General features: G+C 31.3%; 4 protein-coding genes across 5 annotated transcripts; 3 read left to right on the plus strand and 1 right to left on the minus strand.

The window, feature by feature from the left end:
* Positions 1-2,619: 2,619 nt before the first annotated feature.
* LOC106680209 (antigen LPMC-61) lies at positions 2,620-19,935 on the plus strand. The gene is made up of 6 exons (XM_014419741.1): positions 2,620-2,665; positions 16,589-16,749; positions 17,021-17,244; positions 18,320-18,567; positions 18,993-19,155; positions 19,629-19,935. The coding sequence occupies exons 1-6, from the start codon at positions 2,627-2,629 to the stop codon at positions 19,841-19,843; spliced, it is 1,050 nt and encodes a 349-aa protein (XP_014275227.1). The 5' UTR covers positions 2,620-2,626; the 3' UTR covers positions 19,844-19,935.
* Positions 19,936-22,802: 2,867 nt separating this feature from the next.
* peng (Pumilio and CPL domain-containing protein penguin) lies at positions 22,803-26,466 on the minus strand. The gene has a single exon (XM_014419807.2). It carries the CDS (start codon positions 26,328-26,330, stop codon positions 24,297-24,299), a length of 2,034 nt encoding a protein of 677 aa, XP_014275293.1. The 5' UTR covers positions 26,331-26,466; the 3' UTR covers positions 22,803-24,296.
* Positions 26,467-27,017: 551 nt separating this feature from the next.
* On the plus strand, positions 27,018-29,156 carry LOC106680212 (uncharacterized). Its single transcript, XM_014419743.1, has 2 exons — positions 27,018-27,319; positions 28,957-29,156. The coding sequence occupies exons 1-2, from the start codon at positions 27,041-27,043 to the stop codon at positions 29,140-29,142; spliced, it is 465 nt and encodes a 154-aa protein (XP_014275229.1). The 5' UTR covers positions 27,018-27,040; the 3' UTR covers positions 29,143-29,156.
* A 2,046-nt stretch (positions 29,157-31,202) lies between these two features.
* On the plus strand, positions 31,203-40,625 carry LOC106680247 (CDK5 regulatory subunit-associated protein 3). 2 transcript variants are annotated; one of them, XM_024360204.2, is made up of 12 exons: positions 31,203-31,322; positions 31,495-31,669; positions 31,910-32,148; positions 32,238-32,508; positions 32,643-32,728; positions 32,817-32,882; positions 33,966-34,034; positions 35,507-35,560; positions 37,294-37,392; positions 39,361-39,533; positions 40,060-40,231; positions 40,451-40,625. In XM_024360204.2, exons 1-12 carry the CDS (start codon positions 31,320-31,322, stop codon positions 40,526-40,528), a joined length of 1,485 nt encoding a protein of 494 aa, XP_024215972.1. In that variant the 5' UTR covers positions 31,203-31,319; the 3' UTR covers positions 40,529-40,625. The 2 variants fall into 2 exon arrangements, with proteins under 2 accessions (XP_024215972.1, XP_014275291.1); XM_014419805.3 differs by lacking the exon at positions 35,507-35,560.
* Positions 40,626-72,089: the final 31,464 nt, after the last annotated feature.

The raw sequence follows: 72,089 nt of genomic DNA on the forward strand, positions 1-72,089 counted from the left end.
GATACATACTCAAGTAATCCCAAACATTTACATGATTCAGGGATTTATTCCCTTCTGACAGATAGTTTGAATTTCTTTTAACAACAGTATTTCTGATTGCTGGATCGATATCCTGATAATTCACCAATTTACCTATTAGATAAAAGTCAACATTTGATGCTTTAAGTATTATCTAGTCAAACCTGGTTAGCGCAAGAAATTTGAATTTTTAAAAGAGTTCTTTATATCTGATAGCTTAAGACAGGTAAATATTGAGTACATAAATCTCCTTTCACGTCCATCCAACAGTTTCTGGTATAAAAAATGATTTCCCGTTCTTCAGAATGACACCAAGAAAGAAAGAAGTCAACTCCAACGATTCTCGTTGTTTTTGGGCAGGTAGATTGTGTTTATCAAAATTCAACAACAGTATGACTAGCAGTATCAGACACTTCATAGCTACCAGTTATGTTTATGTTATTCTTGACGGATTTTATTTTCGTTTCTCTGAGACTTTTGAAAAGCTATATGAAAAGTGGAACAGACGTTGAACAAATGAAAAAATCGAAAGAGTATTTTAAAAAATAACTGAAAATTGTGATGCAGCCAAGAGAGGTACAACAGATTATACTTAACATATAGATTTATTTCTATTATAATACTTTAATTTACACCAATTATAATACTTTTTGGCTTCCTGTCGAATCATAACCAAATCTTGGCGGTCTCACTTCCCCAATTTTGTTTTGGGCGAATCAGTTAGTTTGATTTATCAGAGTCTTAGTATCACACCAAGAAGCTTCTACAGCAGACATCAATATGTGAACCCTATTTCTATTTAGTGGTTTTGTTGCTTAAGAGAAACGGGAAGTAAAAATACCACAGGTTGTGCTGCTTGATGTTAGATCTCTATTTTAATGTACAAAGCGACATTCTTTTTCTTTCTGATAAATTCATTAGCATTTTGCTTTCAATATTATTTTATCCTTGTGTTATATCATCCTTTTTTTTATGAAGCATCAAGAATTTTTAACACTCATCATTCTTTCTTCTATTTAAAAGTATCTGGATTATCCATATCAAGGAGATCGTTCATGGTATAAAAACCAAAAGATTTCTCTTTTCTTTTATTTTGGTTGCGATTCTAGATAAAGGTTTCCATACAATAAAACTACGCAAATCACTATAATAGTCTATTTCCGCTTATAAATAATTCAATTCTATGCCGATTATGGTTGATATTCCATATTCAGTGGATTATATTCCAAATTAATCATTGTCATTAAAGATTGAAGATAGTAGAAATATCAGCAAAAAAAATTTATAATAATAATGAAAGTCGTCAACAGTGCAAACGTGTTTGAAAATTTAATAAATAAAAAAATATATGGAAAATGACTTTCAGGACGTAAATTCCAAAATTTCATGTTCGAAATGGATCGCATGTCAGCTGTTGACCTAAAATTAAATAATATATAATATAAAATAAGGGTATCTCAGACTATAAATATCAATGTCACAAGGGAAATTTAAAAAAAATATACATTTCCCATTAGATACCATTTCATAACTAAAAAAGTTCTGTTTTCATAAAATTTCATTTTAGTTTGGAAAACAACAAAAATTTACTAAATTATTTCTTTAATGCTTGAAAATCGGGATAAAAATAATGGTGGGATATGAGCATAAAGTCGAGGTTCTAAAAAGGCATTTGTTAACCGACTTTAGTCGAACACAACTTTGCAACTCTTTAATCGTGTTAGGAGGAGCTTGTGGGTATCTTAGAATACCCTAAGAACTTTTTAAAATCTGGCGAGGTTGGGAGAAAGAAAGGCGAGACCTGCTAAAGTCATTTCTCTAATACTAATTCGACTCTCATACAGATTTAGCCCTCTGACGCAATTAGGAGGGGCAAAAAACCTTAAACTTTAAAAAGAACCTCTGTAAAGGACAAAGTTTTGACTGAAATTCACTCCAATTTTTGTATTGAACAAGCATCATATCGCATGTTGGGATAATAATATTGCTTTGAAACTAGTGAGAAGCCTTTATTACAAATAATCTGAATTATATGAACCTAATATTTAATCCTAAGCTATGTATAAAAATGTAGGTATAGTAAATTTGTATTTGAAATATAACGTTTTTAATCTGATAGACGTCAATGTATTACTGTTAATATATTATTAGTTGATATTACCAACTTTTAATTTTGTACAAGAGCTGTGTGTAGCTTTATTTGTATTCAATACCACCGATTACATTACTTAAAAAGACCTTTCGTTAAATAAAATTTATACATGTAGTTATAACGCATTATAATTACGTTTATTGTACAATAATAAGTAACAAAAGTATCTGATATGAATTATCAAAATATTTAATATTATATATTTATTAATTTATTATATTTGCGAAATGATATATTCACTGGAAGATATTCATGGTCACAAATTACGTTTAATACAATATAACTTAAAATATTGTCTATGTCGTAATATTATACACATATATGATAGATATAGGTGTGAATTACCTTAGGGCTGCGGTGACTTGAACGGTGGTAGAGATGAAGAGGAGCTGGTGAGGATGAATGGGCCGGCGAAGAGCTGGAGGGGAGTGTGGTATATATAGCCTGCCGCCGCGGATGGAGCACACACCGCAGGACATCGCCATGGTCGCAAAGGTAAGTTTGTCTCTTTGTCACTAAATTCTAGGGGTTCTTCGCTACTGAGGGTTCTCCTCCGAAGGTAGTGACTCGAGGGTCCAAACCATCGTAGCATCACAAAAAAATAACTTTTAATTGGTAGAATGAGGTGGTTATCGAGAAAAAGAGAAGTAAATTGATATCTAGTTAACGAACATTACCTATACCACTAATGACCTCAAAAGCATAAATAATATAGAATAATATTGATAAACATAAAAAAAATGTTTTGTTTTTTTTAAAAGTAGTTATTGTGTAAAGGTTTATGAGAAAATAATCAACCGGTATGAAAAAAATATATTATTTCAAAATAACATATAAATTTGTCCATTAAGAATATCAATAATTGCTAAAAAAGAAATACAAAAATAAAACGTTGGGTTTTTTTATATCACTGAATATGCACTACATATAGAACAGAAAGGAGATTTTATAGGCAGCAAGTTCTGAATCTGTTCTTGTAAAAGTGGAAATATTATGATTCACCCTGTGTGTCCGCGGGAAAAATAATGCTAACCTTCCTAGCCCGGTATCGAACCGGCACTGACTTAACCTCAAGCCCACCTGAGAACGCACAACCATCCCTGCATCAAACAAACACGTTATATTCATTGTCCATTGTTCATGTAGTCTTCATTCTTACTATATAACCGTTTAATCATTCAAAGATTATATATAAATTAATATCAATAATATATTGTCCTAACAAATATAAAATTTGTTAAATATGTAAATATATCAGAACTATCAAATCTATTGATTAAATGCTCTAAATGCAATCTTATTTCTAACACTATTAAAGAACACATAATAAAATCATTTTTATCAACCCATAACGTATTTATTATATAAACTTTTTGAAAACTATAAAACATGTTGGAAAAATTATGTTAATGACCTTCAAATATTCTATTCAAAAGATTAATTCAGTTATGATTTAGCAATTTAAGACGTTACTCCCATCCACAGGAGAAAAATGTTAAAATTCTAAAATAAAACTATCACAACTTTAGAGTTCGTGTAAAATGAATGACATTATGTATTAAATTATAATTACATTAAAATCTTAATAGTTAGTAAAAAAGATTAATATTTAGACATTTAAGAGCCTTGATGGTTTGTTTCATAATTTAAAACATAAATGTGTTAAATATGTAGGTGTAATGTAATATTAAAATTTAAATATAAATATCATACTTATAACAAAATTCAAAAAGTATGTTTATGTAGTTTGATGTTTTTCGTGAATTTAGATTCCTGTATTTATTTAAAAACTATATGGTAATAACTTGTTTTATATTATTGATATTTTTAATGTAATGAATATTATACTTCCTTTCGTTTATTGTGTCATGTTATTATCTCATAGCATACAAAAAAAAATATATAAATAATATTGTTTTAATTCGGTATTTTAATAAAAAGGAGGATATTTTGGAACATATTTGTCATGAAAATGAAAAAAAAAAAATATTTATTTATTTAGGAGTTTTTAATATTAAAATAGATTAAAGCTATTACACATGGTCTTATTGTTTGATTTAATTATTTATTTTATCAATGAATAACAAACAGTAAATTTGCGGTGTTTACACTCACGTGACTTTCCTTGCCATAAATTCCGTACAAACGATATTTACTGCCTGCTAATATTGATACACTGTAGCCATGAGTCAACTCCTGTGGATTCTTGGAGCACTACTGGGGTCCACCCAAACTCTTAAATTGGGTACCCTTAGTTAGGTAAAAATCTGGCTGTCGAGCGTGATTCTGACCAAATCCCCTCCTTGCAAAACCGTTGGTCTAGTACCAGTACTTCCTTACAAAGTACTGAACCCCTGACCCTTCATGGGTTGTAGCGGTACAGACTTTAATTTTTAATATTTATACAGTAAATATTTTTAAATGATATTTTTCCGTTTGTTTACCTTTGTTCCCAAATTAATTATCCTTCAAACAGACATATGGAAGTTTTTGGAAGATCTATACTTTTCTAATTATTCGAAAAGCAAATATGATAGTGATGAGTGGTAGTATATGAATAAAACTTTATAAAAGACAGTTTCACGTTTACTGCATGGGGGCAAAAACTACAAAAAAATTGGATCCGTTCAAGAGATAATTTTTTTTTTTCAATTCATTTTATGTTTATTTTAAAATTTTTGGATAGTGATTTTAAATATATTTTCTTCCTCTTCATAAATGACCGAGATTCAGAAATATGCAACCTCTAATCGGCAGGCATATTGAAGCGAATCGAGTTCCGAGGATTATTATGAGGCGACTAGTTAGCTTGGTGCCAAATCTAGACCAAATAGTAACAGAGAAAGGAAAAAGCACGGACGGCTTAAAGTTTTAGGAGAGGAATTCATTTTTTTTTCTTGCTCCATTGGTTCATTATTCAAATTAATACTGCATGATTCAAACTCGAAACAAGTATATTATAGTACAGTATAAACGTTAATAATAACTATGATAATGTTTATAAATATTTAATAGAAAAATTGTTCACTTGATAAACTCCATTCGATATAATATAATGAATATAATTGATAATTAATCAGACAGGGAATATTGAAATCAGTTTTTAACTAGGCTTATATATTTTAATATTTCACCGAATTTCGGTTATTGTAGCGGAGCTAATCCTATTGTAGTGTTGTGACTAGAACAGTGGTAAGTGGAACACTAAATATGTAACAGGCGTTGGCAAACTTTGGACAATGTAGGCATACGTGACAAGCACTACTATTTCCTAAAATCTTGTAGAACCTATATTCTCTATACGACCACTGTATACAAATGCTAAAATATTTTGAAATACTCCTAATCGTATCGGAGTTTCTCGGGTCGTCGCGGGCATCAACGGCCATTTTTTAAGGCTTACATAAATTGTTGAAAGAATGCTAAGTAAATTTATTTCCTTAAGAGAATAATGATGTTGAATAACGATATTAAATTTTGGTAAGTGACTACTGGTTGAAGTTTAAAATTTTTCTAATATTTTAATATTGTAAATGACAATAACATACAACGTTTTAATCTCTAATATATTATTATTGAAGTAAGAACATACATAATTAAAAGACTCGGTAAATATTTCCAACAATGTTTAAAATAAGATATATATTAAATCGGTACACCGCAGAAGTACAGGTTTAGTTAGTATAGTTTTGATAGTGGTCAAACAATTTTAGGTTTTGGATAGACAAACAAATTGTTTTTATTCATTAAATGTTAGTAAATAAAGAAAAATATTATAGAAAAAATTAAATAATTACAGGTGAGTGTAGTTTTAAAATTTTTTTTTTAATAGAAAACAATAAATGGTGTTTGGTGTACACTGACCATTTTCTAGATTACTTAAAACAGTCAACTACTTTATAATTAAAATTGTTTTTATTATTCCAATTTATATTTAATTATTATAATTAAGTAGTTTATTTTTTTCGGCTGCTTAAAAATAACTAAACATGAAGAAAAAGAATAATTTGGAAGTCTTTTGGAATCATACCGATGTCTATTAAAAAAAAGATTAATCCAAGTAATTTTTTATTTGTAATTATTTAAATAAATAAATGAAGCATAACGTAATCATTTTAAGCATTTTTTGAGCTTTATGATTTTTTTTGGTACAACCCTGAGAAGAAAACATAGTTCATTATTTTTTTCTGTATATTAAATCAAGAGTGAGCTAGAATTGCAAATAAAAATTGACCATCTCATTTCTTTACTATTCTAACTGTGAGAGAGATAATCAAGAACATAGGGCACATTATTGAGTCCGCAGTGATAATACTTCATTATTTAATTACAGCTCGCCCCCCATTAGTCGGTGGCGTTTTGGGCAATTTCGCTAAATAGCCATCATCTTAAGTGGCTCCTGGGAAAGAAAGGGAAGGGTACTGCTGGTTTCGTGGAAGCTTACCCAGGCGCCTGCTTCTCTGATTAATGACTATCATTTTTTAATTTTTTTTATATATAAATTAAATTTAAATGAACACTTTCAACTTCCACGAAAAAATTACAATAATATTCTAATTTATATATGCGCACATATGTTAATTATTATATTAACATAGTTCAGAGATTGTTATGATAATAAAATTTTTGATTTACAAAACAGACCATAAAAACTCATCTGTTAACCAGTAAACAATTTTTTTGGTATCCATCTTCGCCTGAACGAAAATTCCGCTTCAGAATTGATGAGTTTGTGTGATTATTAATAACTAACTATAACAATAATAATCATTGATAATTCTATTTTTATTTAATACTGATACGTAAGTTTGGTCAAGACACAGGTTTAATAGCAAAAAAATTATTATTTTCTTAATTACCCTTGCCTTATTTTTGGACCTGTCGATTTATTTTTTAACTTATGTATTCCCTTAACTTATTTATTCATTAAATTATTTCTTTTGATTTATCTATTTATTGAAGTATTTCTTTTAACTAATTTTTTGTTATGTTTTATGTTATGTTATGTCTTAATCTATAAATTAGTTTTGTTTAATTTTTTTTTTTTTTTTGTAAACTGATCCACTGCGGTGAGTATTATGTCTTCGGTTTAATTTTACATTGCTGTCTAATGATAAATTCGTTCGATGATAAAAAAAAAACGGATCGAACATCGTGGGTAGCGGATCATTGGAGAAGGGAAGTCTGGGAGAGTGGAATAGGGAGAGTAAAATTGTCAATTAAATGGAATAAAATTGTCAAATGGAATGAAATTGTTAAATAGAAAAAAATTAAAATATTTCCATTTAGTGTGTAAACGAGTATTGATTGTAAAAGGAAAGGGTAGGGAAAAAAATTGTTGTCATATCATGTAAATATATGTATTGTATATATGCCCAGTCATGGATTGATTGGCATGCTGTGTATTGTAGTAAACCAATGTATTTGTGAACCATAGCTAAATAAAGCATTTCTCTCTCTGTTATACAAAGCTTAATTATTAACATAGTAATATTACAAGCAAGCTTAACTTCAAGGGATTTACCGAGTTATCGTAGTCGGCAACTACCTAATTCTCGAATAACACTGACAAATCGGAATAGGGAAAGAAAAAATACTTACAAATTATGAGAGCAGCAGTATTTTCATATTTCATACCTCAATATTTAAAATTATGAAAATTCTACATCATCATTAACATGCTTTTGAAATTAGAAACCAAAAAAGTTAGAAACTCCTTAGAAACGCATGATTGTTCTATCTTGTTTTGCATTTCTAGCTTAACAATAATTATTTCTATATTGAATAAATGTTTGTTTTTAAAATTATATTTTCCCTAAACTGGCACCCAGGACAAATGCCCTCAATGGTCTCTAATTAATTGTGACTTCCAACACTAGGTGTTATTGTTTTATAATCTTCCAAATGATAATTTTGTTTCTTCTTGTTTGAGAATCATTATTTAACTTTGTAATTATTTGCTTATATTTGGGTATTGTAGATGTATGAGGCCTAGGAGGTGCACTATAGCATTTTGCACTATATACACCTGAGCATTTTGGTGTATTTGGCTGCGGGTCAGGTTTCTCCCTGTAAGGTTGATACATTTCAGAATTGTTTGGTAGACGCGAGGTTATTTCTGAAGCTTCCTACAGTGACTTCATCCCACCCTAGTTCCTTGCACTTCCTATCCTAGTCAGGATACGAAGAGTTCATGGACGACATGCAAATAGTTTTCGATTTATTTGCAAAACTAATCAATGATGAATGGAATCCATTAGAACCTTAGTAAAATATTTCATAATATTTTAAAAACATTAGCACAAAGTTAAATACATTAGTAAATAGATAAATAATTAACTATGTGCTAGGGCGTGACCAATTTTAGTTTTATCTAGGTTTTATAGATGAAGAACGAAGACGATACGACGTAGAATGAAGAAGATACGACGTATATAGACGGCTTTTGCAAATAAACCTGGCTTTCCTATCGTTTATTCATACGATAAGTCTATTATTGCAGTTCTCTCATTAAAGATTAATAGATACGGGTTTGAAATTTAGAATCCGCTGTCGTTTCGAAGTAGAAAAAAGAAACTGAAAAGACAGTTTTGCAGGTCGCTCTTTCATATACACAATATAATACTACATTTATATCTTCCTCATTAATGGTATCAAAAATAAAAGAATTTTGTACTCACCTTTTTAATTGTAAGTATAAAAAGTTCGAAATACAAAATTTTTGAAGCCCCACTCTTGTTCTGTTCATGGTTAGAGGGCCTTATTGTTTCGTCATAATTGTACAATACATATCTATTAAAAATGGATAATTAAATTTTTGGGTGATAATAAAACAAATTAATTGTAAAATTTATATTTAATTTATAAATGAGGATGAATTATATATAAATATAGAGGGGATAATCCTCTATAATGGAGGTGAGTGGACTCAGGCAAATGTGTCGCCTGAGGTCCCGTTACGGCCCAACCTCTCCTGCCACTGCAGACTGTTATGTCCCTCACGTCCACCTCCACCTCTATCAGCTCCAACAAACAACCTAGATAATAAATAGATAGTGATACTAAACTATACAACAAAGACTAGGTCTAATTCACCGTTTCATAATTAGGTCACTTCCTAGACTGTTGTCACAAGAATTCCATCTATCACTATAAATAAATATATTAATACTTTATTTTATAAAGCTGTTCTGGACGATGAGACTTGTTACACAGAGCTCTTTAATCGCAACGTTCCACCAAGAGAATAGTCACGTGCACTTCTTGTGCAATGGCGCCACTCTAACCTTTCGCACATTGTCCTCCATGTCGCAGTTATTACTGTCTCTTTAACGGCTTTATCAACACGCTTAACTAGAAAGGGATTCAGAAAAATGGTCAGGTTTCGTTTCATAAACCTCTCTTTTTTTCTGATGAACATCGTTCCCCAATCAGATTTGCATAAACGTTTTCTAAAAAAAAAAAAAAAACTCCTTGAAAGGTTTTTTTGTAAGAATGTCGGTTATGTTAGTTGTGAGTATTCCGTCACCCCCATACAAAGTCTATGACTTATGAAATCAGGAAACCCTATTTCTATTTTCTGACAGACATGCGGAATGGTTTGGGCCAAGTTATACCAAACAGGCTTCCGTGATATTCATGAGTACGTCACCACCAGAAAGCATTGGAGGTCGTTACACCGCTGTTTCCATCGAGATCTTATCTGGAGGCGTCTTCTAATGCAGTTGGCCAAGTTCCAACTTTTATAACTTATATTTTTAAGTAAGTTGGTTCTTCAAGATGTTCAGAATTTAATAAGTGCTCAAAGAATATGATGAAAATGCAAATAAGCAAACTCATTAAAATTAAGGTTGGAAAAAAAAAAACTTACAAAACTATTTTTCAAGAAACAATACCTCCTTAGAAAGTACTGAACCCTTGACCCTTCATAGGCTGTAGTCGTATAGATATTATATTATTATTTAAATCTAAATGTTCTTAAAATATCGCTAATTTGCTATAATTGTGGCAAATCTGAAAAAAAATTCGGACTGTGATCTAAGTTCGGAATCCGTAGATTGTACCGTAGACGGGGGCACTTAGTGACAGCTCTGTCAAATTTGGGGCAGTGTACAGGACGATCCAATTCAAAATAAAATACAAAGTTTTTTAACTTAAAAATACTACTTTTTTATCAGATGTGCCACTGTTAAAGCAAAGCTGCGAGTAAAATTAATAGATACTTCGAATTTATCGATTCCTGTACTTAAAAAAATCATTGGCTGTGAAGCTGAAATTATTTATGGTGGTTCTTCGTAAGTGCTATTAGACTGGGTTAAAAAAAAATCGAAGTGTAAGTGGTTTAGAAAAACAATTTCTAGAACGAAAAGGTGGAGAATTAATAAAGTTGTCCTTAGCACGTGAATTAGTACATTGATAAAATAAATATATTGAACCGTTTTATCTGAAATTTTGATACTGAAGATCTATTTTGTTGTTGTTTGAAAGTGTCATTTTCGGATATTGCTCTTTACCATTATAGTCAACAAGGATTAGGAGTTTTTATGAAACCTACGATTTTTAATAAAGTAATTAAATTGTGTTTCTGATCTAATACGTCATTGGGTGAGTTAATGCTTACTTGTCTGGGCAAATCTTTGTGGCTATCGTTTAATTGTGTAAGCATCATATAAACGACGAAAAAGAAAAATGTTAAATCTGACATCTTTCCACAGATTTCGATTCCCCTATTAGAAAAGTATGAAAAACTAGGAGGGAATCCCTTCTTAAACTTTGACTCCTTTTATCTTTATTAACCGCTCATCGAATACTTGAAGCTTCCCGATAGACCTTGAGTGATAAATCTGCTACCATTGTTCATTAGATTCTTGGGCTCCTTCAATAGGTGAATGAAGTCGCCGAAAGGAAAAAATGATTACTGCCATTGAACCCGGCTAAGACGAGGACGCGAAGAGATGAGTCAGGTACAATGATAGCAGACAATAGACACACTATTGCCCGTCCTTTTGTACAGGACCCGGTCGTCACAGTAACGCAGATTGTGTCTCACACTCGGCCACAATTTAATCATCTGCTATAATGCGTCCAATTGATGGTAGCTGTTCTTTGACTGAGGGCTTCCTGGAAGATACACAGGGTTGGTTTTTTCCAAGTACATTAGCCATTTTCCACACCATCACAACATCTGGAACTCAGCCACTAAAACGTTGTAATTGAATACAGTTTAAATAGATATACTCCCGAGTACTGCCTTGTTTTAATTTGAAAATGTGAAAGTAATTATTTAACCTTCTATTTTCGAAATTGTTCTTGGTTAATGGAATGAAAAATATTACAAGCTTCAAGTCGAGAGAGTTGCTATTATTTATGGCTTGTTTACACTGGGTTCAGTCGCGGGTGTCAGCTTGTCAGCTAATGAGACACACAAAACCTTCAATTTGAACTATAGCCCAATGATTCCTAAAATGGTTGCCGCGACACACAGGAGTTCCTTACGCGTATGTGAAGAGGGCGGCAAATGAATGCAACTTTTTGAAAATTTTACATAAATTAAAATAATATAGGAAATATATACTGGTTTCTAGCATTTACTTTGAACTGTTTTATCTTATTTTCCTACACATTCAACCGCTATACGCATAATTGTGCAGGAATTATTTTTAGTTTAACAACGGTGTTAATAATTAAAAAAAAGAGAAGAATTATCAAGAAAGGCTTAGCTTCCTCAGTCCAATAATTAATTTTTTTTCTATTCATTTTGTTGACTACATTTTTATTTATAATTTAAATATTAAATGAGAAAACCTTTATGATATTCCTGTGAATATCATGAAAATAATCTATCTAATATCATGAAATGTCTTTCGATATTTGATAGACTCTGAAACTAGGAAGGAACCCCCAAAATTACTTAATATACTTAATAATAAGATGGAGGCCACTCGCCTAGTTGACTAACCATCACGTAGCAAGTAAAGTAGCCTGGCTCTCAAATTTTCTTGCAAATTGGTTACATCGTTAGAAATATTAATATTTATATATATTATAAAAACATGTATCTATTGGTCTAATCAGACCCATGGGTTCAACAAATTATGTATTTGGTTTTTGTTTGTTTTAATCATGCCATCCATAAATTAATTTTATAAATGGCTAGAAGAAATTAAGCTGGGCATCAAGTTTCTCGGAACGGAGCCGAACAGGTTTGGATGATTTATTTTTTCTTCTCTTTGCTGAAATTCCGTTTTGAGCCACCGCCCACCTAATCCAGTGAGAGAGGATGCTTTCGCGTTAAATTGCCAGTTCAATATATATTGTTTAATTCACATAACTAATAAATTAAGTGTCATTGATGGCGATAAAGAATAAGAAAGAGTCATACTTTAATTATTTAATAATAATAAGAATGATAGTCAATTAAATTAATTTTTCAAAAGATGAAAATAGAAGTTGTTCTTGAGTTACGTTTAATAATATCTAAGTAGCTTTGTTAACCGAGATAACAGCAACATTTTGGATTACTTGACATATAACGAGTTAATAAAAAGATTCAAGTGCCTTAAAACTTATTTTCTTATATCTTTCGGTAATATTTGGACAAAAAAACCTAATATAATCAATGAGATAAATATTGATAAAAATATACGTAAACTATTCGAAACAAATATAAATAATTAAGAACACTATATAATGAACTTTTAGTAACCGTATTTGGGAATATAAACTTTCGTAAGCAATAATAAACATTAGGAACCGATTCCAAGGAATGAAGTCTAACATCGTCTATGTTTAAATAACGACATAAGAGCATATCGTAAATCGTTTATTTCGTAACTTCTATTGTTGAAAGCATATTTTCATCTGAGAGATAATTTCTGCTCATTTTTTAACCAAAACCATATATTCATGTGTGAACTCTTCTTTTAGCGCCTTGTTGTTAGAGAATCCTATAGTTTGTTAACTGAATTAGCAGTCTAACTCAATATTTGTTCAGTCTTGTACCTAGATTTGTTTTGTGATACACCCGTAATAAGCACAGAAATTATTGGTTAAACAGGTTTCCTGTTTAACCAATCCGGTTCGAAATTATTGGTTTCTTGTTCGACTATATTTTAAAACATTGTCTACGGAAAGTAGATCTCAATGTAATAATAAATATTTATTGTTTGTTAAATGGCTTTGTAGAAATCCTCATCTAAGCAAGAGTTATATATCCTTTATTTGTAACAAAAAAAAAAATATATATATCTTTGTTGATTTTTCGTATCAGGAACTCCGGAGTAAAAAAAAATCTTTTATAATTGACATTCTATTATTTTATCGTCTCGTATTTCGTTCAAAAATTTAGTATTCAATTTATCTACATGTCCATGTAATAGTAAGTTCAAAATCATAAAAATCAGAATGAGTTAAGGGAAGAAATATACCCGAACTGTTATGCAGTAGGTCAAAATACTGTTTATTGATTAACAATAACTTGAGTTAATTAACCGTTTCAAAACAAACTATGTTGATAATTAATAATAATTGCTGAACTTTATTTTTTTTTCATACCAACGAATGGTCTAATACTTCTTTTGGCTTTAAATAATGAATCATTGAAACAAACAACAAAGATAATACTTTAACTCCCCTCACACTCAAAATTTGAGTTTCTACACATAGTAAATATGAAATCAATAGAAAATCCGTCTGTCCTTTGTCCACAGCTATTCTCTAAAATCACAGGTCATACCAACCGCCATTTTGTTTTATAAACATATATCTCAGTCATTCGTGAAGTTAGAGAACACAAAATGTTTTGAAATCATAATACAAAGGCTAAAAAAAAAATTTTAATATATATTTTTCTTAAAAATTGAAACTTATCTAGTCAACTACATGTATATGTTGTATGTATCATTGGATCAATAGACCACTGTAAATTGATTTTCAGTTTGTTTTTTTTCCCGTCCCGCCAAGGGCCCAGCTCAATTAACTTTTCAGCTTTAAAATCAAGTAACTGATATGAAATATTAGTAATAATGTTGGTGTTTTATTATTTTAATTACATTTTTATTTTTTCTGATAGCTAAGAAATATGTTTTTAATTTTTAATAAAAAAATTGTATTGTTTTGTAAAAAAACCGACGAACAGTGTTAAAAGGTATTGACCAAATAGGCGTATCTAGATCAAACTATCTTATTACAAATTTAAAGAAAGTCACTACGTAACGGAGGAAACGATATAGTTAGGTATGGGCATATAGTTGATGTGCTCGTATCAATTATTAGCAATAAGGGAAACTAAGTATCCTTGTGAAGGCCAAATAGGGGAAAGTTCGATGACCCAGCTGGCAGCACTGGTAAACAGCTAAACCTGTTTCCAAGGGCTTGGTCAATGTCGGAGGATAGTGGCATCGGCAGAAACAGTAGCTGACAGCCTTCAGTTTGGATGATATAGCAGGCACTGCTAATTTGTGTGGGCCACTGCTAATTTTGTAATCAAGTACAGCCTCTGAGATATATTGGTGTGGCAATTACAGAATGTGTAGGAAAAAACAACTTGAAAAAGGACAACTTTAGATAAAATGTTTATTTCAAATATTATTCAACTATGACCTCTGATAAAATGTAATTGATTCCTACTGAAAAACCATTAAAACCGATATAAAGGTATCAAACTAGCTGAATCACAGTTTATACGATGGTGACTTGATAGACTACTACCAAATAAGTTAAAAAACTTAAATAGTAAAAACAAGTAGTAACTTGCGTTGTAGAAGTGGGCTATTGGCAGTAATCAATATGCGATGCACGCTACCTTCCAAAATATGCAGATGGGAACATGGCAGCATGTGAAGCTACGAATGAATCTGGTTCTTCAGGGGATGCCTAAGGCTATGAGAACAAATTGATCATCTCTCTGTAATTGTCTGTCAAGATTTAAATACTTGGCAGATGAATCTGCTATACTTTAACGATTTATGCAGTTGTAAAAAAAAAGTAACAAGATGATGTGTTTTTTTTCATAAAGGCATTTAGATACATATAAATAATTCTGCAAAAAACAAAATTGAAAATTGCAAGGTATTACATTGTTTCCACCAACAAAATTCCTAAGAACTTATTTCTAAAATATTTATAGGTAAACTTTTTGTCTAGTAGTCATATCCGGAAAACCAAAAATTTATAGTCTTATATGTATATATTTTTTCTCATATATTATGATTATTTGAAAACAAAATAATAATATTGGAAAAAGATAGTTGACCATATGAAGTAGAAGGTAGGAAGATAGTTCGGGTGGCGGTCAGTAAAGCTATCAAAATGTAGAAAAAAGAACTATTTATTATTAACTTAACAATTAATAGTTATATTATATGGTTAACAATAAGTTTTTTTTTTTTACTAATTTGATACCGTTATTGACCGCTACTCGGACTAACTTCCTAAAATCGAAATAATAATACTGTAAAAAAAAGACCTTAGATCTAAAAATTACTCTTTCTTAAATTACATGTAGAAGCTTTTACAACTTCATTTAGAAAACATTTTAATACTATTTGTAATAATGATGTTAAACTTTAAAATAGAATAGCTTTCTTAGCAAAATAAAACCATACAGAAATATAAAAATTGTAAATAGGATAAGTTACATAAACAACTTCGAAGAAAAAAATTTAATTAATCTCAAATCTTACTAATCACTATTAATTTGTAGCGAATGCCTTTCACATCCCAACGAGATTCTTGATTGCTGGCGCTAGAGAAAGGAAATGGAGGTCATTGTTGTCTAGGTCTAGGTCACCTCTCTTAAAATTACTGTCACTTCAAGGACTAATTTCTCTCTTACGGTATCATTCCATTCTCACCTTTCTGTAATCAGAGATCCAGAGCATTGTAAGGTAATTCAGGACCTTACCACCAATAGTAAGTATCCCTACTTCAGAACGAAACTGATATTAGGATGAGGACTGGAAGTTTTCCAAAGATGTGCCCAATCCTGGCTCTACCTCTGTCGAAAATCTTCAGCGGAAAAGGAATATGAATGAAAAGATTGTTTTGTTTTTTTCAAACAGGCTGACCATCTCCGACTGGAGGACAAACTAGATTTTACTGTTATTTATCTAACAATATGACAATTTATATTAAAATATCATTTTAATGTTGACGATATTTGTCATAAGTAATTAATTACAACCTATCTAAAAGAGTAATCGACAACTAAGGCTAATTCCTCCCTGATGATACGTTTGGTAGTCTCGATTTAGTGAGCAAATAAATAAGACTTTTTTAGAAACTAGGGGGGAAAAAATAGTAGGCGCCAATTAGGACAAACTAGGGCTTATTGACACAAGTGAAATTTATTTTATTGCATATTGTAGCTTATTTGCATTCGCATTTTTCGTACTACAAAAAATAAATTCTGTGTTGCAGATATTACTCGTTTCGCTGAGCCTTATAGGGTTAAGTTTAGGCAGCCACTTACAAGATTCAAGGCAATTCCTTTACCAGCAACAGCAGCAGCAGCAACAGCCAGCGAGGCAGTATTTGTCCTCACAGTACCATCAACTTCCCGCCGCCACTCATCTACTCCCGTAAGTAATATCAACCTATTCATTTCTCTTTAAAGTTGGAAAAAATTGTTATATTATTTCACCCATTTCAGAGTTTCTAAATTCTAATTATCAGAACTTACTATGTTATTCTTTTTTCATTCAAGATATTTCATATGTAACGTTCTCTAATCGGATTAAGGCCTCCTTATACCTCTCCCGTTGAGGCCTCGAAAAATTAGTAAATTGTATAGCCCTTTCTTATATTACAATTCAATATCAAATAGTCTTTTCATCATTGCTTTGCCGACAGGAACAATGTCAATGATGGAGTAAGGTACGGACAGCAGTCGCTAGTGTACGTAATGCCACAGGGCTCGCAATACTTGTACGAGGAAGGCGCTGAACAGCCACAGCAAGCTCAACCTGGTGGAGCTTATGTTGAATCTTTCTTCAACTTGGTCAACAATCCATCAGGATATCATCAAGCTGCAAGTGACCCAAAGCCTGTCCACCAACAACCTGGTGTCCCTGCTGGTAAGAGAGATATTCTTTGCTCCATTTTGTTTATATAGACAATGCTAACTTGGGGGAGATTTACCACACTAATTTCAAAAGCCAATCCAAGACTATTTTTAGGATTGGGAAATGGGACGGGGCTATGGACTAATGGGATGGTAATAAAGAATCAATGATTTGTCGATTTCTATCACATACCATATTTTTGTACTTAATTGTAATAATATAATTTTTACTGCATACTCTACTGTAAACTCTGAATTGTTTACATCCAACACTATCCTAAGTTTTTGCACAGTTCCAAAATTTGTACTCATCCTAAAACTTATCACTAAACATATACGTTCTTTTCGGATTTAAGGTGAATGGATATTTAAAATAAAACTAATAAAAAATTGTATGGAATAAAAGTAAACATGTAAACAAACTACTCGGTTCAGGAATGATCTGGGATCATGGCTGTGGCAGTGTTCACACAATGCTTTCACCAGTTACTGCGGCGACCCACATATACTAAATTTTCCTACCATTGACCAGACGCTTGGTTGCTCCTGGACAAATTATCCTTTTGTAGGGAATGTCAGACAGTTTTACTGTTCTAGAAAGTGTTTTGGATATGGTGATCAATCTCAGACTGTCCCGACAAATCCCTACAGAGGGATAATGGTAGCAGCATAACACACTTAGGGCCAAAATAGTTAATTACTATAGGCCAACAAGAAACCTGTACTCATCTACGTCTTAATAGATCGTTTAGTTTATTCTGTAAAGGCATGATTTGAGTTTAATACACATTTAAAATAAAAGAAAAGTTGCCTCCTAATTCAGTATAAGTAGACTTTTTTTTAGCTACATTTACTTTTAATAAACTTTAAAATGGCATAAACATCAGATATATATATTCTCTAATTATTATACAGTTTGAAAAATTTCAATTGGATATAATATTTTATATCATTCTTATAATCCAGTACCTTTTTTTACATAAATAATTATAATTTAGCACATAAAAAAAATAGAATGATTTTTTGTTATTGATAGGAGTTTTCCTTTTCTTTAATTAATAAATAATAAGCTATATTCCTTTAACCAGGAGCTGAAAAGCCAGAAAGACTTCAGGCTGAGCGACCAAGTTTGCCAACTCAGGCTGCTCAGCAACAGCACTATCTCCAACAGCTAGCTGCTCAAGAACAGATACAATACCTGCAACAGGAGGCCCAGCGACATAAGTTTATGGCTCTGTCCTCTCAGCCTCAGTATTTTCAACAACAACAACGGCCAGCTGCAGCATCTCCACATAATCTCTTCTACTACAGTTTCCCTCAGCAGCAACTTCAGCAGGTATATTTTTATTTACTACAGAACACAAAAGTTAACACCCAGGCTAAATATGCAATAAATTCCATCATATTTTAATCGATATAATGGTATTAATTACTTTAATACAGATAGTAATTTCAGAGATATTGTAAGTGTAAATTTTCTAGTAAAATATTACCTAAGATTTGATCACAAGCTGTAATTACTGCATTTTTAAAAATTCATTTTCATTGGTTTTTACGCTTATTTTATATATCACATTTGTTAAAACATTTCTTTTAAACTAAATTAGACATTCACTCATTATTTTTACGGATTAGGTAGTCAACTTCACAGATACTCTTATTTATATTGATTTAATACTCTTATGGTTTTGAACAATCTTATCATTATAATTTATTTAGTTTTATAGTTTCTGCATTTTTTTTTTATTTTTCCCCATTTAGTACGCCCAAGCAGATAAAACTGCAGCAAGGCCACACCATCCTGCTGCTTTGGGATTCCAGAAACTCCTCCTCAGATCTGGCCAAGAACAAAACAATGCTTCAAGTGAGATCAGCGGAGAAGAAAGCCAGGAGACTCAAACACCAAGCACTCAAGAAGAAATTGGTATTTTCATCCATAACTTCATAATAGTCTATTAAGTTATTTCAATGAAGATTCAAATTATAATCAACATCACAATACATTATGCAATTTATTTTTTCCTAGATGAATATATAACGCAATAGGATTTCCCTATGAAGTTGTCATGAAAATCATTGTTTTTATTGCTAACAAGTTGAATAATCTACAATAAATTAACCTTTTGGTTGATTAAGTATAGATATAATAAATAGAAGAAAGAGAAAGAGAGAGGTTTAAATATTTTTAAATCTACATAGTCAGCAAATTAAAAATATAAAAACTAACTTATTGATAATATCTTCCAGTACACACAATTTCCAAAAACCAAACAGACGCATTTAAAATTATCATAAATAGCTCATAGTTTTTTATTATGAACATTCTTATTTTTTTTAAAAAAATTACTTACTGTAGATAAATAAACAATTAATTATCTAATAAATATGACATTGCAGGACCAAGCATAGCTCAAGCTAAGCCACAAGCCATTTCGGTAGCAGGACCAGGTGGTGTAGCAGCAGCAGCTCCAGTCGGTACAGCAGTGGTAGGACCCGGCGGTATGGCACTGTCTGCACCCTCAGCCACAGCACTTGCTGGTACCAAGCCAAGGCCTGGTCAGCAGCCAGGTCAGGCAACCAAGTTAAGGCAGGCTCTTCGCTATGCATACTGACTTCAGGGACCATGACTCGTAATTTATTTCCAATGACTCTCCTACTGTGTGTGTGTTTTTTTAAAAAATAAATAAACAATTTTCTAATTTTATCTTTATTTTTTATACAATTCCATTTACCTTGTTTAAATTAAATTTAATAACTTATTATTTATTCAGTAAAATTTAGTTCATTATTATATCTTAGCAGAACACAGCTCTTCTTTTTTTATTTTATCTATTAAAAAAAAATTAAATTTGTACCACTACAACCTATGAAGGGTCAGGGGAAGTTCTAAGGAAGTTCTTTTCTAGACCAACGGTTGTGCTAGGAGGTGATTTGGTCCGAATCATGCTTGACCACCAAATTTTTACCCAATTAAGGGTACCCACTTAATGAGGCTAGGTGGACCCCAAAGGGATCCAGAGCCCATAGAACTGACTTATGGCTACTGTAAAACAGAAAATAATTATATTTCACAGCCGGATTTGAACCCAGATCCTTGGAGCAATATTTTATTTTATGGAGCTATAATATAATATTTTATTTATAACCAGATTAAATATTTCATGTTGCAGCCATATTCTGTAATTATCCTTCAATTTAATCATAGAAAAAAATTTACTTTTCTTCTTGTTTTTTAAAAACTAATTCATCTTATCAAGAAGAAAGTAATTTATTTAACATTTTCTTTTTCTTTTACTTTTTTACATTAAGTTATGATTATATAATTTAAATATGAAACTAATAGTGTAATAAACCAAGTACGTTTTCATCTACTATGACTTATTAGCAATTTTTCAGCAGTGCTCTATGAGTTTTTTCATTTTGGAGATAAAATCATCAAGTTCGGTTCCAACATTTTTTGGTTTCAGAAACAACCTCAATGGATTCAAGCCTTAAGCACCTCCATATCAATTTGCACATCAGATAAAGGACATAAGGGCATTTCTTTGAACAGAAAATATAATAAATGATTGCTGATTAATTTAAAATAAAAAATGAGGTGTATATAGTTGACTGTAGATTACTAATTGGAGAAGATGGTCAGGGGGTGCGGTCAGCAAAGGAACAACATGAAATAACAAAAAAATATTTATTTATGCCGATGTTTTGACCCCTGCCTCCTCCCCCCCAAAAAATATTTTTTTGTTTATTTATGTTGTTCCTTTGCTGACCGCACTCCCCGACCATCTTCTCCAATCAATAAAATAAAAAATGATAGAATTCCAACCATTGCTTAAAATATAAAACAGAAATTAAGGAGTCAAGTGTGGGAGCAGAACTGACAGTTTCTGTAACTCATCTGTACAATAAATTTTTACGGTCATCTATTCATTAATCAAATTAGAATAGCAAGAAGTATATTTCTTATAAAATTCATAACTTTTTTTCAAATAATGTTAATAAAGCTGGTTGACTTTAAATGATATCATTTAAGGGATTTAATTAACAGACTTATTTGTTAACTTATAATTTTTTCCTTCATCATTATCTTCATGTCGTTCCAAGCACCGAGGAGCTTCAATCCAATGCATCCATATCTCTTGGTTCCTGCTTACCTGCCTCATTTATTGAAGAGTTTTACCTTTTTTCCCCTCTCATCCACTACTTAATTTCCTGGTGGGAAATTCTAGGATGGGCTAGTAGGCAGTGCTCAGCATGTAGAGCTTTCATTGGTTTCTGTGGTTCTCTTCCATCTTTAACCCAGGAGAGATGTAGTCTTGAGCATTTTGCTCATACTGGGTAATAAACATCTATATCTTCCTTCATTTTATCTGTTTATACTTTTCATTGTTTTATCTGTTTTATACTTCATTTTACGTGTTTATACTTTTGTCTACCTTCCGTTAACCCTTTGATGTTGCTAATGCCACTTTTTTATGTTACTCCCTTTTTTACCTCTCAAACTATAATTAATTTAATTTTGCTCCAGCCAACTCGCAAACCAACATTTTGGGCCATCTTCTGGACAGCAATAGAGAAATGTTTAGGTGCATAAAGAAAGAAAAATTATACAATAAAATAATGGGAAAATTAATATTTAAGGAACAAAAATTAAAATACAAAAATATTGATTGAAATAAATAATAATAAGAGCGATTAAGAGAAAATAATTTATGGAGAAGAAAATTAAAGGATATATTAAGAGAAAATGTACAAAGATACAGATTAAATAAAATTAAAATAACAGTTGAATTTTAAGTTTTCACCAACGCAATATGAAAAACTAAATAAACCACAGGAACTGAGATTTAATCAATAGAAACTAATTTTTTCATAGTTCACTATTTGTAATGGTGCACCGAAAGTCCATAAACCTAGTAACCCTTGTAGTACAATTATTTCCAATACCCATCTTCCCAACTCCAAACTTTACAGAATCATTTTTCATCCCCTTTAAACTCCTACATTAATATTTCTTTCACAATTAAAATCCTACAATCCCAATAATTTTATCGAAGCCTTCCTTGGGACATACTTTTTTATTAATACTCCCATTCACAGAACCCTTCAATGGAAAAGGCAACTCCAATTCCAACTCCACAAAGAATTGAAAATCACTAAATAAATACTGATCCATTTTAGAATCTTGTACTTCCCTTAACTGTTCCTCATACCTATATTACGTTACTCTTTGTAAGACCAATTTTTCAATCAAGTTGTGGGGGGGTAGAATTCGGTAATTTTCTAATTTCTCACCAGTACTACCTTGCCAGTTCACAAAACCTCCTGGATTTAGTATAACCTGTTTTTCCAGATGGCCACCAAAGTTGAGCAGTATTGTTAGTTTTAACTAAAATTAAAACTTAATGTTTGTTTTTTTAACTTAGAGAAAATGGAATACAAAATCTTTAAAACCACATATTCTACAACAGAAGTGTTTCCCATCTATCTGCTAACCACTAAGCCAAAAACTGAAACTTGTGTTGACCACCTTTACCTTGAACATGGTAGAATAGAGAAATTAGAGATACAAAAGGTAGAAAAACATTTATATTGAGTAATTAACAGTGTATTCATCTGTTTAAACTTATTAACTATCATTCAAACCTCAGTATTAGTAAGCAATAAAACAGCTCTCACAAAATATGTCCTATCAGAACCTCCTGTGCACTATTCTCAAGGCGGAGGACAGACCAGTAACAGTCTTAGTGGGTTCCCTGCTAAAGAGTTCTTTAAGGAAGTAATGTGTTGAAAATACTCTTTAGTATATCAATAACAATTAGAATAGATGTATGAACAAATTGATTTCCTTGGACAAATATATGATTTATTAATTTAATATCAAAGCAGATGTTTATTCAACTCAACATTAAATTAAATAAATAAATTGGTGTTACTATTTTTGTACCTAACAAAATGTTAGAGAAAAAAGAAAAAAAAATTGATTTGTTTACTTGTTTTCTTCCCTATCTATCCTAGAATGTATAATTGATAAATAAAAATTCCTCAGTATGCATAGGAAAACAATGAAAAGTTTCATTTCTTATTAGTTTTAAAGATCATAAATTGTCAAGCTTTAAAAAAAAAAAATCAGCTTAGGCAACAATCAAGCACCTGAATCTTCGATAAATTCCCTCAAATTATGACCAAAACAAAGTCTCATAATGTTATGTAATGATAATAGTATGCCAAGCCAGGAATCGATAGAATCCATTTGGCATGAGTAACTAGAACTATATAGTCAACCTAAATTCCTATAAGTGAACTTACACTATATGATAATTAAAAAATAAAATGACAAAACATATTTTTATTTGGTTATAAAACAAAATAAGAATTTAACAGAGACAAACTTACAACTATACTTAAAACTATTATTTTACATATCTACAATATATGTACAATACATATATACAACCTCGGTTCATGAAGAGAATAATCACTACACAAATAGGAAGGTGAGAAATATGACATTAGTGATCATTATATTCATTAACAAATTAAATAAAATGTATTTGAAAAGATAAAAATGTACATATAAAAAAACTAAGCTAAAAGCAAAACTGTCAATCAAAGTGGTAGGTGGGCATATACGTACTTATACATAATAAAACATCATTGATATTAGTTATAAAAAAATTAACAGTTGAGAATTCTGTCTGAGTTTAAGTTAAATAGAATTATAACCTGATACTATAAACTGATTTAAATTAATCTAAATTTATGAAAGAGCAGAACTAAAAAGGATCCATTCTTGGTTCATCCCTTACAAGCAAGCATGATAAGTGGAAACCAAATGAAAGCAATAATAATAATTGTGTATATATTAGCCAAGAACAATAGAATATTGTGTATAAGTGAGTACACACAGAGCCATCATGTAGAGCAATACTTAGGAATTAATACGAAACTTATAATTGTTTCCAGAATTTAACCTATTTAAAATAATAATAGTACCATATACATAACAATGCATAAAAGAAAAGAAAAACTTAAAACAAGGAAATGACAGGGATATTTCTGTAATTAATATACATTTTTTTCCTTAAGTTGCTTCAGCAAAACTTGGGCTCCTGCAGATTCTTGCTTTTCTAATTTCGACTTAACCTTACTACTTTTGAAAATATTTTTAAAATAAGACAAAATAGTTTCTAAGCTTGTTTCTACAGCAAAAGCAAGCAGAAAGCACCCACGATTAATAGAAAACAATTTTAGAATCATTTCCTGGTCACACATTTTAATAAATATTTCTGGAAATGATTCAATACCATCATCGACTTGAAAATGTTTGAATAATTTTTTCAAAACCATGTGGACACCAGGATTTTCAATTGGATAAAAATTATCTGATTTAACACAGTCAATAATATAAGTGCAAATAGAATTGAAAGCTTCTGAAAGCTTCTCACCACTACCTTTACTTAAAATGGCTTGTGATACCAAACCAATTTTCCCATCAGAGAACCAGAACTCAGGGTTGGTTTTAATTTTATCCAGTAGTACATCTAAGCAAGGAGCCAGAAGTTCTTTTTCTTTTAAGGAAATATCTTTTTTGACAAATGATGATTCATAGGCCTTTTGCAGTTTATCTAATTCTGTCGGGTGAAAAAATGTTGTATCTCTATGAGCAACAAGATAAAGTATGACTTTCTTGCCGTTAATATCTTTTACAAGATCTTCTGCATTGTCTAAAATTGTTGGCAAAATAGCTTTTCTAATGAGAACAGTATCATCTACTGAGTCAAAAAGGGATCGAAGAAATACATTTCCACTACTCTTTGCAATATTTAGCACTTGAGCTTTTAACTCTTTGACCATATGTTTCTTAACCTTTGGTGTTGATTCCCATAACAATAACATCATTATCTGGTTTCCTGATTTTGTTTTAAACAAAAGATGAATATTTGTTTTCAGTACTTCTAGTAGATCCATTTTGTCTTGATCTTCACAATTTTGCAAATAATCATACAGAACATCAGTAACTAAATTAGTAGAAAGAGCAAATGGTTTATCAACTAATTTGGTTAAAATATTTTTTGTATTTTTTAAAATTGCAGACTTAAGAGTAGAGTTTTCAGCTAAAACCTGGGACAGACTGGTATGATTTTTATTTTTACCATTCCGGAACAAGTCACTATAGAGCTCTTGTCTGATAAATACTTTCTGAACTTTTTTGGCATATTTAGAATAAAACTCTTCAACTATTTGTGCAGAAAATTTATTCCGCACTAATTGATTAATATTACCTAACAGCTGGTCAAGTAGTCTTTTGCGTACATTTTTATCACAATCCTGCAGCAAACATAAGATGATATGATTGGCATACTTTGTCTTAGAAAGGGAAACAGTATCATTTATAATTTCTTCAATAACACGGTTCCTTACTTCTGGGGTAGCAAGCTTTATTATCCACTGTGTCATTCTAGACAATTCATGAGAACGAGCTGAATTTACAAATTTACCAGACAGTACTTTGAATAATTCATTTACCAATTCTTTTCTACGCTCAACAGGGCATTTTTTACATCTCAATTCCTCATATATTTTCTTTGACTTATCAGGCAAAACATATCCTTTTTCTTTTTCTCTGCGTTTCAATCTAAGTTCTTTTTGTTTTTTCCTTACCTCTTTTTTATCAAGTGGAGTCTGAGGCTCTGAACTAGGTTTTGATTTACCTTCTAATTTATTTTTTTTAAACTTTAAATGTTTAGAGTTATCATTCGGTTTCTTTTTAAATGACTTTTTGGGAGAAACTTTATTATCATCACTTTCAACTTTTCCATCATGTTCATTTTCACTTTGTTCCACAGATAAATTGCTTTTAACAAGAGATTTCTTAGGTTCCCCATCCAGTGCCTTCTTTCCTTTGATCATCTTGAATTTTGGCTTCTTTTTGCCAACAATAGGTTTCTTGGGCTTACCACTAGCATCTGGTGATGCTTGTGCAGTAGATTTCTTCAAGATAGATTTAGGGGATGATGTCTTGAGGGAATCATTAGTATTCTCTTTCTTAAGTTTCTTAACAGAAAGAGCTTTATCAGAATCACTAGACCTCTTCATTGTTTGATCGCTGAAAAACTATTGCTTCTGAAAACAAAGATAATCATCAACTCTAAAACCGCACTAAAGACACACAACTAACCAACAAAATCTCACGTGGGCACACGAATTAAACAACTGCTGAAGGTACACAATTCGTACCAAAGAGCTACTATCCTTCCCCCCAGGAATGTAAATCTGTTTTGTTGGGAAACTAAAAATACTTCAAAATAAAATGAAGTAAAAGAGTAAGATAACATGAAATTAAAATAAAATCATAAAATTAACCAAGTAAATTAAATAAAATAGGAATTACAAAGTAGGAATTTCACTAGCGTAGTAAATTAAATAAAATAGGAATTACAAAGTAGGAATTTCACTAGCGTAGTAAATTAAATAAAATAGGATGTAAAGTAAAAAGTATAAAAAAAAAAACAGGAAATACTAAATAGTATTATACATATAATGAAAAGGGAAATAATAACAAATAAAAAGTGGATAAAAGAGGAAGTAGTTGTTAGTATCTTTTTTAGCTCTAATGAAGCCATGCAACGTTAGTCGAAACGTTAGTTGGCTTGTAATAAATAGTTTATTTTCTATTTTAGTTATTTTGACCGCACCTGGAACATGTTCCTTTTATTAAAAATAATTTTAAAACTTATTTACACTTGATGTAAAATAAATTAAATTATTCTCATATGTTTGCAATCAGCATTGAGTTCGTAGAACAAATGTCGTTTCTAACATATTTTAAGATTCCTACGTTGGTTAGACGATGCTCTACGGACTTCCAAAAACTGAGGGAAAAATATTTCAAATTAGAAAAGTGTTGGGAAGCAGTAGCAGACCTTTCTTCTATGACAAGAGATGAATTAGCAATCCACGATGCGCACAAAAATGCATCTTACAACTGCCACTTTTCTTATCAAGATCCCAATTCAGGAGAAAAGGTGTTCACACGGTACTATCATTTTTTGAATGGGAAGTGTTGCGGAGAAGCTTGTAGACATGTAGGTGTTGAATTTATTCACAAATGTCTTTAGCAAAATACCTTTATGTTTACAAGATCTTAATTGTCGATTAATTACCATTAAGATCTTATAAACATAAAGGACAGAAGCACCCAGTGGCACATCCACTAAACTAAAAATCAGTTAGCGTTAAAAAATCATTTATATCACCAAGTTCCTATCAGACTTCTAAACAACAGAAGTTTAGATCTTTTCTAGCATGCATATGTGTTGTGATTATAGATAGTTTGGGCTTGAATTTAAGATAACTTCTTTGAAATTGTTTGCAGTGCCTCTTATGCCCGATTAACAGTGTACGTGTGTGACGTGAAAAATGTCCAAAAGATATTTTATGATATTTATTTCACTTGGTTTCAGTAAATAATATGAGAAACATACGACATCAAATAATAGCTGCACTAAAATAATTAAATGGAGATTGTTAAACATAATAGAAAATATAAAATAATCTAATAAATTAAGTTGCAGTGTAGGACTCCAACGGGAGTTTTGGGCCGACGTAAGGAAATAAAAAAATAAATTAAGTTAATATTTATTTTATTTTTCTTTAATATTACAATTATAATGTAGATTCTACTATTATTATTTGAGTCATCATCTATAATAATTTTTTTTCATAATAAATAAATATATATTACCCAGTAGACAGTGCAAATAAAGTGCCGGAGGACTACAGTGTTTTGAGTTTAGGGAATTATCGGAAAATAAACCTAACAGTATAAACACCTTAGGTTTTTGAATAGGACTGTTATCAGTTACCTAAAATTACGTCACAGTGCACCGCCTCTCGATTCCCGCTTTAACGTGGCAGGAGTGGGAAAAAATGTAGGGAGAAATGTACTCGTGAAGCCATAGTGCGCCTGCCACTTGCTTCAAACTGCTCCACCAGCTTTTACCGGAATGTATTTTATGGTGATTGTTTCTTTGCTTTTTATTTTTATTATCATTGTTTCTTCTCTATTATTGTTTCTTTTCTCGCTTTCCGCTTCACCCACTCGGTCAGTATGTTGTAAAACTTCCAACGCAGATGGTTGCTCTGGAGTACTTATTTTGTTTTCTCAATATAAATATTAATTTAAAAAGCAGGATGAAAGTTGTAGTCGTGATTGATAGAAACAATGAATGATACTCATTGACTTCAAGGTGAGCCCTATTAATTTCATGAATGTTATTAGTTCTTCCTTGTTCAAGCCTATAATGAACACTATCGCTATCTAATTAAGCACATAATAGATCTTCATGGGATAGTTCCACGATACCAACTGAAACAGAGCGTGCATCATTTCCCCAAGTGATGCATTATGAAGACCATCTGCTAAAATTGCTCTGGTCGCGAAGATGTAGGGTCTACCGTGGAATAAAGCCGGCGACCGGGGTGCAAGAGGCAGTGCACTATGGACGTACCTTAACAGTGGAGTTAATCCTGTAATCCTGAACCGAATTCTAGGGGTATGACAACTTTTCCATTACGATTATGTGCATACCTACACACGTACATACCTGTATATGGGCGCAAGCATTTTATTACGTAGAGTATAAAAAGAATAATCATATTTATAAAAAATTCATATACTATTTACCTAACATGATTAATGTTTAAAAACATTTTTTTCCAGTGTACATATAATTATGATGAAGTGCCAGAGAACCTTAAAAGGCAAAAAAAGTTCAATGGTTCTTTTTGGGTTGACGTAACTAATCCAGCGGAAATCGTGAAAAAACAAATTGAAAAATTAAAAAATATGATCAAAGTGAAACCAAGGAAGTTATCTTCATATGTTCAAACGAATCCTAAACAATAAAATGTAATTCATTATTTTTTTTTCTTCTACATTTAGTCGAATAATCTGAAAAAAATTTGTCCTTCACATGAGGATGAATCTGTTCCAATTGATCTAAAATAAATTTAATTGATTCCTCCATGTTTCTAGAGACAAAAACAGTTGGATTTATATTTTTAGACAGTTTACAAATAGCAGCCAATTTCTTCAGATTATACAAGCCACTTTTCATTAAATTCAGGCACTTGTGGTTTTTTTTTTGCTTAAGTCCTCGATTAAGGACCTATACTGCCTAACCATAGTGGGGGTCAAATTTTTCATTTCGTGAGACCGCCACTTAATGAAAAGTGTTATGTTAATGAAAGTCAACGCGTCAAAGTCAACCGGCGCCACCCGCAAATCTCAGATTATTAGAGGTGCAGATCCACCTGAGCTGCGGACGAGCCCACTTGTGGTTTTACCTATAATTCAAAAACTATATGTTTAAGTTTAAACAAAAGTTACTTTAAATGTGAGGTTTTAAGCTAAAAAAACACACACATCTAGCGCATCTAGTTTATTTTTCGAGTTTAATGCCATAGTTAAAAAAAACAAAACAAAAAAACAGAAGATGAGAAGAATTACAATGTATGCCATACTCAAATTTTAGAGCTATTTCAGCTTTTAGCATCTTAAGAACGATGGACCATCTGAATTCTAATGATTTAATTTTTCTGTTATTGTCTTCCTTGAGGCCATTTCCTTCTCACTTTAATTTTCTAATCATGAATTGTTACCTAGTTATGAAATATATATAATAGCTCTGTCACAAAGCTGAGGATGACATTTTACAAGTCTATGGCTATCTTATCTTTCATTTGTAGTAAACTTAAAAAAAAAAATTGCTGCAATAGTTTTAGCACTATCTAAAGATTTAGTACAAACATATTTTGAATTTTAAATCGAATACTCCTATCTCTATAAAAAAAACTTTTTACCTGTCATACGGTTTTCAGTCACTCCCTAGCCAGTTAATAAAATGCATAATTAATAATAATTAACATTAATAATTGCATTTTTTCTGTTATGTAATTGTTATATGACTTAGCTGTAATATTTTTTATCAGTGCATAATGTATTTTATAATTTTTACTTTTCATTCCAGATTATTCAGTATAAATGATATTTATACTGATAGACACCTAAGTACAACAAAAGGGATAAGTTATTTTGGGCCATTCTCTAAATTTAGCGTTATTTAGCAACCGAAAATTTTTGAAAATGAAAGTTGATTGACTCAATTTTTATTTTTATTGCCTTCGAGGAATGGTCCTCAATGAATCCTGTAGCAGGCACAAACTTAATATGATAGTTTTATTGAAATTTTATTCAATTTTTTTTTTTAAATTGTGATTTAATAAAATTGATACCTGTGCCACATTATTGAGATACATATTTGTGGTTTGGGCAGTAGGGTCGAAGTAGAAAAGTTTCGTTACCTCTGATTCTCTCGGAGTATTGTTGCTATTTATCCGATGATTTAGTTGAGGTGTCACACTAAAAGGAGTATCGATATTGTGATATTACAATGTCACTAGGTGGGAGGAAAAACGTCGAACATTTGAAAATAACAGTTCTTGTTTTTATTGTGGAAGTAATTTACTCTTTTGTTTACTAAACGAATAACTGGGCGTTGATGACCTCAGGGTTTTACGCCCTAAAGCCCCAGACAACAGGAACAACTAAACGAATAACTAAAAGTTAAAAACTGTTCAATTTATAGTCAAAGAGAACAAAAAATTGTTAAAAACTATTTATTTGTAAACGTTTCGCCTCACTTCGAATACTGTCTTACAATTCATGAAACTTTTCATCCTACTCAGACCTATTGTTAAACAATTAGACGAAAACCACGAGTATTCTCTGGCTCATTTCTTTCGCGTTATACACTTTATTTTCTCAGCAGTTCTGAAAAACTATGTATTTTTTGTCAACGAACAATTCATTTACGTTTTCTAAAAAATTGCTTAAAGGATCAGCTCTAATCATCAATGAAGGAGATAAAATTACTTTCTTACAATCTGGTTTTAGCTCTCTGGAGACGAAGTTTTAATTACGGTTATCCTAACTTGGCAGAATGAAATTAAATTTGGTGACGTGTGAAACCAAGATTCAAAATATTGTTTCATTCTATTTTATAATTCAAAGTCAATTTTAAGATGGCACGTAATATTTTTAATCCTAGTTTGGTTATTTACGTTTTAGAGACTTCTTGGGTCTTTGAGTGATTTTATATCATAATTTGACAGAAGTCTTATTATTTATTTTACTGGTGAAGGTTGAATTTATTATTAATACACCAATATAAATTAATTACCTTTTGAATAATTTTAGGAACAAAACATAGCTATTAGTATTCATGTTCCCAAATTACTGGAATGGTTGATTAGCAGAAGACATTGTAAAAATGAGTGGCAACCTGAAGCTGTCAAAATTAGGGCCAAAATTAATGCTGCCATTCAAGATATGCCTGCTAATGAAACTATCGCCTCTCTTTTATCTGGAACATGTATGTAGAGTTAGAATACCTCTATTTTGCAATGGTTATTCATAAATGTTTTATAAACATATTGAATGAAAGATATTAAAATTTGTGATGTTTGTTTTTTTTTGCTGTGATATCTTTTTATACTTTAAAAAATATTATTTAATTTTATTCTCTAACTGTTTATTATGTACTATTTATTTTGTTCAAATATTCTTTTTCTAACACTGAAGGAATTGATTATCTTTTTTATTTTTATTCTAGATATTAATTATTTTCATTGTCTAAAAATAATTGAAATACTTGAGACAACAGAAGCAGATTCAAAGAATATATTTGGTAGTTATACTTCAAAACGAATGAAAGATTGGAAAGAAATTGTTAGCCTTTATAAAAAAAATAATGTTTATTTAGCGGAAGCTGCAGAATTGACCATCAATATTGTTAAATATGAACTTCCAAATTTGAAAAAGTTAATTTCTAAACAGCAACAGTTGCAAAACGTATGTATAACTCATAGTTTTCTTATGAAGCTAGGCAATGTTACTATTTTTTCAGTATTTTAATTTTGGATATCAATTAAAACTTTTAGGATGCCAAGAAGAAAGAGACTGAGGCTTTGAAAGCAGCTAATACAGCAAGAAATGAATTAAATTCTTTTTTAAAAGAACTTGGTTTAGATAAAGGTGAAGGATCATACAAAAAACGGTTAGTTGCCAATGCACTCCAATTACATGCCACCCATGAAAAAGTAGCTAGTGAAACTAAGCTTGTCCTTTCTGCATTGGAACACTACATTAACTTTACTGCGTTATCATTACCTCAACACACAGTGAACTTGAATCTCATCAAATACATTGCTGGTAAATTACAGCCACTTGTATTCTGTAAGTTTGTCTTGTGCTTATAATTTATGGTTTTCTTAATTGTCACGATTTGGATGTATTAGTAATTATGCAACCAATTTCAATTTAAACTAATAAACTTGTGATTACAGAGAAAGGAAACACTACAGTCTACGAATTAATACATGGTGAAGTACCAACTCAAATAATCACCCCACCTCCTGTCTTCACAGAAGATGTAAGCTTTATCGTCAACTGTAGTCAAATAAGCTATCATTTGAGTTTAATATTAACATTTATATATCTTTAATTCTGAATTTGTTTAGGAACCTGAGGAAACAAATGAAGATACTATTGATTGGGGTTTCGATGAAGTAAATGCTTCCCTTGAGGTAATTTGAAATTATTGACAAATATTCATTTTAGTGCTTGTTATTATTTGCTCCTCCTGTATTTAATATGGGTTAAGTAAAAAATATAATCCACTTTTAATGGTATTTGATATTCTAAATGAAGGACCTAGACCAATGGTTCTCTACCAGTATTCCCTTTCAGGAGTTCCATTTTCAGATTCAGATTTGCTTTAAATTTTGCACAGGTGTTGTGTAGGTATTCAAACCTTTCTTAGCTTTTAACAAAAATATAAACCACTTTATTTGTATCAAATGGTAATGTAGGTATTCCTACATCTACCAAAAGGGTTCTGCCATTTTCTTACTTTCGCCAGTAGGATTCCACCACTGTTGGGAACCACTGACTTATTCTATTTCAAATAAGAAGAGTAATATGGAACAAACAAATATTTATGATTTTTTAAAGTTCAATTTATTTTTTTTTTTTTTTAAAGCTACATTAGAAAACAGGCTAACCGGACTTATGCTAGATAAAACCAGGCTTAATTCCTAGAATAGAATGTCAATGTCTTACTCAGTGAGGAATCAAGAGGCAAATGGATTCTACTTATAAATCTTAAATAGTTTTTATTTAACCTTGCCATTGTGAGTAGGGAAGATATTTCACCTCTATCATTAAATAAAAAACAAAATTATTAATAAAAATACTTCTCAAGCTTAGATTCATCTGTAGATATTTTGAATCTTTTCATATAAAAAGATTAGATGAGGATTATGCATTGGAACAGTAATACTCATTATTTTTTCCCATGATTTTTAATTAAACATGAACATAAATTTCCACAATGCATAAATGGAAATAATTAAAATCAGCCCTGAAACTCATAAGGGTTAAAGGCAAAATCTCAGAACACAAAACTTACTTGATTTCTCGACTGGAACTTGTTGAGAATAATCCTTATAAGGTCTTTAAAATTTGTTAAAATATAATTTTTTTATTTAGTTGTGATGAACACTCATCCTTTATGTATTTATATACTAAATACCTACATATTTATTATTAATATTATTAACTATTAAATAGCCATAAATAAAAAAAAAATATTTTTCATTACAAAACAGGCTCAACCATCTACGATTGATGACGCCATAGATTTAGGCTTCGAAGATGGAACCACTGATAACATTCAGGTATTTAATATTCATTATAGTTATTTTTTAGTTATCTGATGGGTTGTGTGAGTTCAGTGGTTAAGTATAGGTTCTTTATTAGAGATTAGTGTGCTGATATAATGAAAATAAATTGCTGTAAAGTGTAAAAATGACCATCCTTTAAATTACAAAACAACATTACAAATTATTTTGACAGGGTAAAGAAATTACCAGGGACTATAATTATTGATTCAGATTTATCTAATATGTTATGGATATAAGTTTATCTGAATGTTTTCCCTCCTCGATTGCAAGCAGTTGTACCATAGTTTAATAAGAGATGTTATTGCTGAAAAAAATAGTTAATTGTTATAATATCCTCGGGTAAAACATGTAAATTCTCTTTAACTAGCTGTCCCAATAATTCTTTGCTATTGCTGTTTTTGGGTATATTTGTAGATTAAATGGACAACATATCTCTAGTTTCATAGTTATTGTGTATACAGTCCAAACAGGAGAAAAACTAGCTTAGAACGGCTCAGAATTGTTGAAAAATATGCTATTCCAAAATGAACTTTGTTCTCCTGAACATTAAGGAAAAAATGAGATACCTTATTTTTCTCCTCTGGTCATCATTTGTGAAAGGAATCCAAGTTTGGGAGAAGCAAGATAAATCCATCTTTCAAATTTTATTTAATTTCGCACTGGAAGGTAAGCCCTATATTTATTGATTGCACCTTACCTTGCTACCTTTTGGCTACACAGGTTTGGTAGTGATGGCATATCACATGAACAATATGTGTATGCCATCTGTGGTAGTAAACGTTTAAATTGAATATTGTCCACTAATACTCATGTTATTCAGAGCTTTCATCATCTATAACATTGCCTTTGTTTTCTGGTAGTCTCCCAAGAACTGGTCCTATTTTTCCTTAATTGAAGTGGTGTGGGTCAACTGTTGTTTTTCATTGTTCCACAAAAGATGTATAATTTGGGTTGTTTTCTGACGTTACCAGATGAAGGAACTCATTTGTTTAGATCAAAGAACTATGTTTCTCTCCACAGCTTAGCTCTTCATGTCTCAAAGGCGATAAAACAGGCAATGACAACATACTCAGTGGCGTCCGGTATGCTGCAACTTATAGGATGCCTATACTAGACATAAGGTTCAATACCTTGGCCATGTGTTTGGAGCTTAGCATGAAACCAAAATGCCCTAAGTGTGTCCTGATGGTGTAATGGGGGTAAGAAGTGGCTAAGGTCGATTTTAATTTTAATTTAAAACTTGTATTTGATTAAAAATTTCCTTAGATTTCTACATGCACATTAGACCAAATTGAGTAGGGGTTGGTCCATACTATATTGAAGTATAAATTATAGGAGAGTGTATATAGTCCTTTCATGGATGGATTAAAATTATTTCTTACTTTAATGGCCCTGAGGAGTTAATAAAAGTGAAATATGTAAATGTTTTATTGTACTGTGCTTACTAATAATTTATATTATTTTAGATTGAACTGGTTGACTCTGGTGAAACTAATGGAAAAGATTTGGAAGAATCAAAGGTAAAAAAATGAATTTTTTAATTTATTTCATGTTCCAGTAATGATTTTTTTTGTTGAGTTGGTCTTTCAGAATCTAGTACTTGTCGACTTTGGTTCAACAATCAAAAATGAAAACAAATCTATGAGTCATCACATTTGATGCAAATGTGTATTACTTTTTTTTAATGATTGGATGGATATGAAAAGGTGAAAATTAATGAATCAATAATAATAATTCTTATCACAAATTAGGTGAAATTCCCATAGCTATAAAATTGTGATTGATTAAAAACAAGTGAGGTTGACTGGTATAGAAATGAAAACTGTATTTTATGATTTTTATTTGATCCTTGTACTGAAAAAGGACCCAGAATTTAAGCTGGAGATATTTTTGTAAAAATATACCAAAAAAAATCATATAGTGATTTGTTATTAATGAATTAATGATGTAAATGGCTCATTTTTATTCCCATAGTAAGTAATATTATGTAGCTTTATTAACGGCTAAATATTATGGCTCAAATCCTGAGAACCTTCCTTTCCTAAGACATGATATCAGTGGTGGTGTATTTTTTAAATACATATTTTGAAAAGAATTACTAAGCAAGGAGTGTCCTCTACCTTTGAGCCAGAATATTTACGGATTACAAAACCTGCCTGCTTGAAAAAATAGTTTAAAATAATAATACATATGAGGAGAAGATGGTTGGGGGTGTGATCTGTGATGAACAGAAATGAGTTAAAAGTTATTTATCAGGGCTAAGAACAAAAAACAAGACAACAGCCCATGAATAACAGGATATTTAGAATGATAAGGAAATAACTAACATTATGGATACATACTGTGTTGACAGACATGTATAGTTTAAGTATTCTGAGAAGTTAAAGACTGTTTGAGAAGAGTAATATTAAAATTAAGTAAGAGGAAAGAACAAATAATAAAATACATATGAAAATCTACTTAGTAGATATATGTTCAATATGAAAATTAATAAAAATAAAGTAATGAAAGAAGGGGGAAATAAAACATTTAAACGTATGCATAGATATTATTAAATATGTAAGTAAAATAACAGAATCAAGGAAATAAAAATATAAAGTTATATAATCCAAAACAAACAAAGGAATATTAATATTTTTATTTAATAATAATAATTCTAATATAAGTTATGGAAAAAAAAGAGAAAGAAAATATATGTAATTAATGAAATACATAAGTAAAATACTACAATAAAGAAACAAAATATAAAGTTAAGTAAGACAAAAGAAGCAATTAGTGAATATGACAATAATAATATGTGGTGAACACAGCTAAAAACATGGGTAAGAAAAAATAAGAAAAGAATAGAGAAGGAGAAGGGTGTAAAAAAATATGAGAAAAAAGAGAATAAAAGATAAACAACGAACGTAGTTGGAAGAGATATAAAATTGAAGTAAAGTGGTGTGTTTTGAGCGGTGACATTTTGAGTTAAAAAAGTACGTTGCAAAAGATGACGAAGCTACTGGAAGGTCAAGGGTACATTACAAGTTACTTGGAAGGATAAAAATAAGAAATTATAGAAAAAAATAAAGTATAAAAGAAGAAACATATAAAAGGACAGCACAAAAATAATTTCAATTCAAATAATTTAAAATAATAATACTGAGAAAAGGGACTTAGTTTTTATTAATTTTCACTATTGCAGATCATTTAGTGTTTCTTAAATATAATGTTTAATGGATTTATTTTTTTCTTATGATCATAATGTTTTTAGGAAGAGAAGTTACACAACAAGGTTGCAAGTGGAGACAAAGCTCTTACTGTTTTTGAAAATAGTCAAACAAGGACCAATTTTATAAACCAACTCCTTGAGGTAAGAACTGCATAGATTATTGACTGATTATCTATAGCTTAATTAATTAAAATAAGTCTGCTTGGATTAGATAAGTACTACTGGAATAGTTTGGCTTTCTCTCCTTTAGTAGTTGGCGGCAATGTTCAACTGAGGCAGTTTAATATCCAGCAGTATTGTAGCTAATTTGTAGTACCTTTTCTAGATACTACATAATACCACTTCAGTCAGCTTTGCCACCGACTGTTAACTATCAAAACTTTTTCTTCCTATCTGTTTCCCAAACATATTATTTGTTCTGTCTATACTTAGAAGTGTTAGGCTGTGCTTAGTGTTCATAGTTTTTCTTTAAGATTTTTTTTTTACATTTCTTGACTTATATGAATATACATTTATTTAATGTATAGTGGGGACTTAGCATGTGGGGAAAGTATCTCTCTCCAGAGGTCCCTTCCCACCTTTGGTGGGTTGATTCTGATTAGTTCAGGAAAGCATTTTTCAACTTTCTAGTTAATTCAGGAAGTTCATGTTTCTAGCTTTCATAAAGAAATATTTTGTGTTTTATTTCGTCTGAGAATGAATGCCTTTAGCACACACCCCTTCTAATGAGTATGTAACTTGTAGCTTCATGGAACTAATAATATAGTATATCTACAGCTTTTGTTTTTGATAATAGATTACTTTGGCCCATATATAGATTGTAATATTTAAAAATTATTTTAAAGTAAATAAAAAGGAAAATTGATAGTTTTAACTTATACTCATATTTAAAGTGTAGTTTTGAAGATGAAAAGATTAAATATTAAATATATACGAGAATTTTTATTTTATATTTTATATAATATTATAGACTCTTATTCTGAGGGCAGGTTTCTAGGCAATCAGAACAGTCAACTTTAGTAACACTTTTACTTAATTATATGCCGAGAAAGAATAACCAATTTATGTTCTTCTATGATGATGGATGATTTTTTATGACTTCTTTTCAACAAGCTAATACTGTCTTTAAACAAATCCTTGGTCTTCTATAAGTTTTCACTCATCTCATTCACTGGCATGTGTTGTTTGGCGTTCCAAACAAAGAGTCCTTTTTTCTTCTCGGATAACCCTTTGATGTCTTCTTTCTCTAGATGTCCCACTGAGGAAGAAAAAAGTTGTTCATTATCTCTTGTATCCAGGATACATCCTCCCTATCCCGCCAAACATCGACTGATTCCAAAAACCAAGCTCTCTTCCTTCACCTTCTCTCGGTGTTAATTCTCAACATCAATTGTAGCACTACGGTTTTGAGTCTTTTTCTATCATTTCCTTTATGAACATTATTCTTTAACACTTATTCTCAACTTATATTTTTTCTTAAATTTACTGCAACTACAATTATGATGGGAAGTTAAATAAAGTTTTTAAAATATTTGAATCTACTCAACATGGCCGCTATTCAACGGACTTTTTGGAGGATATGTGCCGCCATCTTGGCTTTGTTTTGAATAACGTATTTATTAAAGACAATGAAAATTGATTAGCTTGCTTTTTTGTGCAACAAAACAAATGTACAATATTTAACATTCGTACATTAAATAAAAACATAACATAGGTGTGATTTTATCTGCCTTCTGAAGATTCCTCTTTCATTCCTGAAGATTCATATTAAATATCATATTAATAATATATTTTCCTAATTCACCCGCAAGATAACTGATTCAACAACTAGGGTGGTTCATTTCTGTTAGGGGGATGATTTTTTTCTTTTAATTTTCTATCTGGTTGCTCAAGTTATTGTTAATTCTTTGTTGAGGAATGGTTTTTAATAATTTTCATTGTAATCCCCTCAGAGTAGTTTTACTTGGAGTTTAGATCAGGTCCATCTTTGAGTTTCCTTTGTTAAAAATTAAAATTCATATTTTGCTATTAGAATAAGTTTCTGCTTACAATTTATTATGCATTTTAAGTATTTTTTCAAATCATTCTAATAACCTGTTGGGGATTCAGCTTAATTCCTTCCTGAAGATGAGATTGTTTGATGCCAGAAAAGAAGGCCCTAACGATGATCTGGTTGAGTCGGTTGCTGGCTTAGAGGATATGTCGAAGTCCATAGTGTCTGTCACTGGCCTTCTTTTAAGCAAAACCTCACAACACTTTTATAATATACTGTTCTTACCCAAGTAAGTATTTTTAAATAACATGTTTATGATGTGAATTGTTAAATTAGTACATAATTTTAAGAATATCTGTTAAATATAAAGCTTCTAGTGGCTTAAGAATTGATCCATACTTATTTGAGAATGAAGTATTTCAATTTTTAATTTTCAGTACTCCAAACACTCCAGTAATCCGAACTGGTGTAAAAAAAAAGTTCCATTATTTTTTTTTAACTCAGCAAACAAGCAATACAATTTTTGTTTTGGTTTCATTGAAGCTTAAATTTAGTCTGATTAAACTTTAAAGGCTTCTCAATAGAGCTATTGTGTACTCGATACAGTTACTATCAATACCATTTATAGAACTCTTTAACCAGAGATTAGGTGGTGGGTATTGCAATAGATCCATATCATTACTTATTACACGTTATATTTTATTAAACTCAGTAATTGTTCGTAATTTAGCTGGTTTTTTTTTTAAATAGAAATTTACATCAATATGTATTGAAATACATCTTTGATCACTATAGTTTTATGTATTTATTTGCAGCTATTTGGATAACTTGGTTGCCAAGATCAATGAGAAGGCAGATGCTATTGAAAGGTGGACTGCTGTAGCGGCTCTTAGCAAGGAACGACAGGCAGAGGCAGCAGTTGAAGCTGTTGAGCTTTCAAAAAAAGCCCAAGTTATTGTCCGCAAGGGCAGGGAGCTTCAGGAAGAGGTATTTTATCTTGTGTGTGTTTAGTCAAATAAGATTAATAGAATTATATGAATAGAGACAACATTTTTGATTAAATTAAAAAATTGATATATAGAATACAGTTTTTATCTAACAAAAAAAAAATAATGGTGCCACTGTGTTTTTATTTCCTGTTATTATATAAATGTATGTATAATATCCATTCATTGTCCTCTAATTTATTTTTATTCGATATTTCAGATCAGAAAAGACATTGCTGAAAGATATAATGGTAGGACTGTTACGCTCATGGGTGGTCCTACATTTGATAGGCATTAATGTTTGTACATTAACTTTATTGTATAAATGTGTATATAAATTTTGTATGTTTTTTAATTGAAAACAATACATTTTTGAATAAACAAATTGTTATCTACTGAGTTTTTCAAATTTATTTTTATCATACTTACGGTCATTGGTTGTTTAGAAATTGTGTAATTTAAAATACTTTCAACTGTGAATCAAAATGTTTAGTTATATACTGTCAGTATAAAGCTAAAGTGGTATATCTACTAACGTGTAAATGGCCAATGCTTTGACCCACACTGCAGGATTGAGGCATTTATCAGGGCTGTTGTGATTGGTGAACATGCATCATTGTAATTTAATTTATCAAATTCCATCAATCACTACAACCTAGATGAAGACCTGCAGTGTGGTTTGAAATGTTAGCCATTAATAAATAGTTGGTACTAGTTTTGTCTACAATTCCATTTTATACAATTAATTCTACCAGTTTACACAATTAATTCCATAATTCCTTTTGATCTTTTTTTCTCAAAACTTTATTTAAATTTTCTCTTTTTCTGGAACGTTAACCCTTAGGCCATCAAGAAGATACCTAACCTAGTGAAGGAAGATTCTGATAATAGTGTTGTATTATGAATTGTGTTATTTAAGGAAATCAATTTGCAATAAAAATATAAATAATTATAAGTGATTTGCGCTATTAGTCTGCAATAGGAAGAACAAACTTTGATAAATTGGACAAATCAATTTTGTATTTTCAGTTTTTTTCATCTTATCCTCAAAAAGAGAAATGGATTAATTGATCCAGTCAACAGGTTCTATTTAAAAGCCTTCTTTTCCTGTAGGTATGGTAACGCTGATTTGAAGTCTGGTTTGAGATGACTTTTTTCAATTTGTCACCATTGATTTATAATTGACAATAATACTTGGTATTATTAATGGTTTTCTCAACTGTCGATAGTTTATGTGTAAAATTTATTCAGAATTCCTCCTTGCAAAACTGGACTTCCTACTACTGTTCTATGATTCATCTTTCTTTGGAAAAATACCTTCTATATAATAAAATACAATATTATATGTTTACAATGAAAGGAATATGGTCTGGGTGCGGTTAAAAAAACTCAAATAGTATAATTCTACTATTTGAGTTTTTTTGACTGCACCCGGACCATATTCCTTTCATCTTTACACACGGTCAATCAATAATCTTCCATTATATTTTTACCTATTAACTAAAAAAAAGTCCATTGATGTGTTCTAACTAATTTCAATTCTCTTCTTCTTTCCTTCTAAAACAACAAATTTGGTTTATGAAAAACCATAAAACTGGTTTAAATTATTTCCCAGTGATTCGTAATCAATTCGCTTCTAAAACAACAAATTTGGTTTATGAAAAACCATAAAACTGGTTTAAATTATTTCCCAGTGATTCGTAATCAATTCGCTTCTAAAACAACAAATTTGGTTTATGAAAAACCATAAAACTGGTTTAAATTATTTCCAAGTGATTCGTAATCAATTAAAAATTGTTAATTTAAAATTGTAGCAACCCAGCTACTATTTGCTGGATACCACTAGAACCATTACGGACTAACATTGTGCAACCTACTTGCCAAGATGTGAACTACTAGTCATCAGACAAACGTATATTGATTACTGTACTATTTCTTGTGAATACTTTAACTTAAATTTGTGCATAACCATTTATTAATGTATTACTAGAATGAATAAAGACCACAATAGAATCATTTGATCCACTAAAAGCTAACGTATTATACAGAGAACCTCTTGATGGCCCAGAAAGATCTCTTAACACACACTTGACCAACCAAGTCAATCTGCCTCAAGGGTTTACCTTCTTAGAGAGTGAGTAATAGTATACATCAGTGGATCAGAATATTCAATTCCTTCTGTTTGTATATATTTTAAGAGATTTTTTTTTTCATTCATTTATTTATTTTTATTCTTATTTTATTTGATTTTAGTATGAGTGTGATCATTCATCACTATTATCTATTGCCCACAGCTGTGTGAAAGATTGTAATATCTATCAATATATAAAAAGTATTTAAAAAAAAAAATATTATCCATGATTCACTTCTATAGGAAAGTGGAGATTGTCAAATTTCATTACTGTTGTGGTTTCTGTAAAAGATTCTGGTCCTTAAAAAGTTCTAAAATGAGATATTCTGATGCAAAAAAAAAGAAGGGAAACAGTTAATAGGAAATACCACGAAATTGTATTTTATAGAATCATTTTAATAATAATGAGGTGTAGATAGTTGACCGTAGATTAATGCTTGGAGAAGTTTGTCAGGGGGTGCGGTCACCAAAGAACAACATAAATAAACAAAACCATATTTATTTATTTTATGCCGACGTTTCTATCTGAGTTTCAGGTCTTCATCAGGGGTTGTGGCGTAGAAGGCAGGTCTGTAACAGTTACAAACCTGCCTTCTACGCCACAACCCCTGATGAAGACCTGAAACTCAGGTCGAAACGTCGGCATAAAATAAATATGGTTTTGTTTATGTATGTTGTTCTTTGCTGACCGCACCCCCCGACAAACTTCTCCAAGCATTTTAATAATAGTAAACATTAATTTTTAAAAACTAAAAATTATTTTTTTATTACTATATGCTTTTCATGCTTATACCAAGTATCATATTAATATATGGTATACTCATAAACCAAATCACATTGAAATTGCGGTTTTTGAATTTAATATCTAATTTGTTCGTTTGTTAATCGATTGTACAAAGTCGATAGAATTTTTAATATCGATTATAATGTTCTGTCGTCAATCAGTCTTTTTTTAGTAATGCTGTGTATCTAATGTGGATATTATTTCGTTTTTTTTTTTATCTTTGCAGTTAATTGCCGGGTAGTATGTAAAATAGTTTTACGTTATGTGGGGACCGCTAGTCCAGTGTTACTGTTCGCCTATAAAGAAAACTAGTTTTTAATTCTAGAAGACACGCGTACTCATGAACCGGTTCCTTTAGGTGGAAGAATAACAATTTATTTTGATACCGAATTAGAAATTTATTTGAGAAATTAGCAATCATGACTTTATTATGATTTTTCTAGTGAATTGAAAATTGTTTATATGCTATTATAGCTTATATAATTTCTGTCGAATTGCATTCTGTTCTGAGTAGCATAAAACGTAGTTTCTCTCTTGATTGCGAAATGTTATGTCAAGACTAGCTTTCTTTTTGGATCATAAATAAAAGGTATTTCTTGATCATAACTTTTTTTGGGTTACCATATTGTTCATTAAGTATTCGACAATCAAAATAATTAGTAAAACTTTCCACTGGACTACGATGTTATAAATTATTAGTTAATAGATGGATATGTATTATTAATGAAATTATGATATTTCATATATGGGAATGAATATTCGTTTATATGTTCCACTGTGTCAGGAATATCTATTTAATAATAGAAGGTAGACTGAGATCAAAGGGTCATCATAACAAAGGCAATGGATCGCCAACGATGGGACGGCGTTTGGCCACGTGACCAGCTAATAATGTGACTTCAACATACCTCTTTGCCGTATAGGACTCCTATCTCATTGTACCCTGTTTGATTTTGGGGGGATAACGCCTCTCGATTTCAATCAGTTAAGATAGCCTATCAATTTATCACTTCCTTAATGTGTTATTAACTTGTGTGTTGAGGCTTCCGGACCCGTTCACACGGAAACAATTTGTTATTTTCGCCAACTCGTGATTTATGACTGTTTTTTTTGTTTTAAGTAATAAGCGAATTAATAATTAACGGTAGAATAAGAGAGTTAACGCACCCCTATAGTATTGAGAATTAAACAAAATAACGACTCGGTACTCGGTTTGTCCTTGAAATCCAGAATCGTATTCAATTTAGAGGAAAACCGTATTTTTCGGTGCCTTGAGAACTATGTTTGTTATGATCGTATGGTCGATGAATGTAACTTATGATTATTTTAGATGAATCATGATAAACAACATTAATATTGCACCCAGTAATTTCGATTCTCGACTATTCATTGTTAGTTTTGTCTGAATATAATTTCTTTTCAGACCTCAAAATGAAAATACATGCGTATCCGATCGTCGGTTAGATTTAAAATTGAATTTACAGCTCAACATTGATAATATAGAATTTTCAACCCTTCGGAGTTTTGTCAGGATTGGAATGATATTATTTTAACAATGGTTGGAAATAATACTATTGCAATTGTTGGAAAGGTACTGTTGAGTAATATCGAAACATTCATATTGTGTTAAATATTTTATAAAATTACACTCTCCATAAAGCAACTGTAACCACGGGGCCTTTTTTCATTCCTCTACAAGATCAATAATTATGTTGAGTTGAAATAATTATTAATCTTGTAGAGGAATGAAAAAAGGCCCCGTGGTTACAGTTGCTTTATGTAGGTAGAGCTGTGGATCTGCTGTTAAAAAAAAAAATCTAGGATTAAAATTGTTCTCCATTAACCAAGCAGGTACCAATTACTTCTTATGTAGACCTTTAAAATATTTACAATAAAGGCGAGTTGGTACAACATATATTTCATTGATTCATCTTCTTTCTTACTTCCCAGCTTTTGCAAAGCGTGAATTGGTCTTGTTTCTAGTCAGAGTTTAATTGAAACAAACTAGAAATTTTTGAATTATTAAAGAAATTGTATGATATTTGTCTAAGCTATACGGATGTAATCTCAAAAAATTGGCATTCTATGCAATATATCCAGAAATGTGCGTTGGGAAAAATACTTGGGTTCTGCTTCACCATTATTAGTACTACTGAATTTCATATTGATTTACATCTTGAAAGTTGAGAAATACAGTAGAACCTTTTATTTCATAATGACGTGTCGAGGGATATTGTGGTGAAAGCAAAATTCCGGACTAGAAGTTGTATGATTTGTAAAAACTAAATTCTTGATATTAATGAAATTCATTAAAGTAATGTATGGAATAATAGAGTAAAACATTAATTGTAACGAGGTTTTTTCATTCCTCTTAAGAGGAAGAGTTTTTTTTTAATATTTCGTTTATTTTCTTCTGTTTTTTTGGGTTGTAACTTCACTTTGTAACTAGTTTTAATGTAACAATTTTTGTAACTTTTAAGCCATCTCTGACATGTTGGTTAATATTTCGTACTATATTACTAAGCTTATTGTACATGACTGCAGGACCACTTCCACATATGCATTCCATGTATTCCACACATATAGTATAATATAATATTTTCTTACTTTGTTACTTTATTTTAGTATTTGTATCTTTTTAGCCCTAAAGAAGATCTGCAACGAGGAGCAAAAACTTGGCTCACATTAAATATTTTAATTACTTTTTTAGTTATTTTCTTTGACCGTTCCCGTAACATCTTCCTTTTATGTATTAAAAACGATTTTACATTAATTATTTATTAATTTTCATTACTTCCTACATGTGGATTTATCTTTTTTGTACGTTTCGATTTAACGGCAGATAGTTATTCTACTGAAGTAAAAACATTATACTTCAGTTAAGTAAAAAATATCTTTTGAAGTAAATGAAATCAGAATAACATGCAGGCAATATCTATCTTTGTCTCGAAATGGTTAATGTTTACACAACGGTTTTTATAAAGACTGATTGGAAGAACGTAAAGAGGAAAGTAACAATTATTTGTCACCTGAGTTGGAAAAAAGTATCAAATAAATCAATGTCTTCCTCAAAAGGAAAGAAAGATATATCTAGTGCTACTACCTGAAAACAGGTAATATTTACTAATGAAGACATAAGGTGGCAGATGTATGCCGCCATATTGCCACTGGTCACTAGATAGTAGGTAGGACAGGTGCTTCACTTCCTGGCCAGCCTCTTCTATATTTCCGGCCTTGATAGTGGTCAAACTATTTTTTTTTTCTGTGTCCTAAACCATCAAAATAATTAAAATGATAACTATGCGAATTAGACTTGTGTGGAATGAAACAACGTTGTAATGTAATTTGTATAAAAGATTTTATTTCTTTTTGTTGACGCTACTCAGAGTCTAGTTTTTTTAAGTCACTGATCTTTAATCGCTGATCTTATGTTTCCTCTGTAGATTATATTTAATTAGGATTATCAGGTCTAAAATATCCAGCTTAGAAATAAAAAAAATGAAAAGATTATCTTTCTCAGACAGATTAATTGTTTTAATTAAAAGAGAAAAATAATTTCATGAAAGAATTATTTTTATGTCATATATCCTTGTGTTTTAGTGTTTACTAGTCCTAAAACTGTCATATGAATGAAAAAAAAATTATTAACTCTAGAAATAAAATATTAATAATAGATTGTTTATTTAAAAATTAGTATAATGATTAAAACTAATAATAATAACAATGGTTATATAAAGGGACCTCTATAACTGGTCAGATGGAATGACTCGAATCATAAAAATCTGATCTGTCCGACTGACGATTACTTGTAGATGAGATGTTGGATAGTAAGGAAAGGAAGGTCCAATGTATCTTTCAATTTGTAATAAACGCATTTCCTTGCAAGGATTAAGTGAAACGTACAAAATTTTAATTATTCAATTAAAAAAATCTGTACGGCTACAATCCATGAAGGGTCACGGGTGGAGTACTTTGTAAGGAAGTACTGTTACCAAACCAACGGTCGTGCTCGGAGGTGATTTGGTCAGAACCACGCTCGACCGTCAGATTTTTCCCCAATCAAGAGTACCCACTTTATGAGGCTAGGTGGACCACGGAGGGATCCCAAAGCCACAGGTCTGGCTCAAGGTAACAGATAATAAGTGTCTGCCACAGCCGGATTCGAAGGTGGGTTCGTTCTTAGTCACCTACTGCGCACAGCTTCCACACTCTCGTCTAATATTAGTTAACAATTCCTCCTTGTATTTTTAATTACAGATTATTTATACATATTGATGAAGACAATAAATCGTCACAGCATTCAGTTTTGTAATTTTTAGTTCATCATGTGATCATAACCTACCAAAAGAATTAACTGTACGCCTATCAACTTTATTTGAACATTTTAAAATTGGAGAGAAAATTCCATTATGTGATTTTCTGGCTATTTGATTTTCCCACTGTTGTTAGCTATGCCAGCTTATCAGTTTTATGTTTATCTAGTTTTAAATCTTCTGTTATACATAAATTATATTGTAAGATATTACTATTACTTTATGTTATATATCAGTATGAGAGGTATAGATATGAATTTCCTTAAGGTATACTGTTTATTTTGAATAATATGAAATTGGTCGTATCAGTATCAAACTTAATAGTACAAGAGCTTGATGGAAAAAAAGTAATTTATTTCACCACAATTTTTGATTACTTTAATGCAAACTACGTATAATTACTAGTTAAAATTTATTAGTCTACCAATAAATAATATATTATATGGTGGCTGTATCCAAATGTTAAAAAAAAAGTAATTTTTTTATTTTAAGCACCATATATTTGAAACTACCAAAAACACTACAAAACCTAATAAAACATCATTTAAAGTAGAGTAAATTTTCTAAAATATGAGCTCCAGTAGAGCTGTTTACGTTTAATAGTTATCGAGATACATTTTTTTTTTTTAATCAACATTTCATGAAATATATACTGAAAAACTAATAGTTAGTGAATTTAATGTAGGAAACCTTTATCTCAGAAACTATGAGACATATAGATTTCTATTAGCACTAAAATTAAAGCTAGTTTAATATGCTACAGAGTAGTTTATTGTGTTTATTTTAGTTGGAATTTTAGTTTTCAAGATATCAAATTCTTATTTTATTAGTTTTCATCTGATTAAAAGCTCCGAACGAATAATTATATTTTAACGAGTAATTATAATTAGTTTTCGTTAAAGTAATCAAAATTTGGCGTGAAATAACTGATTTTTTCCCCCTCCTTTTTGGCTCTTGTACTATAAAATAGTGTATGCACTTCCACACTGAATTATCAACAACCGTAAGAGCTTAGAAGTAGATATTGTTGAAGTGTCAACTAGGAGGCCTAATCGCATATGTAAAGCTGCGGACAGTGCAATACACTGGCAGGGTGCTATTGTCGAAGCGGCGACCCCTATGTCTGCTTACTCCCCCGCCAAAGAGGTATAAAAAAAGAGACGACACTCACCAGCGGTACGGAACTAATCGATGTCGAAGGGGTGCTTGCAATGATGCGGACAAATAGCTCGACTTATTGAAGTTCAAATATTGGATGTTGTCTTTTGTTAGCGGTGCAGGTGGGTGGCTCCCCTAAATGGAATATCTCTAATTTATTGAAGAGGCCGTGGAGGCAATATCGAGGAGGCATTTGTCATCGGGGCTCAACAGGCAGCTGCTCAGCCTATTAATTAATTCCTATAGAGCACTCGGATAATTCATTACATGCCCATCTCCATGGCCAATATCCCCACCCTCCAATAAACCTCTCTTCACGTCCATTATCCTCTTCATGTCGTAAATATCATCTGCTATCAATCTCTTGCCGGATGGACTCCAGCCGGTGTCTTTCCACTTTGTCTCTAATAAGGGTTAGCAGACACTTAGCTAATCCGATTTATCCGAAATTATCGATTATAAACGATTTTAGAAATGATAATATAGCAAGCTCTGTTTATAGTTTATAGGCTATGTAAAACTCAGATAAAAATTAATTGTTGATACTATTGTAATCACGACATATAAACAGTTTGTTTTAAGTTATTTCATTCCATGCTTACTGCGGAGTAAGCCAATACCGATAAGAAGGTGAGGGAGGTGTAATTCAATCATTTGAAAACCCAAGAAGCAGGAAAAGTTTAATACCAAATTAGAAATGTTGAGGACCAATTTCAAACATCGAAGTTGCGGTAGAACATTACTTAAAGATATTGTTACGCTAAAAATTTTCAAAATGATTGGTATTACACCAAAAATTTCATATAATTGCATAACCTATAATAAATAATAAAAACAGGTTTATTTACATTCTTTACGTAAGGAGCTTGATGAGGATGAAAATGAAAGCTAAATCAATAACGACGAAAATGAAAATGCGTTTATAGGAGTTCCCCAACAATAATTGTCCCTTCATTTTTTGTGCAATGGCTTTTTTAATATTAATTTTATCTTGTTATTAAAGTTTCATTTTTGAATTAAAATTGTCTAGAACTGATCTTGGTTTTTTTAGTTTCATCGCTTCTCTCTTGAAATTTCACCAAGAAAAAAATACGGGTTATTTTTTGTTATAAAAAGTTTCAGTTTTCACCTAGACCATAAGGACAAAGGATACAGCAAATGAAATTGAAAAATAAATCTTGATGTATTTGAACTGCAGGCCTCTTTAAATTCATTTTATTCCATAAAAATCTAATAGTTTCACCCATTTTTCATTCGGAGCTCCATAACCTTTAAACTTCCTACAGCACTAAAAACTTCCTTATTTAAATTAGAATAAATTTTATGAAATATGAGCTCTAATAGACCTCTTTAGGTTCAATGGTTTCCGAGATACAATTTTTCAAAAAAAGGAACATTTTAATTTTCCAAATAACGAAAAATCAATATTTATAATTAATTTTGGTAATTATCATGAAAAGTAAACCTACTCCTACGAAGATAGACGTTATCAACTATATTATAGTAGATTTAATTAGCTTTAATTTGGGTGCCAATAGACATCTCGTCGCCTTATAGTTCCTCAGATAGAGTTTTTCATTAACCAAAAGTTTCATTCCGATCAATGAGATATCAACATTTTGCGATTTTATTTTGGCGATTATTTTATTTATTTTTATGTACTTTTTTTTTTCTTTAATTTATTTATTTTTCATTCTTATTTTATTTTAGTATGAATGTGATCATTCATCACTATTACCTATTGCCTTCAACGGTGTGGCAGATTTTAATATCTATCAATAAACAAAGTTTTTGAAAAAAAAAAAAGTTTTGGCGATTACCATGAAAGCTGCTATTCCTCCAATTACTCCTCGGTTGAGAGTTAACAGATATCCGGACGTCCTTCGGAGTAGTAGTAGTTAGTTAATTGATATTTGCTAAAAATAAATTTTAAAAATATTTATTTATGATCATTAGGAAAAAAATAATACTTTTTGACTTCTCGGGTACTATAGAAGCAATACTATATAATAAACAGCTCTATTAGGGCTCGCGTTTTAGTAAATATACTCGACTTTAAATGATGTTCCGTTAAGTTTTTCAGTGTTGCAAGTTGTTTTAAAGATTTGGATCTCTGAACGAAAAATCAATTTTTTGTATAGTTCTGAAACGGTTGCCATTTTTTATTCCCACTCTCCCTCAAACTATAGTTAGGAATTAATTACGAACATCAATCAACTCTATATAGTTTTTATTAAAATAATAAAAAATTAGGATAATAACTTTTTTTTACCTGGGCTTTTGGACTAACAATACTCACTAACATATGGACTAACAAGTTTCACCTTATTAAGGGTTATAAAACACATACAGACATTATTAAGTATAGTAGCACTATAATAATATGCATTTATATGAAAAAAATATATAAAAAATTATATATAAACCTTACATATAATTGTGTTTCCTTTGTATATAATTTTCTTTTATCACAGGTTTATTTTTATTTTTTATAACTGCTTATTCTTATAGTCCTTCTCTACTTTATTGCTCGTTTTAATTATCTCTAATGAAGACTATCAAAGTGGGACGAAACGTAGGTGTATAATAAACTGTTTTTGAACTATTTTGAGCTCAGCCTTTTTCAAGCGCCATCTTCCTTCATTATAGAATTGTACAAAAAACAGTTTTTTTCTGAATAGTAAATGTGATTTTCTTTTAGTATTATTCAACCCTAGCGTTGACATTAGAAAAAAGAGTCATTATAACCGAATTGATGTTTTGAAATGGATGTAGATGGCAGAGGAGTATCATGCTATCCCCCATTACCGCACCCCGTAGACCCACCAGATACCCATCGGCTGTCTTCGTTTTGCCTAAATGTTCCCGTGAGAATGGAATCCTATATATCCCAGATCCTTCTCCTCCTAATTACATCCTCTCCTGAGTCCTATTGTTTATCGCCGTCCTTTATCGTCCTCCCTTCTATACCGATCTTCCTCCGCCCTGGGAATTTGTCCCCTCGGCCATTACAAGGTGGAGGTATGTTTATATCCGACCCGATCCGCCCTTTGTAGTATTACCACTTCTATCAGTTCCTATTATCGAATAAATTCTATATTATAGTAACCCGTGTACAACACCAATAAGTCATTAATTTAGGCTTTAATGTAATCGATAACTTCTTGATTAATTTATATGAAAGAAGTTTAAAAACTAAACCATATCAAATATAATCAACCACACTGACGGATTTCCGATATACTTATTGTATTTTCTGATTTTATCTTCTGAGATAGTAAATTATCTTTATACCAAACAATTTCTATAAATAGTTATCAAGTTATCATTATCTATAATTTATTATATTTACAATTTACTAATTTTATAAAAAATAGTCAACACTGGTTTTTTTTAAACTTTTTTTATTTATTTATTTTTTTATTATTGATAATTTTGCATACCTTTCATAGTCAAAGTTACTTTTTTCTTCGTTCTTGTGTCTTTAAACTGATTGTTTAATGGTCACTATTTAAAAACTTATACAATGGATTTGAAATTTTTTCATAATTTTTTCTATTATTAAATGAAATATGTTATTATTTATGACCCATTAGGTATTTATATGTCATTATATATTTCAAAGTTGATTACCTTCTATAATCATAGATGTTCACTGTTAGGTACTGACCGATGGTACATTACACCTGCTTACTAGTTTTTGTATATATTTACTTTGCCCTTTATATATATCCTTAATTTCTATTTTTGTTTATGTCCTTCATTAGCATCGTTAATTAATCTTTTAAAAATAAAAAACTATTTTATTTATTATGTTCTGTATTATAATTTACCACTTGTTTTATATTTTTTGTAATATATATTGCTTCCAATTTCTTTTTATTTCGATTTTTACTTATTAAAATATACTTATTATTTTTAAATTTAAATACTGTTGGCGCCCAATATTTTGTTGAGTATTTTTTTATTTTTTGTCCATCACCTCTATAATCGATTATATATATCTTTTTTCATTAATATAACTCACAGATTAGTTTTGTAATATTATAGTTCTTCTTCTTCTTTGTTCTTCCCTCTAGTTGGCTCTGTTGGGAAGTAGAAATATAAAATTAGCGGTCTTCCTTAGGTCCAGGGGGCGGGAGGAGGGGAAGGGGGCCATATCTGCCTCCCCAAGTACTCCGCTTTGCAAAATATGCTCTGTGGTTTGTTCATTTTGGATTTACATAGGAGACCCGGTCTTGAACTTCCTGAAGTGGTGTGATTTCAGACGGTTATGTCAAATTCTGAGGTGAACAACGACGACCTTCTGGTTAGCTTGAAATAATGCTCATGGGGATTGTGATTTGGGTGACTTGCTTTCCACCTTTGGCTTATGACTGCTTTGTTTATAGTTTTGCACTTCTCCAACCTTGGTAAACTGCTAATTTGGAGGAGCAGTGTTCCTTCTTCAGCCAGCCTGCGAGTTCATTCCCTGGAACACCACAGTGCCCTGAAATCCATTGTAGAACCACTTGGTACTGCGCTCTTAGATCTTCCAGCTCCTCAGCCAATGTGCCCAACGAACTCTTCCATTGATTTTTTAGACATTCAAGAACTGGTGTAATATTATAGTTTGATAATATTTGTGACATTGATATCTAAGTATGCATGTATGTAGTAAATACACCTTGTAATAATTGTTAGGATAGGAAGAGGTATACTGGAATAAGTTAGAAGTATAATGGTCGAAAAAGATAAGACTTTCAGTTACAATATTTTGAAATCAACATAGTTCTTCCATGGTTTTTCAAAATTGATTAAAGAGACAATCTATGAAGAGATAAAAATTTATAAATCAGAATTTCAAAATCTTAACAGCTTCTAAAACAGTTAACCTTTTTATACCACACAGTATTTACCCGCCCTCTTAAGAAATAAGGTGGATATAATTATGAGGAGTATTGTAGGACTGGACAGCAAAGGGTCCAAACGAGCAAACAAATTTTGATAGATATTGACTTGAAAATTTTGGAAATGAACGTTTTAAAAAGCCATCCATAGAATAAATCCAAATGGTTTATACCAAATGTTAAATTTATGCCCTCTAAATTACACTCTTCCATCTTACCGCTTTGGACCTCTACATTCATGATACCCTCGTAACGGTGTAAAAGACTCGATTAAAACCCCTTATTTTCTAGAATTTTCAAATGAAATTTAGTAGTTATTGGTTATGGTAAATGGATTTTTAATTGGTAGTGAAGTAGTGATAAGCGGTAGTCGACTTAAAAATTATTGAATTCCTTCTCCATCGCATTTAACACTGGAATATGTTTTTAATGAAGGAGATTCTCATAGAAAATTTAATTGTAAACTTATTTTATTCCAGTAATATTTTCGATCCAACGCGTCCTTAAATACACTTTCGGTTTTTGAGATCTGCGTGGAAACGGTGCGGAAAACCTAAAAAACAAATGCCTCGGTAAAAAGTAAAAACAAAAGTTCAAAATCCTGATTTAATTTCCCATAAGAATCCGTCTTTGTATATGAGTATTCTCTATTTAACTTCCAATGACTAAACTATTCATTATTACGGGGAATTGAATTTAGAAAAGATTTTTTTCTTTGCTTTTATATATTATATTGTTTTGATATCCCGGACTATTAGCCTATAATTCGTCAAAATCTGTAAAAAATGTTTGTGATATCAGGAGATGTACGCCTTTAGACAAGTTGCATTTGATAAATCACCAATATGAAATCATTTTTAAATACAATTTTTTTAAGAGAACATTTAATTGAAAATACCATTTTCAATTTTTCATTTGAAATTCCATTGGAAATTCCTGAGTTGATTTTGCTGGAGAGGTGGATGGAGTTACTTAGTCAACTTCACTAACGAAAGGAACTTCATTCACCATATCTAAGGCCTAATAAGTTCAATTTGGAATATGCTAAATTTCTAGTATTGAACTCTTTGTGTAATAGTAGTTACATTTCACTGATGCTTGGATTAAATCTTCCATGTATGGAATTATTATTACATAATTATTAATAAAATGAAACCGAACTTCATTCTGGGAATGATTAAGATTCATGTGTTTTTCTATAGTTATTGAATACAAATAGTAATTAATAAAATACTTATTCGAAAAATCTAAAACTCACTAAAATAATAAGGTTAATAATTGTTATTGTCTCTAAAAAAAATATATATATATATAATAAAAATATATATAAACATCAATTACACATAATTACATAAACATTGTATTGTAAGAGATAACTTAAACCAAATTAATATATCATTAGAAAAAAATACTTACATTATAAAGTTACTTAAGTTGACAATATTCTTTTTTTCCTTTCAATATATCTTTTCTCGTTAGTATGGTTGATCCCTAATCTTGTCGGAACATATAAATACCATTTAAACAGCCAACTTGGGTTTTAGTATTCAGCACTGTACCGCAACAAATTGCTCGTGAAGAAGATGGAATAATCTTCGAGGCTACCTTTTACACTTCGTATTGTAACGAGCACCTTCACCAGTTACTCAAAATCATTTTAAGTACAATCTGTCTTAGTTAATGTGTTTTTATAAAGAATGTTTCATGTTTTGTCACATATTGTCGGTAAAAGTAAAATTGTTAAATTCTAAGGTAACAACAGTTTAGAAATTTAAATTTTAACATATTGAGTTTTTCTTCTATCCTACCGAAGGTGGGGACTTTCTATTCAGGCAGATAAAAAAAAAATTATAAATGATAAGTTTTAACCTTACAACTTGAGTTGCAAAGGTTTTTATTAATTCTTTATTATTATTTTTCAGGAAAAAACAATCTTTTTTGTTACTTCTTTATTTATATCATTGGCGAGCAATGTTTTCTCAATTTTTTCCCATTTCCGAGTTCTTAAAATTATTTTGTGAGCGTGTGTCAACTCATTAAAAAATTTTTATATTCACATCTGGATGCAAGTCCAAATTTTTTAGTATAGTGTTTTGCCCATGTTCTTCTTTCTACAGTTCATATTTCAGTGCACTAATTAAAAAGAAAAAACAAGTAATGTTCTAAGAATCGAACACTTCTTTATTTATTTCATTATTGACATCCAGGAACAAATTTGGTTCCGTGCCTATCTGCCTGTATGTTGGTCTATAATCAAATTTGAATTCGAGCATAATCGATGGAACCATTTATCCAATTTTGATGATTTTATGGATTTTAAGGGTTGGTCCATATCATTGTTATCTTAACTAATAAAAATATAAATTTAGTTATATTAGTTAACCTAATATAAATTCCCAGAAAATGGAGTTTTCACAAAAAAAAAAAATAATAATGAAATAAATTATCATATTTATTTTCATGAATCCATATATAACTCTTTATCCACTTCTTAAAACATTTGAACAACGTTTCGGGATCCTCTGCTTATTACCAAGCCCGAAAATTAAAAAAATTCCAATCAACAGTTTTACAATTAGTAAGGTAACAAATCAAAATCAATGTACAACATAGGGAAAGAGTATTAAACAAATCCCTAAAGTAATAGCAACGGAGGGCTCAGTGCACTGAAATTTGGGATGTGTAGGTAGGCAGAAGGAAGGAAATGCAAATAAAAAAGGTAATTTATTAGTATAATAAATAAATTAACTCGTTAATTTAAAAAAAGGACTTATATTAATTTGTGAATATATAAAAATGATTTTTATTTAAAATAACACATGTCCACAAATTGATAGTAAGTTAAGGGAACAAATAAGAACAATTAATTATTAAGAATTTTTGGCTCAATTACAAGAAACATTTTAGATTTGTAAATAATCATAAATTAGTGAAATAATGTATACATATTTAAATATGGCATTTTGTATTTAAATAGGTATAAAAAAATCTGTATTAAGGTACAGTATAAACTTTGTTAATTGTAATTAAAAATATTAAATCAGAGAGGAATCTATACTGATAAATTATGCGCTTTTTTTAAGGGCTTTTCTAGTAATCCGTAGATTGATTTAATAACTAAGTTGATTTTTGTAATCAATATTAAATAGAAAAAATGAAGAATTGATTTTTCTGCTAGAAATATATGCAAAAACAGAATTAGTAACACCAAATCAAAACGTTTTAGACTAATAACCATAAGCAATATTGTAAAACCAGTGTTATTGGTCGCGTCAAGATAAAGTATTCCATATCAATATTCTGTATTCTTCTAGGGATTCACTCAATAATTGAAATACTAATATAAAATAAGATTTTGTCTTGACGCAAACCTCTTGATTTCTGGTAGCGTAGGAATTATGCCTTATTTCCGGAATCCTTCAATTAACTGAGACTGGTTAATTAATACAACCAACTAACAAACCTCTCAGGGGAGTAATTGGATAGATTAAGTTAATTGAGAACTGCAATGGAAGTTACGGCCATTAGAAATATTATTATGTAATTATCAGCTGCTTTAAATGTTTATCATACTTCAATATTCTGTTACATTAAATAGTTTTTCTGGGTCTAAAAAGAAAACAAAATCCTAAATATACCTTCACTTCGCCAGTAAGCGAAATGATGTTGCTTCGTTAAAAGTATAAAATCTCCATGAAAATCATTCAAAAATAATAAACAATTTAAGATTTTGCCATTCCCCTCCCCTCAAATAATTGTTGTACCAACGCCTCTGTGCATTGCAATCACGTCTTAAGAATAATTTCATAAACGTAAATTTTTCTCCACTTTGCTATGTATGAAATATATATTAAGACGAGATTACTACCGGTCCTTCCCCATTCCTTGTTAGCCCCTGGCAGTCCAGCCACTCATGTAAAAACCGCCTTCTGCGGACCAAGTTTGTGATATCTTATAATGCCGTAAGGCAAACCAAGATTAAATGTTCTTAGTGTATATATAATTCTTAGTTTTAAGTAGTATATATATTTGTATTTGTTTAAATAAATAAAATAGGAGGTAGGAAAAAAAAGAAAAATTAAGACGAGAGTATAGTACTGTGGTATAGCATAATACTACTAATTCCACGGACCCGGGTTCGAATTAGACTGGGCAGATAATTATTTTATCTTACACTGTAGCCGTGAGTCAGCCCTGTGGGTTATGGAGAAGCACTCCTGAGGTCCATCCAGCTTCATAAAATGGGTGGTACCCTTAATTATAGAAAACTTTTGGCGGCTGAGCATGATCTTGATATAATCATCTTCATTTATAACCGTTATCCTTAAAACAGTGCAAAGAGGTAGTATTGCAATCTTTAAAAATTTTGAATTCTAGTTTTCGACGGAAATATTTTTTTTTTTTAATTATTTATTTATTGTAATTTACAACTGGAGAAAATAATACAATAGGTAAATATGTAGTATGTTTCATATACACTTGAAAATCTTGGGAAGGAACCACCCATCGGTGATACTTCAAACATTAATTTAAACTAGAAGGTCTCGTGGCCATCTTCTTTTCAGACGCCTCGGAGGATTATCAGGGATTGTTAAGGATGAAAGATTAAGAATTAATGGGTTAGGATGGTTAAGGAGTTTGGAATGAAAAGACGCATATCTGGTTTGGGTCAAATCTGCAACGAATGGGATGTTAAGGTCTTTATGAATGAGTTTATTTGTGACGTAATAAGGAGCATCAAGGATTTTGGATTGTAAGGATTGGATGCGGGAAGAATTTGATGGTTTGGTGGAGCCTCAGAGCTCAATTCCATATGTCCAAATTGGTCTGATTATTGTACTGTATACTAATTTTTTGTAGTGAATGGGAAGTTTAGAGCGTTTGTCAAGTAAGTGTTGTAGCAATCGGAATCTACGAGCAGTTTCTTGTCGTTTCAGTCTTGTGTGTGGATTCCAAGTACGTCGGAAATATACGTTTTGAGGTGCACTGAGTCCAGTAACCAAGTCTCGCAAAATATTACTTGCGATTACGTGTATGAGTGTGGTCAGCCTTTCTTAGAAACTGAAAATCATACATAATTATAAATTGAGGCGCCTGAAAAGAAGATGGCCACGAGACCAGCTAATGTAAAATGTCATTAGAGTAATGGGTACTTTCTTAACCAATACTGGGTACTTTTTTAACCAATGGGTACTTTCTCTACACACCTGTAACACTCCAATTTAACTTAGACCAGATTTACTAAATGTATTATAATGTACAGTTGTAAATACCAATAAATAAATATTAAAAAAAAAAAATTATAAATTAAGACATGTATATGCCTGTGGTGAGATAGCAACTTTGTTGATATTATCGACTTTCAGTGCTATTTTATAGTATAGTTTTCACATTTTTTTGATTTTCTTGAAAATTACTCTTCCATTTTGATTAAAATCGGTATATGAACGCACAATTAAATGATCTTTAATACCATATAGGCATTATCCTCATTGAAGCAGTTCCACAGGATCTTAAGAGCCAATGGCTTCTTCTATAGTAGCTTAATTTTGCTTATTAGAAATAACTAACGATAATTATATTATTTCAATTTCTTGAGACAAGGTAATTATTTATTAAATAAATCAAAAATTGTATCCTTATTTGTCTCAACACTTTTTATTTCAACAGTCCAACGTTTCGGCCATTTTAGCCATCATCAAGGACATCTTCAATTATAAATTCTCCTCACATTAAATTTAAAATTTCTTTTGCAGGCTATTTTGTCCTGGTCATTTATTAATTATAAGTTAAAAACCTATTCTTCTATTTAAAATCATAATTATCCAATTCTTCTTATTTTAAAACTATCCTCCAAAATCACTAAACCATATACACAAACCCTTTATAATTGAAGATGTCCTTGCTGATGGCTAAAATGGCCGAAACGTTGGACTGTTGAAATAAAAAGTGTGGAGACAAAAAAGGATACAAGTTTTGATTTATTTAATAAATAACTAACGATTTCAATGTTTTTCTTTTATAATGAGACATTGATACAAACTATGGAAGGATTTGATAATTAACTAAAGGAGAGAAAAAGGAAAAATATTTTTCCCGGTTAAAAATCATTTTGAAAATTAGAATAATGTTATAGGCGTTTTCTTCGTGTTTCTATTGTAATGATAAAGATGAATCGTTAGGTACACTCTTTATTGGTATAAACAACAATGTTTATACTTGAACATAAAACAACAGATTCACAATTATTATCAACAGAAAAATTCAGTTTTTTTTAACATATGAAAAAAACACTTAGTTATTAATTATAAAATTGTTAGTAATTGATCGTATGGCGAGAGCTTTCAAATGGGTTTGCCACTAAAACAGATGTAAAATAATGAATTATAAATAAAAATAGATTTAAAAGAAATATACTAGAGAAATAAAAATGTTGATAATAATTTCGGCAGTGGCAAACCCATTTCAGTCTTTTTGCTAACGTCGACTATTGCCGCTGAAGACATTAATACTTTTGCCACCACAGGCGTATTATGTATCTTTGTAATGGTAAAACGTTTAGAAAAATCATATTAAACAAAGAAAGTCGTAGAATGTAATGTAGTTTTACACGAGTTGCAACTGTCGGGCGCATGCGCAGTCAGTTTTCCTTTTCGCCGTTTTCATGGTTATTCAGATCACTTTTTCTTATCACCATTGTTATAAAATAAATATTTAACTTAACCTATATATGAGGCTATCAGTTGACTGAATAACTCTCTAACATTATTCATAGCATTATTATCCACATGGATTCTATAACACTTAAACATTGAATATAAGATTTAAAGCAGATGATAAATTTTAGTACACTGTTATATTTTGCATTGTATTTCTAGAACACTTTTGAAAGATAAATACGTTCAAATTCTGTGACGAGAAATCTTATTAAAAATACATTTATAAAAACTGTTGAAATTTGTATTAATCATTCAGTTAACTGTATTGCTCATTTGTAAAATTTGTTCGGAAAAGTGTTGTTACAGGGGATAATGTAAATATATCTGCCTGAGACGCGCGTGGATTAATTTCATTTGAAAGTAGAATAGTAAATGAAAGTTGAATGATGAGCGCACCGTACCGGATTTTAATTGTTATTGATTTCAAGTCTATTTTAACGACATGATGTAAAAAGAAAAAATTTACAGAGCACGTGAAGTTTTTATCACATTCCTGAAATTTTGTAAGTGTAAAATAGCATTTTTTTCCAAAATCTTTCATTTAATTTTCAATAAATTTAACTATAGTATATTGCCGGGTAAAAATATCATTCGATTACGTTAGGATAATTATTACCCAATAAATAACGTTCGGAAGTTAATTATATGTGTTAAGAATATTTTAAGTAATGGTAGGATACTATTGAGATTTTATAACCGCCGGCAAGCCTTAAAAGCGACCTGAGTGGAAGTTATACGGTCTAGTTTGTGACAATTAATTAGTGACAGCTCAGAATCCTTATCTGAAACGACTTAGGCTGTTGAGTAATAAAACTTAACATTGTTTTATTAAAACATTACGGAGCCCAGGGCGAAGGTTATACAACAGAGGCAGAGCGGTGTTCTTATAGATCATCTTAGGTTCCAGAACCTATGGGTGCCATTGTTTTTTGTTACCGGTAGCGGGTTGAAGTTTGCACCTTGTTTGTCAAATATTAGAACACTTAAATTTGTTTTAAATTAACTTTATTTTTTCGATTCTCACCTTTTCAGAATGCACCTTTCCAATTTTAAAACAGACTGATTCAAAACCAACAAATATAGATAAATAAAAGTGAGACTAAAAAGAAATACAGAAATCATCATGGGATTTTTTAATAATCATGATGTGAGTCTATGCTGTATATAGTATTATTTTGCACTGAATTGTAACAAACAAAAAAATAAATATGCATCGCTACAACCCAAGAATGATCACGGTTTAGTACTTTGTAAGAAAGTACTCTTTTTTTGAATAACGGTTGTGCAAGGAGGTGATTTGATCATGATCACGCTCAACTCCAAGACGTTTCCCCGATTAAGTGTACCTGCTTTATGAAGTTGGGTGGACCCCGAAGGGCTGCTCAGAACCTCCATATGGGGTATTCATGATCTTTAGTTTAACATGTTAAAGCGTGTTAAACAATTCATAAGGTTGAAGATAGCAGGGTAATGGTAATTCATTAATACAATAAATACTAAAAAAGTGGGTAATAGACGTAATAACAACTTTTACTAGATATCATTTTTCTTAGAACATAATAATTTTATTCAAAGATAGACAATAAAATATTGAAAATTAGTAACAACCTAAACTCAAAAACTTTCAATACAGTTGTCAATTAGCTCATCTTCATTCTCTTCCTCACAAGTTTGAAGATCAATAAGATACTCATAAGCTAAACTTTAACACAAATTCCACTTTTCACTCACTCTAGGCATGTTGTCATAAATTACTTATATCAAAACTGAAACTTAAATAAAATTCGAAGTAAACAATAACATGAGGCTCGGGAAGGAAAGGTTATAAACATAAAGGCTTATAAAACTTGCTTAGAAAATCCGCTAGGGGCTCTTATGCATTTAACGTTTAACATGACGTCAAACAGTGCTGCTCACAATCCTATAGTTATAACACTTAACATGGTTAAAGATTTTACATTTAACACAACATCATGAATACCCCTATAGTTGACTGACGGCTACAGTAACAGAATAAATAATTATCTCCTACAGCCGGATGTGAACCTGAGTGTTTGGAGTTAGTAGTGGTCCTTACTCACTGGAATATCGCAATCACCTAATATAAAAAATAATAGTGAGGTTTAGATAGTTGACCGTAGATTAATGATTGGAGAAGTTTGTCGGGGGGTGTGGTCAGCAAAGAACAACATAAATAAACAAAACCATATTTATTTATTTCAAATAAATAAATATATAATATAATATAATAAAATAAATAAATATGGTTTTGTTTATTTATGTTGTTCTTTGTCGACCGCACCCCCGACAAACTTCTCCAATCATTAAAAAATAATAGGTATTTTAATTTTTCTAAGGGTCAAATAATGAGTTGCAATGACAGAAACCTTTTCTATAGCTTATCCCGGCTAATATAAGAGTCCAGCATCCGAAGTTTAGCAAATACGCACTCATTTGAATGGAAATTTAACTAGATCTGAATGGCTTTAGGTTTAAAAAAAGATTAACTATTATTATTGTTCTACATCTTCTTAGATGTTTTATGACGGTTATGCATATGTCTTGCTGGATGAACAACACCACATTATTTTATGATCCAGAAGACTGGAACATAGTAATTTAGTTAGCCACCTAATTTATAATATATAGCTTAAGATAATGCCACAGAAGCAAAAGAAAATTGACGAAGGTGAAACTAGGAGTGCAGACTATGGTCGCCGAAGTAAAGAGATGAGCCCCGAAGATATCAGGCCTTCGGCAGTATATCTGTCAGTGGGACAACTATTTAGGCAGAACTAGATCTATCAACAACGTAAGCTGGAAGATAACAACAGATCACTATCTACCTCTACCTGCGGGTCTCTCCTCTCGCGACCTCTCCACTGTCCCCTTCGTTAAAGTCCAGCTTTTTGTCTCTTTATAGGAATATTCACCTCATTTATGTGTTTGTTTTTTTTATTTTATCTACAAAAACAGTCGAGGGTCGTTCCATAGTTGTAACTATCTATAATTTAGATAATATTCATGTTCTAGGATCGATTATATCGGAAGTCTGGGGTTAAAAAACACAGGGGTGCGGGATAACTGACAACGATAAAATTTGTTAAATTATTATCACCCAATATAAAACTCGTATTAACACTTTTAGCTATTCATTGTTATCCAAACACGGTAAAAAATGTATTTCTTTTCAAGAGCAAATTTCTTATGTTAAAGTAACAAAGTCAATTCAAAACCAAACGTTTTTTCAAAATGATTTATAACTTAAGAATTATAACAGTTAACTGCCGATAGATAAAATAGGTTTCACGTTCTTTAATCCCTTATTAATTATCAGGAAGATTTTTTTATAATTACATTTAACAAAGTTTCCTGGTCTTTCCTCAATCCTCGGATTAGCTGAAGTCACCATTGAATTAAAGATAATATTAAAATTTTAAATTCTGGGACAACAATACTATAAAATTGACTTGATCCATTTCCTAATTGAAATTTCTTCAACAATGACAATGGTTGATATGGTCTAATAATTTTTTTTTTGTAAAATTTTAATCTATTAATATATTTTTTGCTTATAAATTCAATCCAGTTAATTTTAAATAACTAGAAATGAAAAAAAAAATCAATTCAATTCAGTACAGCTTCCTACAACAGGAAGTAACAAAGTAACGCATACGTTTTCATAATAAATCCAAAGAGCTAAAACTCTTAAGTAATAGAATATTAGGTTGTGCAAAGTTGAGAGGTAGAATGTAACTCCAATGAACGAAAATTAATTCGGATGATATAACTTTATCCTTTAAAGCAAAAGCGAAGCCAAACGCCCAAGGCAATATTGTCCAAACATCTCTATTGTATTTTTTTAATTAACAACTGTATTGACATAAAAATAGATCTAGTAAATTTGATGCTAGATTATAATGGCTTCTATTTTCGTTCCATGATACAGGCTAATGGTTGCACTCATAACATATAATAACATTCTACATTAGAAAGTCTCGAGGCCATCTTCTTTTCAGCGCAGTTAGTTATAGAAGAGGAAGCAAGGTTAGAAACTAGTGGGCTTAGGTGGTTAGGGAGCTTATAATGGAAGAATCGAAATCTGGTTCGTAAAGTAAACTATAATGTTTAATATATTTTTAATGTGTAATTGCAAGCACCAGATGATAGAGGTAAAGGTCTAGAAAAAAATAAAATCAATGAGTGTTTGTAGAAAAAAAAAACTCTATAGGAAATATTTTCACTTAAATATTCAAATACGTTCCTTTCTTTCTGTTCTCTTATCCAGCTCTTTTTCAGCAACCATAGGAAATTTTCCACTTTCTGTTAGTTCTACATCTCAAGGAGCTTATAATTAAATTTATTTTTAATTGTTAACTACCATTGGTCTATGAAGTGTGTACGTACAGTTTTCTCCCTGAGATAGGCTAGGGTGTGTGTTTGTTAAACCAGTCTTTTCCATATCAATCTTAGTTGTTATGTTTGAAGCTCAAATTAAAATGATTGGTATATGCAATGAACAGTCCCGACAAGTGGGAAGGGCAGCCGTAGTTTGAAGTCCGAAATTCAAAGAGGGCACGGAGCGGTCGACCAGGTTTTATTTAAATATAAATTATTACATAATATAATAATTGTGCAGTAACCTAATTATGTTTCCTTTGCATGAATTCTAATGGCCGAGGATGAGTTTCAGTGGCGAATTTACTATTTGGTGAGGATCCAAGTGGCTTTGTCACAAAACACAATGCCCTGAAAATGTCAAATCCTGAAATGCCTTATTGAATTCTTAATTACCATTACTTAATTCATTATATAAAGGTACAATAAATTAAGTACAAAGACTTAAACTCTTTCCCAGGTGAGGAGAATGTGCCCATCACGGCAGTAAGATCCATCCGTCAAGCCTATGGCGGCGTGCAGACGGCGACCACAGCTCTGCCAGTTCTTCAGGCTGGTAAGGTCATAGCTCCAGATGAGATACGAATAGGCCTGGGATACACGAAAGATTCAAAGTGCAAAAGTGTTTCCGTTGCTAGGAGTATGGACTCATAGCTCGGTATTGTGTTGGTATGGAATGGATCTCCTTATGCCAAAACTGTGGTCAATCCGATCACAAAGCTACTGATTGTGACCGGAAACCTCAGTGTACATTGTGTGCGGGAAATAATGATTTTGGCTACTTTAGTAGAAGTTGTAAAAAAAGTGAGATTGACCGAGAAATCCGAGAAGATAAAATTAATCGTCACACGATCATAAAATTGATAGTATTTTCATGAAATGCTTAGCATCTCCAAAAACATATAAAGGGACATTAATATGTTAGAAATTAAAATAAATCCACCTGCAATAGCGCGATTAGGGCTATAGTCTAGCCAGTTCAGTGTGATAGTAAAACTAAAATAATTGCAAGTAGAGTACATTATAAAATAGTTTAATTAAGGAAGAAATGTAGAATTATGGATAAACGTTAGAATAGCAATATAACTGTTGATATTGATTTAACAAGCAATATGCACGCTTTAATAAAGAAAGGTCTTTATTAAAGTTATTTCAGATTGTCGATTCTGAACCTGGGGCAAGAGCTCCAAAACGTTGATAAAAATATTTATGAAATAAAGATATTGGAAAGAAGTTTTTACAAAAATAACTAAAACAATAGGAAGAAAAAACTTTTAATAAATGGAATAAGGCTCGGGTGCGGTAAAATAAAACTGTGCTTTAACAGAAGTCAAAGCAGCTGCCGAAACCCTGCAATGTGGGGCGAAACGTTGGCTCATTAAAATAGTTGTCACTATTTGAGTTTTTTTTACCGCTCCCGGACCATATTACATTTATTAATAATACATACAGTCAATCAGCGATCTTCCACCAAAACATTTCTAGTTTTACATACTATATTAGAAGAAGATAGCTGACCGTAGGAAGATTGTCCGGTGATCAATAAAGATATCAAAATAGTAAAAGAAAACTATTTATTATTAACCAAAGTTTCACCCCACTTTGTAGGGCTTTATCAGGGCTGTCTGCTTGAAGAAGAGAGGACAGAACTCATTCTGATCAGACGGCCCTGACGAAGTCCTGCTTGAAGTGACATGGGCGAGACATTGCTTAGCAGTAAATAGTCATCTTTTACTATTTTGATAGCTTTATGGACCGCCACCCGGACTATCTTCCTACAACTTACATACTATAGCTTAAAAACATTTGAAATGGGTCAAGTAGAATAATTTCTTGGAAGCTGAACCATAGCAAGCAGTTTAAAATACTATATATTTTGTGATAATGCTGTTCAAAAGTATGAATTTTTCATGTCCACTCATGATCCATTCATGCTTTTGATTTATTCTTTTAATTAAACGGGTCGAAATATACAGAGGGTGAGCATATTGTTTAGTTGGGACGGGACACACCAGAGGAGCTAATGATACGGAAGATGACATTAAGAGCGGAGGAGGCAGCTGCAATGTAAATGTAGAGCTGGTGTGTAATGGTGACCGCAGGAGTAAATAGCCGAGTGTCCAGTACATGCGTGGTGCAGTCCGGCGGTCTGCGATCAATAGGGGCACCCCCCACCACTCCTCTCCTCAGTCGGGGGTTAATTTCAAACTTCAATCACCTTCGCGGCTCTTCATAGGATTAGCCAAACGATTGTAACAGGACAACGGTACATAGCAGTTCCATTCAGTATTGTACAATATCCGGCTCATAGGGCTTTGACATACAACTCTTACGCGTTATCATTAAGAGCAAATTTTATTTCTCTTTGTTATTCAGCTCAATGAACTATCGGAACTAGATATAAAATCTCAAGATTTGATAGTTCTGTAACTCAAGATACGCTAAATGGTTCAAAATAGTGTGCCACCTATATCTTGTAGTGAAGAACACAAATTAGTAAAAAGCTATTTGTTAGTGCTAACATATCAGCCAGAATTTCAAGCCTTCACCAAGTCCTCAGATGGTGGCATGGAATTCTAATTTAAAATATCCCGATTCGTCCTAAAATACAAAATTTTAGTGCATATCGCTGGGCCAGTAAACCAGTGTAACATCTCAAAAAATGGTTATTTTGAGATATACAAGTAATTTTAGCAATATGAGTAATATCTATACAGTAAAAAACCCAGGATCATTGTAAAACATATGTCATAAAATTTATGTAAAAACTATATTTCGAGATATTATAGTTTTGAACTCTATCGATCTTACCCTTATTGCTAAGATTACAGGCGTATTTCAAAACAACCATTTTTTGAGATGTTACTCTTTAGAACTGTGACAGCGATATTACCTTAATGGGTGCACTGCAGCACAGTGATTTTATGCTACTAACTCCGACGATCCGGATTTCAAATCCGGCTTTGGCAGATATTTATTTTCTTTACACTGTAGCCGTGAGTCAACCCTGTTGTTTCGGGAGCCCTCCTCATAGACTGCGTATCCTTAATTGAGAAATAATCTGGTTGTTGAGAGTGATCTTGAAAAATTCACGTCCCAATAAAGTTCTCACTATAATCTACTGTTGTTGTTAAAACAGTGCTACCTTACAAAGTTCTGAACTCATGACCCTTTATGGGTCGTAGCATTTCACACTACTATCATTATTACCTTAAACATATTGGTAGGTTACTAGTGAAGTTGTCTATAAACAATATTTCGTGTTATAGCAGTCGGGTACCTACTCCTTAACCAAAATCAAGGCTTCTAAAAATACTAACATAGTTTCTTCATGGTTACCAGTTAAGCTGCAAGGAGCTTTCTGTGTGTTGAAACGCGCAAATGCATAGAACGGAATGTACATTTAAGAAGCAATAGCGTGTAGCCGAAGGTACCGAACTACTATAGATTCATTTCAATCGTTGAATACAAGTTCAATAAAACCACACCAGTATGCAGTAACATTACATTCCTTAGGACGGATGAGATTATTTTGTAGCTGGATTTTTTAATTAAGTTATTTTTTATTTTAGGGAGCGGATTAACTCTAGGGGGTTAGGCGCTCTGGCGCTACCTCGCGGGAGTTGGGTTCGAATCTAGCTTCAATTTATTTATTTATTCAATAACTGTAGCCGTAAGTCAACCCCGAGGCTTCGGAAGCCCTCTAGGTCTAACCTATAAAAGTGGGTATTCTTCATAGGGGGAAAATTATGCGATTGGGCGTAATCTTGTACCTACGGACCGTCTGTAGCCGAGGATGTTAAGGTGCCTGTCTAGACTGCCTCTAGCTGCTGCGGCGCAGGTTCATATCCGGCACGGATGGTTGACTTTTATTTTGCGGCGGTCCTACGAAATTCAATCTGACCCCCTATCATAGTTAGAATAGGTTAGCTAGTCTATAGATAATCCCCCTTTCTCTGTATGTCAGAAATTACGAGGAAAGAGGTCATAAATAAACAGGTCTTTACAAAGTACTGAGCCCCTCATCCTTCCTGGATTGTAGTTGTACAGAATTCATTTCATTGGAATTTTTATTTTAGCGTTTAGTTTTTTCAGGTAATTTATATTTGAATCAATTAGAATTCAAATCTTTCACTTTTTTCTCTATAATAATGATAGATATTATACTAAACGTTCAACACTAAGACATACTGTCCGTTCTCCTGAGATCCTGCGAGTAATGGTGGAGTTCAAAAGAAAGGTTCTGAGTAAAATCTGTTGAAAACTGTCATAAAACTGGAGAAGGAATATATCTTCTACTAATAGTTGTGGCTCCTTGGTAGTTGTTCAGGCAAATAAAGGTATCATGGTAAATGATTTTACGAACACTACTTCTCTAAATCTTCATTTTAATAAATTCTTTTGTATTTTTAACAATAAAGATTTAGATAACTTATAATTCCCATCATAAAGAGGCTGCTTTCAGTTAGTGATTTTACTATAACTATTGAGTAAGTGGAAAACCTTAACCTACCGCCAGTTGTGGTGAATCAATTTGATGGGTTAGATTTATTTTTTCTTATGCCTAAAATATGAAAGATGGGCGCTCATTCAAAAAATCTAGAGAAACAAATTGATCTGTTGGCAAATTATTAATTTAAAATTAAATTAAATTTTTAAGTGACCAGGAAATTGATGATAAATAGAAAATAATATCTACCGACAACTTTATTATTAATTTTGAAAAGTAGAGAAGATGGTCGGGGTCAATATCCCCTTTAAATTCGAGAAAATCTCTCTTAATTTCTTAAGATGAGCCCAATGCCCCTAGCTGTCGTGTTATGGAATGCTAATGGCTTACAAAATCACCGTGACGAACTCGACTTATTCCTACATGACAAACACATTGACATAGCCCAACTAACTGAACTTTGTTCACACAAAGGAAACACTTTTACATATGAGACATCCATCACTTCCCATGCTTGTTATATCATCCTTATTAACAAGTCTTTATCCCATTTCTTTATTACTTCTAATCCAACTATCCACCTCGGTTATCCTTTCAACTCGTCCTTTCCATGTTACCTATTCAGCTGTATAAAGTCTTCCTGGTAAAAACCTTTCTCCTTGATTCCTTATTCCGAAACCTCGGACCGCGCTTCATTGCTGGAGGAGACTACAATTCTAAACACCAACGATGGGGATGCCGAACATCTAACTCCCGTGGTAACATCCTATCCCGTGTTTCCACCTCCAATACCTATTTTCTTCTCTCACCCACAAATCCTACTTATTGGCCTACATCCCTCAAAAAGCGGCCTGGTATTGTAGAAATATTTATCTAGATATATATTATCCATTATCCTAGATTTCCTCCTCCCAGGCCATTGTTGAATCCCTGGATCAGATCATAGTCCAGTTATACTTTTTTTACATTCAAGCCTCGTACCTAAGCCCTCCGCTCCTTTATTGATTACAGGAAGAGTAGACTGAAACAAATTTAGATGTGAATTGGAAATTAAACATTCAACTGAACACGAAACAAGACATTGACGGAGCTTTAGGAAAACTCACAGCATCAATAAAGACAAGTATCAATGACAACAATTCGACTTGAAGAATACTAACAATAAACAAAATAACCTACCACAGCCTATTCGTATCTTGCTAAGGGAAAAACGAAGACCGAAGACCGAAGTCCTTCCACATCTAACAGGCAAAACCTTTTACATCAAAGTGACTAACAAACTAAAAGCAAAAATTAGAAAATTCAAAATTTACTTAGCTTTATAGAAGGTCTTACTGCTGACAAATGATTATGGAGGACCACTAAAAACCTGCTGAATTTCAACCACTCACTTCTCTCCGAATCCCAAATCTGGACCAGAACTGAAGAGGAAAAATTCCTCACCTACATATATAACATCGAACTCCGTTTTACATATTTTCCTGACCCATGGAAATTATCTATAGTTAAAATGATACCCAAACCCCAAAAGCCACCAGAATACTCATCATCTTACCTCCCTATTTCTCTATTACCTATCATGGTCAAAATCGTCGTAAAACTCATTTTGAAACGCTGATGCCCCATCCTAGATTCCAATCATATAATCCTGATCACCAGTTTGGATTCCGAACATCCCACCCCACTATCCAGCAATGTCATTGTGTGGTGAACGTTGCTTCGTCTTCTTTTGAGCGCGGTGTGTACTGTGCGGGAGTCTTTTTCGATGTAGAACAGACTTTTGATCGAGTCCGGCACTCAGGACTGCATTACAAACTCCGCAAATTCCTACCTCCTACATAGTTTCTCATCATCCGTCCTGCAGTAAATGAATTGCTTTCGGAGGGAAGACCTGTTCGCACTATGTAGTCATCTATTATGGCTGCAGCTCCAACACCATTGTCACTTTTGGAACCATCGGTGTATATGAGGGAGTGCCCTGTATATTAATCTAGAAATTCGTAAAAATATTGTTTTGTGATACTATTATGTCTTGAGTGGTAATAAAATTTGTAACAAATATTGACATTAGGGATGTGCCATGGTGGGAATTTTAAGTGTGACTGTTGAGAAAATAATCGGTAATATTTATTTCAATTCAGCCAGTAAAAGTTTAAACCTTACATTTAAAGGTTTAGTATAGGATCTTTTTCGTTAAATATTGTTGAAATAATTTTTTTTTTTTTTTTTTACTACGCCAAAGGAGCCATTTCTGCCATTTTCTTTCGTACAGCCCAGTAAAGTTTAGCTCTGCCGATGTAACTCCCGTCTGTAGTCAAGTCCGCCGTTGCTGCATTGTTGAAATAATGGACTAATCGTCAGCTATAATGGAACATTTGGATCCTAGAAGAGCTTTGATCTTAGGTTTGTTTTAGCAATAATATGCGTTACCTTGGCTCTTCAGCTTCTACACATAAACTGTCTATGGGAGTTGTTCTGTTGGCGCCCTTTTTTAACCGAATACCTGCATGATGTCTCTATCTAATAATTTTAGTGCTGTTGGTGACGCGGAGGAATACGCTATGATTCCGTAGTCCAGCAGCGAGTCCACATAAGCTCTTTAAAACATTAAAGAGATTTTTCTATCAGGTCCCCACTTAGAGCTATTGAGAACTTTAAAAATATTGACTACTTTAGAGCATTTGTTAAAGATATGTGGGTTCTCCAGGTAAACTATTATATTTCTAAAAATTTAATATAGTTGACGTTTGTGATTGATCGATTATTTAGTATTAAATTTGGAATGAAAATTCACCTTTTCCTAGTAAATACTATTACTTTCGTTTCTTTTCAGCGGATATTTAGAAATACTTTTTTTTTTGCCAAATATTTAAATTGTCTTTAAAAATAATTAAAAATTATGGACTGTAAATTGAAATTATTTAGTGGTAAGGTAAATGAGGATATCATCAGCAAATAATAGAGTTTTAGTTGGTTGATATAAGATATATATGGCAATTTTGAAAAGTGTTGGACTA

The sequence above is a fragment of the Halyomorpha halys genome, unplaced genomic scaffold, assembly GCF_000696795.3.
Source record: "Halyomorpha halys isolate HHAL.00 unplaced genomic scaffold, Hhal_1.1 Scaffold251.1, whole genome shotgun sequence".
NCBI lineage: Eukaryota > Metazoa > Arthropoda > Insecta > Hemiptera > Pentatomidae > Halyomorpha > Halyomorpha halys.

Coding starts and splice junctions, on each gene's coding strand:
- LOC106680209 (XM_014419741.1), top strand. CDS start 2,627: ATGGAGCACACACCGCAGGACATCGCCATGGTCGCAAAG. Junction 18,568..18,992: donor CTCAGCAGCAACTTCAGCAG/GTATATTTTTAT, acceptor TTCCCCATTTAG/TACGCCCAAGCAGATAAAAC. Junction 19,156..19,628: donor AAGCACTCAAGAAGAAATTG/GTATTTTCATCC, acceptor ATGACATTGCAG/GACCAAGCATAGCTCAAGCT.
- peng (XM_014419807.2), bottom strand. CDS start 26,330: ATGAAGAGGTCTAGTGATTCTGATAAAGCTCTTTCTGTTAAGAAACTT.
- LOC106680212 (XM_014419743.1), top strand. CDS start 27,041: ATGTCGTTTCTAACATATTTTAAGATTCCTACGTTGGTTAGACGATGC. Junction 27,320..28,956: donor GCGGAGAAGCTTGTAGACAT/GTAGGTGTTGAA, acceptor ATTTTTTTCCAG/TGTACATATAATTATGATGA.
- LOC106680247 (XM_024360204.2), top strand. Junction 31,670..31,909: donor CTCTCTTTTATCTGGAACAT/GTATGTAGAGTT, acceptor TTTTTATTCTAG/ATATTAATTATTTTCATTGT. Junction 34,035..35,506: donor GAACCACTGATAACATTCAG/GTATTTAATATT, acceptor ATATTATTTTAG/ATTGAACTGGTTGACTCTGG.